Source organism: Phyllobates terribilis, unplaced genomic scaffold, assembly GCF_046119375.1.
Source record: "Phyllobates terribilis strain yellow unplaced genomic scaffold, ASM4611937v1 Scaffold_8__6_contigs__length_399053987, whole genome shotgun sequence".
Taxonomy (NCBI): Eukaryota; Metazoa; Chordata; class Amphibia; order Anura; family Dendrobatidae; genus Phyllobates; species Phyllobates terribilis.
This window is the reverse complement of record NW_027362768.1, coordinates 230,490,297-230,562,385: the sequence shown is the minus strand read 5'-3', so window position 1 is coordinate 230,562,385 and position 72,089 is coordinate 230,490,297.

The window sequence follows — 72,089 nt, the reverse complement described above, 5'->3', positions numbered from 1 at the left end:
CAATGAGTCCTTGATATTTAGTCGTTTTCAGCCAATTTTCTGGATTTTTGAAAATTTCACTTTTTTGTGAAAATATCCACTAAATGAGGGAATATTATTTGTGAAGGTACCCCAGGAGAGTTCCAAATGTGTGTGGGTAGAATATATATCCCACGGGGGTAAAATTAAAAAAAGTTTAAAAAATTTTTTTTTTGGACTTAGTCATTTTTCCGGCGTTTATCAGACTTTCAGATAGGAGAAATATCAGTGAGCGTTCCGATTTCAGTTCCAGAGCGATTTGCCCAATGAGTCCTTGATATTTAGTCGTTTTCAGCCAATTTTCTGGATTTTTGAAAATTTCACTTTTTTGTGAAAATATCCACTAAATGAGGGAATAATATGTGTGAGGGTTCCCCAGGAGAGTTCCAAATGTGTGTGGGTAGAATATATATCCCACGGGGGTAAATTTGAAAAACGTTGAAAAACTTTTTTTCTTGGACTTAGTCATTTTTCCGGCGTTTATCATACTTTCAGATAGGGGAAGTGTCAGTGTGCATTCCCATTTCAGTTCCAGAGCGATTCGACCAATGAGTCCTTGATATTTAGTCGTTTTCAGCCAATTTTCTGGATTTTTGAAAATTTCACTTTTTTGTGAAAATATCCACTAAATGAGGGAATAATATGAGTGAGGGTTCCCCAGGAGAGTTCCAAATGTGTGTGGGTAGAATATATATCCCACGGGGGTAAATTTGAAAAAAGTTGAAAAACTTTTTTTCTTGGACTTAGTCATTTTTCCGGCGTTTATCATACTTTCAGATAGGGGAAGTGTCAGTGTGCATTCCCATTTCAGTTCCAGAGCGATTCGACCAATGAGTCCTTGATATTTAGTCGTTTTCAGCCAATTTTCTGGATTTTTGAAAATTTCACTTTTTTGTGAAAATATCCACTAAATGAGGGAATAATATGAGTGAGGGTACCCCAGGAGAGTTCCAAATGTGTGTGGGTAGAATATATATCCCACGGGGGTAAAATTAAAAAAAGTTTAAAAAATTTTTTTTTTGGACTTAGTCATTTTTCCGGCGTTTATCAGACTTTCAGATAGGAGAAATGTCAGTGAGCGTTCCGATTTCAGTTCCAGAGCGATTCGCCCAATGAGTCCTTGATATTTAGTCGTTTTCAGCCAATTTTCTGGATTTTTGAAAATTTCACTTTTTTGTGAAAATATCCACTAAATGAGGGAATAATATGTGTGAGGGTACCCCAGGAGAGTTCCAAATGTGTGTGGGTAGAATATATATCCCACGGGGGTAAAATTGAAAAAAGTTTAAAAAAATTATTTTTTGGACTTAGCCATTTTTCTGCCGTTTATCAGACTTTCAGATAGGGCAAATGTCAGTGAGCGTTCCGATTTCAGTTCCAGAGCGATTTGCCAATGAGTCCTTGATATTTAGTCGTTTTCAGCCAATTTTCTGGATTTTTGAAAATTTCACTTTTTTGTGAAAATATCCACTAAATGAGGGAATATTATTTGTGAAGGTACCCCAGGAGAGTTCCAAATGTGTGTGGGTAGAATATATATCCCACGGGGGTAAAATTAAAAAAAGTTTAAAAAATTTTTTTTTTGGACTTAGTCATTTTTCCGGCGTTTATCAGACTTTCAGATAGGAGAAATATCAGTGAGCGTTCCGATTTCAGTTCCAGAGCGATTTGCCCAATGAGTCCTTGATATTTAGTCGTTTTCAGCCAATTTTCTGGATTTTTGAAAATTTCACTTTTTTGTGAAAATATCCACTAAATGAGGGAATAATATGTGTGAGGGTTCCCCAGGAGAGTTCCAAATGTGTGTGGGTAGAATATATATCCCACGGGGGTAAATTTGAAAAAAGTTGAAAAACTTTTTTTCTTGGACTTAGTCATTTTTCCGGCGTTTATCATACTTTCAGATAGGGGGAGTGTCAGTGAGCATTCTGATTTCAGTTCCAGAGCGATTCGCCCAATGAGTCATTGATATTTAGTCGTTTTCAGCCAATTTTCTGGATTTTTGAAAATTTCGCTTTTTTGTGAAAATATCCACTAAATGAAGGAATAATATGTGTGAGTGTACCCCAGGAGAGTTCCAAATGTGTGTGGGTAGAATATATATCCCACGGGGGTAAAATTGAAAAAAGTTTAAAAAAATTATTTTTTGGACTTAGCCATTTTTCTGCCGTTTATCAGACTTTCAGATAGGGCAAATGTCAGTGAGCGTTCCGATTTCAGTTCCAGAGCGATTTGCCAATGAGTCCTTGATATTTAGTCGTTTTCAGCCAATTTTCTGGATTTTTGAAAATTTCACTTTTTTGTGAAAATATCCACTAAATGAGGGAATATTATTTGTGAAGGTACCCCAGGAGAGTTCCAAATGTGTGTGGGTAGAATATATATCCCACGGGGGTAAAATTAAAAAAAGTTTAAAAAATTTTTTTTTTGGACTTAGTCATTTTTCCGGCGTTTATCAGACTTTCAGATAGGAGAAATATCAGTGAGCGTTCCGATTTCAGTTCCAGAGCGATTTGCCCAATGAGTCCTTGATATTTAGTCGTTTTCAGCCAATTTTCTGGATTTTTGAAAATTTCACTTTTTTGTGAAAATATCCACTAAATGAGGGAATAATATGTGTGAGGGTTCCCCAGGAGAGTTCCAAATGTGTGTGGGTAGAATATATATCCCACGGGGGTAAATTTGAAAAAAGTTGAAAAACTTTTTTTCTTGGACTTAGTCATTTTTCCGGCGTTTATCATACTTTCAGATAGGGGGAGTGTCAGTGAGCATTCTGATTTCAGTTCCAGAGCGATTCGCCCAATGAGTCATTGATATTTAGTCGTTTTCAGCCAATTTTCTGGATTTTTGAAAATTTCGCTTTTTTGTGAAAATATCCACTAAATGAAGGAATAATATGTGTGAGTGTACCCCAGGAGAGTTCCAAATGTGTGTGGGTAGAATATATATCCCACGGTGGTAAAATTAAAAAAAGTTGAAAAAAATTTTTTTTTGGACTTAGTCATTTTTCCGGCGTTTATCAGACTTTCAGATAGGAGAAATGTCAGTGAGCGTTCCGATTTCAGTTCCAGAGCGATTCGCCCAATGAGTCCTTGATATTTAGTCGTTTTCAGCCAATTTTCTGGATTTTTGAAAATTTCACTTTTTTGTGAAAATATCCACTAAATGAGGGAATAATATGTGTGAGGGTACACCAGGAGAGTTCCAAATGTGTGTGGGTAGAATATATATCCCACGGGGGTAAATTTGAAAAAAGTTGAAAAATTTTTTTTCTTGGACTCAGTCATTTTTTTGCCGTTTATCAGACTTTCAGATAGGGCAAATGTCAGTGAGCGTTCCGATTTCAGTTCCAGAGCGATTCGCCCAATGAGTCCTTGATATTTAGTCGTTTACAGCCAATTTTCTGTATTTTTGAAAATTTTACTTTTTTGTGAAAATATCCACTAAATGAGGGAATAATATGTGTGAGGGTACCCCAGGAGAGTTCCAAATGTGTGTGGGTAGAATATATCTCCCACGGGGGTAAAATTAAAAATAGTTTTAAAAAATTTTTTTTGGACTTAGTCATTTTTCCATCATTTATCAAACTTTCAGATAGGGCAAATGTCAGTGAGCGTTCCGATTTCAGTTCCAGAGCGATTCGCCCAATGAGACCTTGATATTTAGTCGTTTTCAGCCAATTTTCTGGATTTTTGAAAATGTCACTTTTTTGTGAAAACATCCACTAAATGAGGGAATAATATGTGTGAGGGTACCCCAGGAGAGTTCCAAATGTGTGTGGGTAGAATATATATCCCACGGGGGTAAATTTGAAAAAAGTTGAAAAATTTTTTTTCTTGGACTGTCATTTTTTCGCCGTTTATCAAACTTTCAGATAGGGCAAATGTCAGTGAGCGTTCCGATTTCAGTTCCAGAGCGATTCGCTCAATGAGTCCTTGATATTTAGTCGTTTTCAGCCAATTTTCTGGATTTTTGAAAATTTCACTTTTTTGTGAAAATATCCACTAAATGAGGGAAAAATATGTGTGAGGGTACCCCAGGAGAGTTCCAAATGTGTGTGGGTAGAATATATATCCCACGGGGGTAAATTTGAAAAAAGTTGAAAAATTTTTTTTCTTGGACTCAGTCATTTTTTTGCCGTTTATCAGACTTTCAGATAGGGCAAATGTCAGTGAGCGTTCCGATTTCAGTTCCAGAGCGATTCGCCCAATGAGTCCTTGATATTTAGGCGTTTTCAGCCAATTTTCTGGATTTTTGAAAATTTCACTTTTTTGTGAAAATATCCACTAAATGAGGGAATAATATGTGTGAGGGTACCCCAGGAGAGTTCCAAATGTGTGTGGGTAGAATATATATCCCACGGGGGTAAAATTAAAAAAAGTTTAAAAAATTTTTTTTTTGGACTTAGTCATTTTTCCGGCGTTTATCAGACTTTCAGATAGGGCAAATGTCAGTGAGCGTTCCGATTTCAGTTCCAGAGCGATTTGCCCAATGAGTCCTTGATATTTAGTCGTTTTCAGCCAATTTTCTGGATTTTTGAAAATTTCACTTTTTTGTGAAAATATCCACTAAATGAGGGAATAATATGTGTGAGGGTACCCCAGGAGATTTCCAAATGTGTGTGGGTAGAATATATATCCCACGGGGGTAAATTTGAAAAAAGTTGAAAAATTTTTTTTCTTGGACTGTCATTTTTTCGCCGTTTATCAAACTTTCAGATAGGGCAAATGTCAGTGAGCGTTCCGATTTCAGTTCCAGAGCGATTCGCCCAATGAGTCCTTGATATTTAGTCGTTTTCAGCCAATTTTCTGGATTTTTGAAAATTTCACTTTTTTGTGAAAATATCCACTAAATGAGGGAATAATATGTGTGAGGGTTCCCCAGGAGAGTTCCAAATGTGTGTGGGTAGAATATATATCCCACGGGGGTAAATTTGAAAAAAGTTGAAAAACTTTTTTTCTTGGACTTAGTCATTTTTCCGGCGTTTATCATACTTTCAGATAGGGGAAGTGTCAGTGTGCATTCCCATTTCAATTCCAGAGCGATTCGCCCAATGAGTCCTTGATATTTAGTCGTTTTCAGCCAATTTTCTGGATTTTTGAAAATTTCACTTTTTTGTGAAAATATCCACTAAATGAGGGAATAATATGTGTGAGGGTACCCCAGGAGAGTTCCAAATGTGTGTGGGTAGAATATATATCCCACGGGGGTAAAATTAAAAAAAGTTTTAAAAAAATTTTTTTGGGACTTAGCCATTTTTCCGGCGTTTATCAGACTTTCAGATAGGGCAAATGTCAGTGAGCGTTCCGATTTCAGTTCCAGAGCGATTTGCCCAATTAGTCCTTGATATTTAGTCGTTTTCAGCCAATTTTCTGGATTTTTGAAAATTTCACTTTTTTGTGAAAATATCCACTAAATGAGGGAATAATATGTGTGAGGGTACCCCAGGAGAGTTCCAAATGTGTGTGGGTAGAATATATATCCCACGGGGGTAAAATTGAAAAAAGTTTAAAAAAATTATTTTTTGGACTTAGCCATTTTTCTGCCGTTTATCAGACTTTCAGATAGGGCAAATGTCAGTGAGCGTTCCGATTTCAGTTCCAGAGCGATTTGCCAATGAGTCCTTGATATTTAGTCGTTTTCAGCCAATTTTCTGGATTTTTGAAAATTTCACTTTTTTGTGAAAATATCCACTAAATGAGGGAATATTATTTGTGAAGGTACCCCAGGAGAGTTCCAAATGTGTGTGGGTAGAATATATATCCCACGGGGGTAAAATTAAAAAAAGTTTAAAAAATTTTTTTTTTGGACTTAGTCATTTTTCCGGCGTTTATCAGACTTTCAGATAGGAGAAATATCAGTGAGCGTTCCGATTTCAGTTCCAGAGCGATTTGCCCAATGAGTCCTTGATATTTAGTCGTTTTCAGCCAATTTTCTGGATTTTTGAAAATTTCACTTTTTTGTGAAAATATCCACTAAATGAGGGAATAATATGTGTGAGGGTTCCCCAGGAGAGTTCCAAATGTGTGTGGGTAGAATATATATCCCACGGGGGTAAATTTGAAAAACGTTGAAAAACTTTTTTTCTTGGACTTAGTCATTTTTCCGGCGTTTATCATACTTTCAGATAGGGGAAGTGTCAGTGTGCATTCCCATTTCAGTTCCAGAGCGATTCGACCAATGAGTCCTTGATATTTAGTCGTTTTCAGCCAATTTTCTGGATTTTTGAAAATTTCACTTTTTTGTGAAAATATCCACTAAATGAGGGAATAATATGAGTGAGGGTTCCCCAGGAGAGTTCCAAATGTGTGTGGGTAGAATATATATCCCACGGGGGTAAATTTGAAAAAAGTTGAAAAACTTTTTTTCTTGGACTTAGTCATTTTTCCGGCGTTTATCATACTTTCAGATAGGGGAAGTGTCAGTGTGCATTCCCATTTCAGTTCCAGAGCGATTCGACCAATGAGTCCTTGATATTTAGTCGTTTTCAGCCAATTTTCTGGATTTTTGAAAATTTCACTTTTTTGTGAAAATATCCACTAAATGAGGGAATAATATGAGTGAGGGTACCCCAGGAGAGTTCCAAATGTGTGTGGGTAGAATATATATCCCACGGGGGTAAAATTAAAAAAAGTTTAAAAAATTTTTTTTTTGGACTTAGTCATTTTTCCGGCGTTTATCAGACTTTCAGATAGGAGAAATGTCAGTGAGCGTTCCGATTTCAGTTCCAGAGCGATTCGCCCAATGAGTCCTTGATATTTAGTCGTTTTCAGCCAATTTTCTGGATTTTTGAAAATTTCACTTTTTTGTGAAAATATCCACTAAATGAGGGAATAATATGTGTGAGGGTACCCCAGGAGAGTTCCAAATGTGTGTGGGTAGAATATATATCCCACGGGGGTAAATTTGAAAAAAGTTGAAAAATTTTTTTTCTTGGACTCAGTCATTTTTTTGCCGTTTATCAGACTTTCAGATAGGGCAAATGTCAGTGAGCGTTCCGATTTCAGTTCCAGAGCGATTCGCCCAATGAGTCCTTGATATTTAGTCGTTTACAGCCAATTTTCTGTATTTTTGAAAATTTTACTTTTTTGTGAAAATATCCACTAAATGAGAGAATAATATGTGTGAGGGTACCCCAGGAGAGTTCCAAATGTGTGTGGGTAGAATATATCTCCCACGGGGGTAAAATTAAAAATAGTTTTAAAAAATTTTTTTTGGACTTAGTCATTTTTCCATCATTTATCAGACTTTCAGATAGGGAAAATGTCAGTGAGCGTTCCGATTTCAGTTCCAGAGCGATTCGCCCAATGAGACCTTGATATTTAGTCGTTTTCAGCCAATTTTCTGGATTTTTGAAAATTTCACTTTTTTGTGAAAACATCCACTAAATGAGGGAATAATATGTGTGAGGGTACCCCAGGAGAGTTCCAAATGTGTGTGGGTAGAATATATATCCCACGGGGGTAAATTAGAAAAAAGTTGAAAAATTTTTTTTCTTGGACTGTCATTTTTTCGCCGTTTATCAAACTTTCAGATAGGGCAAATGTCAGTGAGCGTTCCGATTTCAGTTCCAGAGCGATTCGCTCAATGAGTCCTTGATATTTAGTCGTTTTCAGCCAATTTTCTGGATTTTTGAAAATTTCACTTTTTTGTGAAAATATCCACTAAATGAGGGAATAATATGTGTGAGGGTTCCCCAGGAGAGTTCCAAATGTGTGTGGGTAGAATATATATCCCACGGGGGTAAATTTGAAAAAAGTTGAAAAACTTTTTTTCTTGGACTTAGTCATTTTTCCGGCCTTTGTCATACTTTCAGATAGGGGAAGTGTCAGTGTGCATTCCCATTTCAGTTCCAGAGCGATTCGCCCAATGAGTCCTTGATATTTAGTCGTTTTCAGCCAATTTTCTGGATTTTTGAAAATTTCACTTTTTTGTGAAAATATCCACTAAATGAGGGAATAATATGTGTGAGGGTACCCCAGGAGAGTTCCAAATGTGTGTGGGTAGAATATATATCCCACGGGGGTAAAATTAAAAAAAGTTTAAAAAATTTTTTTTTTGGACTTAGTCATTTTTCCGGCGTTTATCAGACTTTCAGATAGGAGAAATGTCAGTGAGCGTTCCGATTTCAGTTCCAGAGCGATTCGCCCAATGAGTCCTTGATATTTAGTCGTTTTCAGCCAATTTTCTGGATTTTTGAAAATTTCACTTTTTTGTGAAAATATCCACTAAATGAGGGAATAATATGTGTGAGGGTACACCAGGAGAGTTCCAAATGTGTGTGGGTAGAATATATATCCCACGGGGGTAAATTTGAATAAAGTTGAAAAATTTTTTTTCTTGGACTCAGTCATTTTTTTGCCGTTTATCAGACTTTCAGATAGGGCAAATGTCAGTGAGCGTTCCGATTTCAGTTCCAGAGCGATTCGCCCAATGAGTCCTTGATATTTAGTCGTTTACAGCCAATTTTCTGTATTTTTGAAAATTTTACTTTTTTGTGAAAATATCCACTAAATGAGGGAATAATATGTGTGAGGGTACCCCAGGAGAGTTCCAAATGTGTGTGGGTAGAATATATCTCCCACGGGGGTAAAATTAAAAATAGTTTTAAAAAATTTTTTTTGGACTTAGTCATTTTTCCATCATTTATCAAACTTTCAGATAGGGCAAATGTCAGTGAGCGTTCCGATTTCAGTTCCAGAGCGATTCGCCCAATGAGACCTTGATATTTAGTCGTTTTCAGCCAATTTTCTGGATTTTTGAAAATTTCACTTTTTTGTGAAAACATCCACTAAATGAGGGAATAATATGTGTGAGGGTACCCCAGGAGAGTTCCAAATGTGTGTGGGTAGAATATATATCCCACGGGGGTAAATTTGAAAAAAGTTGAAAAATTTTTTTTCTTGGACTGTCATTTTTTCGCCGTTTATCAAACTTTCAGATAGGGCAAATGTCAGTGAGCGTTCCGATTTCAGTTCCAGAGCGATTCGCTCAATGAGTCCTTGATATTTAGTCGTTTTCAGCCAATTTTCTGGATTTTTGAAAATTTCACTTTTTTGTGAAAATATCCACTAAATGAGGGAAAAATATGTGTGAGGGTACCCCAGGAGAGTTCCAAATGTGTGTGGGTAGAATATATATCCCACGGGGGTAAAATTAAAAAAAGTTTAAAAAATTTTTTTTTTGGACTTAGTCATTTTTCCGGCGTTTATCAGACTTTCAGATAGGGCAAATGTCAGTGAGCGATCCGATTTCAGTTCCAGAGCGATTCATCCAATGAGTCCTTGATATTTAGTCGTTTTCAGCCAATTTTCTGGATTTTTGAAAATTTCACTTTTTTGTGAAAATATCCACTAAATGAGGGAATATTATTTGTGAAGGTACCCCAGGAGAGTTCCAAATGTGTGTGGGTAGAATATATATCCCACGGGGGTAAAATTAAAAAAAGTTGAAAAAATTTTTTTTTTGGACTTAGTCATTTTTCCGGCGTTTATCAGACTTTCAGATAGGAGAAATGTCAGTGAGCGTTCAGATTTCAGTTCCAGAGCGATTCGCCCAATGAGTCCTTGATATTTAGTCGTTTTCAGCCAATTTTCTGGATTTTTGAAAATTTCACTTTTTTGTGAAAATATCCACTAAATGAGGGAATAATATGTGTGAGGGTACACCAGGAGAGTTCCAAATGTGTGTGGGTAGAATATATATCCCACGGGGGTAAATTTGAAAAAAGTTGAAAAATTTTTTTTCTTGGACTCAGTCATTTTTTTGCCGTTTATCAGACTTTCAGATAGGGCAAATGTCAGTGAGCGTTCCGATTTCAGTTCCAGAGCGATTCGCCCAATGAGTCCTTGATATTTAGGCGTTTTCAGCCAATTTTCTGGATTTTTGAAAATTTCACTTTTTTGTGAAAATATCCACTAAATGAGGGAATAATATGTGTGAGGGTACCCCAGGAGAGTTCCAAATGTGTGTGGGTAGAATATATATCCCACGGGGGTAAAATTAAAAAAAGTTTAAAAAATTTTTTTTTTGGACTTAGTCATTTTTCCGGCGTTTATCAGACTTTCAGATAGGGCAAATGTCAGTGAGCGATCCGATTTCAGTTCCAGAGCGATTCATCCAATGAGTCCTTGATATTTAGTCGTTTTCAGCCAATTTTCTGGATTTTTGAAAATTTCACTTTTTTGTGAAAATATCCACTAAATGAGGGAATATTATTTGTGAAGGTACCCCAGGAGAGTTCCAAATGTGTGTGGGTAGAATATATATCCCACGGGGGTAAAATTAAAAAAAGTTGAAAAAAATTTTTTTTTGGACTTAGTCATTTTTCCGGCGTTTATCAGACTTTCAGATAGGAGAAATGTCAGTGAGCGTTCAGATTTCAGTTCCAGAGCGATTCGCCCAATGAGTCCTTGATATTTAGTCGTTTTCAGCCAATTTTCTGGATTTTTGAAAATTTCACTTTTTTGTGAAAATATCCACTAAATGAGGGAATAATATGTGTGAGGGTACACCAGGAGAGTTCCAAATGTGTGTGGGTAGAATATATATCCCACGGGGGTAAATTTGAAAAAAGTTGAAAAATTTTTTTTCTTGGACTCAGTCATTTTTTTGCCGTTTATCAGACTTTCAGATAGGGCAAATGTCAGTGAGCGTTCCGATTTCAGTTCCAGAGCGATTCGCCCAATGAGTCCTTGATATTTAGGCGTTTTCAGCCAATTTTCTGGATTTTTGAAAATTTCACTTTTTTGTGAAAATATCCACTAAATGAGGGAATAATATGTGTGAGGGTACCCCAGGAGAGTTCCAAATGTGTGTGGGTAGAATATATATCCCACGGGGGTAAAATTAAAAAAAGTTTAAAAAATTTTTTTTTTGGACTTAGTCATTTTTCCGGCGTTTATCAGACTTTCAGATAGGGCAAATGTCAGTGAGCGTTCCGATTTCAGTTCCAGAGCGATTTGCCCAATGAGTCCTTGATATTTAGTCGTTTTCAGCCAATTTTCTGGATTTTTGAAAATTTCACTTTTTTGTGAAAATATCCACTAAATGAGGGAATAATATGTGTGAGGGTACCCCAGGAGATTTCCAAATGTGTGTGGGTAGAATATATATCCCACGGGGGTAAATTTGAAAAAAGTTGAAAAATTTTTTTTCTTGGACTGTCATTTTTTCGCCGTTTATCAAACTTTCAGATAGGGCAAATGTCAGTGAGCGTTCCGATTTCAGTTCCAGAGCGATTCGCCCAATGAGTCCTTGATATTTAGTCGTTTTCAGCCAATTTTCTGGATTTTTGAAAATTTCACTTTTTTGTGAAAATATCCACTAAATGAGGGAATAATATGTGTGAGGGTTCCCCAGGAGAGTTCCAAATGTGTGTGGGTAGAATATATATCCCACGGGGGTAAATTTGAAAAAAGTTGAAAAACTTTTTTTCTTGGACTTAGTCATTTTTCCGGCGTTTATCATACTTTCAGATAGGGGAAGTGTCAGTGTGCATTCCCATTTCAGTTCCAGAGCGATTCGCCCAATGAGTCCTTGATATTTAGTCGTTTTCAGCCAATTTTCTGGATTTTTGAAAATTTCACTTTTTTGTGAAAATATCCACTAAATGAGGGAATAATATGTGTGAGGGTACCCGAGGAGAGTTCCAAATGTGTTATGGTAGAATATATATCCCACGGGGGTAAAATTAAAAAAAGTTTAAAAAATTTTTTTTTTGGACTTAGTCATTTTTCCGGCGTTTATCAGACTTTCAGATAGGGCAAATGTCAGTGAGCGATCCGATTTCAGTTCCAGAGCGATTCACCCAATGAGTCCTTGATATTTAGTCGTTTTCAGCCAATTTTCTGGAATTTTGAAAATTTCGCTTTTTTGTGAAAATATCCACTAAATGAAGGAATAATATGTGTGAGGGTACCCCAGGAGAGTTCCAAATGTGTGTGGGTAGAATATATATCCCACGGTGGTAAAATTAAAAAAAGTTGAAAAAAATTTTTTTTTGGACTTAGTCATTTTTCCGGCGTTTATCAGACTTTCAGATAGGGCAAATGTCAGTGAGCGTTACGATTTCAGTTCCAGAGCGATTCGCCCAATGAGTCCTTGATATTTAGTCGTTTTCAGCCAATTTTCTGGATTTTTGAAAATTTCACTTTTTTGTGAAAATATCCACTAAATGAGGGAATAATATGTGTGAGGGTACCCCAGGAGAGTTCCAAATGTGTGTGGGTAGAATATATATCCCACGGGGGTAAAATTAAAAAAAGTTTAAAAAATTTTTTTTTTGGACTTAGTCATTTTTCCGGCGTTTATCAGACTTTCAGATAGGAGAAATGTCAGTGAGCGTTCCGATTTCAGTTCCAGAGCGATTCGCCCAATGAGTCCTTGATATTTAGTCGTTTTCAGCCAATTTTCTGGATTTTTGAAAATTTCACTTTTTTGTGAAAATATCCACTAAATGAGGGAATAATATGTGTGAGGGTACCCCAGGAGAGTTCCAAATGTGTGTGGGTAGCATATATATCCCACGGGGGTAAAATGAAAAAAAGTTTAAAAAAATTTTTTTTTGGACTTAGTCATTTTTCCGGCGTTTATCAGACTTTCAGATAGGAGAAATGTCAGTGAGCGTTCCGATTTCAGTTCCAGAGCGATTTGCCCAATGAGTCCTTGATATTTAGTCGTTTTCAGCCAATTTTCTGGATTTTTGAAAATTTCACTTTTTTGTGAAAATATCCACTAAATGAGGGAATAATATGTGTGAGGGTACCCCAGGAGATTTCCAAATGTGTGTGGGTAGAATATATATCCCACGGGGGTAAATTTGAAAAAAGTTGAAAAATTTTTTTTCTTGGACTGTCATTTTTTCGCCGTTTATCAAACTTTCAGATAGGGCAAATGTCAGTGAGCGTTCCGATTTCAGTTCCAGAGCGATTCGCCCAATGAGTCCTTGATATTTAGTCGTTTTCAGCCAATTTTCTGGATTTTTGAAAATTTCACTTTTTTGTGAAAATATCCACTAAATGAGGGAATAATATGTGTGAGGGTACCCCAGGAGAGTTCCAAATGTGTGTGGGTAGAATATATATCCCACGGGGGTAAAATTAAAAAAAGTTTAAAAAATTTTTTTTTTGGACTTAGTCATTTTTCCGGCGTTTATCAGACTTTCAGATAGGGCAAATGTCAGTGAGCGATCCGATTTCAGTTCCAGAGCGATTCACCCAATGAGTCCTTGATATTTAGTCGTTTTCAGCCAATTTTCTGGAATTTTGAAAATTTCACTTTTTTGTGAAAACATCCACTAAATGAGGGAATAATATGTGTGAGGGTACCCAAGGAGAGTTCCAAATGTGTGTGGGTAGAATATATATCCCACGGGGGTAAATTTGAAAAAAGTTGAAAAAAAATTTTTTGGGACTTAGTCATTTTTCCATCGTTTATCAGACTTTCAGATAGGGCAAATGTCAGTGAGCATTCCGATTTCAGTTCCAGAGCGATTTGCCCAATGAGTCCTTGATATTTAGTCGTTTTCAGCCAATTTTCTGGATTTTTGAAAATTTCACTTTTTTGTGAAAATATCCACTAAATGAGGGAATAATATGTGTGAGGGTTCGCCAGGAGAGTTCCAAATGTGTGTGGGTAGAATATATATCCCACGGGGGTAAATTTGAAAAAAGTTGAAAAACTTTTTTTCTTGGACTTAGTCATTTTTTCGGCGTTTATCATACTTTCAGATAGGGGAAGTGTCAGTGTGCATTCCCATTTCAGTTCCAGAGCGATTCGCCCAATGAGTCCTTGATATTTAGTCGTTTTCAGCCAATTTTCTGGATTTTTGAAAATTTCGCTTTTTTGTGAAAATATCCACTAAATGAAGGAATAATATGTGTGAGGGTACCCCAGGAGAGTTCCAAATGTGTGTGGGTAGAATATATATCCCACGGTGGTAAAATTAAAAAAAGTTGAAAAAAATTTTTTTTTGGACTTAGTCATTTTTCCGCCGTTTATCAGACTTTCAGATAGGGCAAATGTCAGTGAGCGTTCCGATTTCAGTTCCAGAGCGATTCGCCCAATGAGTCCTTGATATTTAGTCGTTTTCAGCCAATTTTCTGGATTTTTGAAAATTTCACTTTTTTGTGAAAATATCCACTAAATGAGGGAATAATATGTGTGAGGGTACCCAAGGAGAGTTCCAAATGTGTGTGGGTAGAATATATATCCCACGGGGGTAAATTTGAAAAAAGTTGAAAAAAAATTTTTTGGGACTTAGTCATTTTTCCATCGTTTATCAGACTTTCAGATAGGGCAAATGTCAGTGAGCATTCCGATTTCAGTTCCAGAGCGATTTGCCCAATGAGTCCTTGATATTTAGTCGTTTTCAGCCAATTTTCTGGATTTTTGAAAATTTCACTTTTTTGTGAAAATATCCACTAAATGAGGGAATAATATGTGTGAGGGTTCGCCAGGAGAGTTCCAAATGTGTGTGGGTAGAATATATATCCCACGGGGGTAAATTTGAAAAAAGTTGAAAAACTTTTTTTCTTGGACTTAGTCATTTTTTCGGCGTTTATCATACTTTCAGATAGGGGAAGTGTCAGTGTGCATTCCCATTTCAGTTCCAGAGCGATTCGCCCAATGAGTCCTTGATATTTAGTCGTTTTCAGCCAATTTTCTGGATTTTTGAAAATTTCGCTTTTTTGTGAAAATATCCACTAAATGAAGGAATAATATGTGTGAGGGTACCCCAGGAGAGTTCCAAATGTGTGTGGGTAGAATATATATCCCACGGTGGTAAAATTAAAAAAAGTTGAAAAAAATTTTTTTTTGGACTTAGTCATTTTTCCGCCGTTTATCAGACTTTCAGATAGGGCAAATGTCAGTGAGCGTTCCGATTTCAGTTCCAGAGCGATTCGCCCAATGAGTCCTTGATATTTAGTCGTTTTCAGCCAATTTTCTGGATTTTTGAAAATTTCACTTTTTTGTGAAAATATCCACTAAATGAGGGAATAATATGTGTGAGGGTACCCAAGGAGAGTTCCAAATGTGTGTGGGTAGAATATATATCCCACGGGGGTAAATTTGAAAAAAGTTGAAAAAAAATTTTTTGGGACTTAGTCATTTTTCCATCGTTTATCAGACTTTCAGATAGGGCAAATGTCAGTGAGCATTCCGATTTCAGTTCCAGAGCGATTTGCCCAATGAGTCCTTGATATTTAGTCGTTTTCAGCCAATTTTCTGGATTTTTGAAAATTTCACTTTTTTGTGAAAATATCCACTAAATGAGGGAATAATATGTGTGAGGGTTCGCCAGGAGAGTTCCAAATGTGTGTGGGTAGAATATATATCCCACGGGGGTAAATTTGAAAAAAGTTGAAAAACTTTTTTTCTTGGACTTAGTCATTTTTTCGGCGTTTATCATACTTTCAGATAGGGGAAGTGTCAGTGTGCATTCCCATTTCAGTTCCAGAGCGATTCGCCCAATGAGTCCTTGATATTTAGTCGTTTTCAGCCAATTTTCTGGATTTTTGAAAATTTCGCTTTTTTGTGAAAATATCCACTAAATGAAGGAATAATATGTGTGAGGGTACCCCAGGAGAGTTCCAAATGTGTGTGGGTAGAATATATATCCCACGGTGGTAAAATTAAAAAAAGTTGAAAAAAATTTTTTTTTGGACTTAGTCATTTTTCCGCCGTTTATCAGACTTTCAGATAGGGCAAATGTCAGTGAGCGTTCCGATTTCAGTTCCAGAGCGATTCGCCCAATGAGTCCTTGATATTTAGTCGTTTTCAGCCAATTTTCTGGATTTTTGAAAATTTCACTTTTTTGTGAAAATATCCACTAAATGAGGGAATAATATGTGTGAGGGTACCCAAGGAGAGTTCCAAATGTGTGTGGGTAGAATATATATCCCACGGGGGTAAATTTGAAAAAAGTTGAAAAAAAATTTTTTGGGACTTAGTCATTTTTCCATCGTTTATCAGACTTTCAGATAGGGCAAATGTCAGTGAGCATTCCGATTTCAGTTCCAGAGCGATTTGCCCAATGAGTCCTTGATATTTAGTCGTTTTCAGCCAATTTTCTGGATTTTTGAAAATTTCACTTTTTTGTGAAAATATCCACTAAATGAGGGAATAATATGTGTGAGGGTTCGCCAGGAGAGTTCCAAATGTGTGTGGGTAGAATATATATCCCACGGGGGTAAATTTGAAAAAAGTTGAAAAACTTTTTTTCTTGGACTTAGTCATTTTTTCGGCGTTTATCATACTTTCAGATAGGGGAAGTGTCAGTGTGCATTCCCATTTCAGTTCCAGAGCGATTCGCCCAATGAGTCCTTGATATTTAGTCGTTTTCAGCCAATTTTCTGGATTTTTGAAAATTTCACTTTTTTGTGAAAATATCCACTAAATGAGGGAATAATATGTGTGAGGGTACCCCAGGAGAGTTCCAAATGTGTGTGGGTAGCATATATATCCCACGGGGGTAAAATGAAAAAAAGTTTAAAAAAATTTTTTTTTGGACTTAGTCATTTTTCCGGCGTTTATCAGACTTTCAGATAGGAGAAATGTCAGTGAGCGTTCCGATTTCAGTTCCAGAGCGATTTGCCCAATGAGTCCTTGATATTTAGTCGTTTTCAGCCAATTTTCTGGATTTTTGAAAATTTCACTTTTTTGTGAAAATATCCACTAAATGAGGGAATAATATGTGTGAGGGTACCCCAGGAGATTTCCAAATGTGTGTGGGTAGAATATATATCCCACGGGGGTAAATTTGAAAAAAGTTGAAAAATTTTTTTTCTTGGACTGTCATTTTTTCGCCGTTTATCAAACTTTCAGATAGGGCAAATGTCAGTGAGCGTTCCGATTTCAGTTCCAGAGCGATTCGCCCAATGAGTCCTTGATATTTAGTCGTTTTCAGCCAATTTTCTGGATTTTTGAAAATTTCACTTTTTTGTGAAAATATCCACTAAATGAGGGAATAATATGTGTGAGGGTACCCCAGGAGAGTTCCAAATGTGTGTGGGTAGAATATATATCCCACGGGGGTAAAATTAAAAAAAGTTTAAAAAATTTTTTTTTTGGACTTAGTCATTTTTCCGGCGTTTATCAGACTTTCAGATAGGGCAAATGTCAGTGAGCGATCCGATTTCAGTTCCAGAGCGATTCACCCAATGAGTCCTTGATATTTAGTCGTTTTCAGCCAATTTTCTGGAATTTTGAAAATTTCACTTTTTTGTGAAAACATCCACTAAATGAGGGAATAATATGTGTGAGGGTACCCAAGGAGAGTTCCAAATGTGTGTGGGTAGAATATATATCCCACGGGGGTAAATTTGAAAAAAGTTGAAAAAAAATTTTTTGGGACTTAGTCATTTTTCCATCGTTTATCAGACTTTCAGATAGGGCAAATGTCAGTGAGCATTCCGATTTCAGTTCCAGAGCGATTTGCCCAATGAGTCCTTGATATTTAGTCGTTTTCAGCCAATTTTCTGGATTTTTGAAAATTTCACTTTTTTGTGAAAATATCCACTAAATGAGGGAATAATATGTGTGAGGGTTCGCCAGGAGAGTTCCAAATGTGTGTGGGTAGAATATATATCCCACGGGGGTAAATTTGAAAAAAGTTGAAAAACTTTTTTTCTTGGACTTAGTCATTTTTTCGGCGTTTATCATACTTTCAGATAGGGGAAGTGTCAGTGTGCATTCCCATTTCAGTTCCAGAGCGATTCGCCCAATGAGTCCTTGATATTTAGTCGTTTTCAGCCAATTTTCTGGATTTTTGAAAATTTCGCTTTTTTGTGAAAATATCCACTAAATGAAGGAATAATATGTGTGAGGGTACCCCAGGAGAGTTCCAAATGTGTGTGGGTAGAATATATATCCCACGGTGGTAAAATTAAAAAAAGTTGAAAAAAATTTTTTTTTGGACTTAGTCATTTTTCCGCCGTTTATCAGACTTTCAGATAGGGCAAATGTCAGTGAGCGTTCCGATTTCAGTTCCAGAGCGATTCGCCCAATGAGTCCTTGATATTTAGTCGTTTTCAGCCAATTTTCTGGATTTTTGAAAATTTCACTTTTTTGTGAAAATATCCACTAAATGAGGGAATAATATGTGTGAGGGTACCCAAGGAGAGTTCCAAATGTGTGTGGGTAGAATATATATCCCACGGGGGTAAATTTGAAAAAAGTTGAAAAAAAATTTTTTGGGACTTAGTCATTTTTCCATCGTTTATCAGACTTTCAGATAGGGCAAATGTCAGTGAGCATTCCGATTTCAGTTCCAGAGCGATTTGCCCAATGAGTCCTTGATATTTAGTCGTTTTCAGCCAATTTTCTGGATTTTTGAAAATTTCACTTTTTTGTGAAAATATCCACTAAATGAGGGAATAATATGTGTGAGGGTTCGCCAGGAGAGTTCCAAATGTGTGTGGGTAGAATATATATCCCACGGGGGTAAATTTGAAAAAAGTTGAAAAACTTTTTTTCTTGGACTTAGTCATTTTTTCGGCGTTTATCATACTTTCAGATAGGGGAAGTGTCAGTGTGCATTCCCATTTCAGTTCCAGAGCGATTCGCCCAATGAGTCCTTGATATTTAGTCGTTTTCAGCCAATTTTCTGGATTTTTGAAAATTTCGCTTTTTTGTGAAAATATCCACTAAATGAAGGAATAATATGTGTGAGGGTACCCCAGGAGAGTTCCAAATGTGTGTGGGTAGAATATATATCCCACGGTGGTAAAATTAAAAAAAGTTGAAAAAAATTTTTTTTTGGACTTAGTCATTTTTCCGCCGTTTATCAGACTTTCAGATAGGGCAAATGTCAGTGAGCGTTCCGATTTCAGTTCCAGAGCGATTCGCCCAATGAGTCCTTGATATTTAGTCGTTTTCAGCCAATTTTCTGGATTTTTGAAAATTTCACTTTTTTGTGAAAATATCCACTAAATGAGGGAATAATATGTGTGAGGGTACCCAAGGAGAGTTCCAAATGTGTGTGGGTAGAATATATATCCCACGGGGGTAAATTTGAAAAAAGTTGAAAAAAAATTTTTTGGGACTTAGTCATTTTTCCATCGTTTATCAGACTTTCAGATAGGGCAAATGTCAGTGAGCATTCCGATTTCAGTTCCAGAGCGATTTGCCCAATGAGTCCTTGATATTTAGTCGTTTTCAGCCAATTTTCTGGATTTTTGAAAATTTCACTTTTTTGTGAAAATATCCACTAAATGAGGGAATAATATGTGTGAGGGTTCGCCAGGAGAGTTCCAAATGTGTGTGGGTAGAATATATATCCCACGGGGGTAAATTTGAAAAAAGTTGAAAAACTTTTTTTCTTGGACTTAGTCATTTTTTCGGCGTTTATCATACTTTCAGATAGGGGAAGTGTCAGTGTGCATTCCCATTTCAGTTCCAGAGCGATTCGCCCAATGAGTCCTTGATATTTAGTCGTTTTCAGCCAATTTTCTGGATTTTTGAAAATTTCGCTTTTTTGTGAAAATATCCACTAAATGAAGGAATAATATGTGTGAGGGTACCCCAGGAGAGTTCCAAATGTGTGTGGGTAGAATATATATCCCACGGTGGTAAAATTAAAAAAAGTTGAAAAAAATTTTTTTTTGGACTTAGTCATTTTTCCGCCGTTTATCAGACTTTCAGATAGGGCAAATGTCAGTGAGCGTTCCGATTTCAGTTCCAGAGCGATTCGCCCAATGAGTCCTTGATATTTAGTCGTTTTCAGCCAATTTTCTGGATTTTTGAAAATTTCACTTTTTTGTGAAAATATCCACTAAATGAGGGAATAATATGTGTGAGGGTACCCAAGGAGAGTTCCAAATGTGTGTGGGTAGAATATATATCCCACGGGGGTAAATTTGAAAAAAGTTGAAAAAAAATTTTTTGGGACTTAGTCATTTTTCCATCGTTTATCAGACTTTCAGATAGGGCAAATGTCAGTGAGCATTCCGATTTCAGTTCCAGAGCGATTTGCCCAATGAGTCCTTGATATTTAGTCGTTTTCAGCCAATTTTCTGGATTTTTGAAAATTTCACTTTTTTGTGAAAATATCCACTAAATGAGGGAATAATATGTGTGAGGGTTCGCCAGGAGAGTTCCAAATGTGTGTGGGTAGAATATATATCCCACGGGGGTAAATTTGAAAAAAGTTGAAAAACTTTTTTTCTTGGACTTAGTCATTTTTTCGGCGTTTATCATACTTTCAGATAGGGGAAGTGTCAGTGTGCATTCCCATTTCAGTTCCAGAGCGATTCGCCCAATGAGTCCTTGATATTTAGTCGTTTTCAGCCAATTTTCTGGATTTTTGAAAATTTCGCTTTTTTGTGAAAATATCCACTAAATGAAGGAATAATATGTGTGAGGGTACCCCAGGAGAGTTCCAAATGTGTGTGGGTAGAATATATATCCCACGGTGGTAAAATTAAAAAAAGTTGAAAAAAATTTTTTTTTGGACTTAGTCATTTTTCCGGCGTTTATCAGACTTTCAGATAGGGCAAATGTCAGTGAGCGTTACGATTTCAGTTCCAGAGCGATTCGCCCAATGAGTCCTTGATATTTAGTCGTTTTCAGCCAATTTTCTGGATTTTTGAAAATTTCACTTTTTTGTGAAAATATCCACTAAATGAGGGAATAATATGTGTGAGGGTACCCCAGGAGAGTTCCAAATGTGTGTGGGTAGAATATATATCCCACGGGGGTAAAATTAAAAAAAGTTTAAAAAATTTTTTTTTTGGACTTAGTCATTTTTCCAGCGTTTATCAGACTTTCAGATAGGAGAAATGTCAGTGAGCGTTCCGATTTCAGTTCCAGAGCGATTCGCCCAATGAGTCCTTGATATTTAGTCGTTTTCAGCCAATTTTCTGGATTTTTGAAAATTTCACTTTTTTGTGAAAATATCCACTAAATGAGGGAATAATATGTGTGAGGGTACCCCAGGAGAGTTCCAAATGTGTGTGGGTAGCATATATATCCCACGGGGGTAAAATGAAAAAAAGTTTAAAAAAATTTTTTTTTGGACTTAGTCATTTTTCCGGCGTTTATCAGACTTTCAGATAGGAGAAATGTCAGTGAGCGTTCCGATTTCAGTTCCAGAGCGATTTGCCCAATGAGTCCTTGATATTTAGTCGTTTTCAGCCAATTTTCTGGATTTTTGAAAATTTCACTTTTTTGTGAAAATATCCACTAAATGAGGGAATAATATGTGTGAGGGTACCCCAGGAGATTTCCAAATGTGTGTGGGTAGAATATATATCCCACGGGGGTAAATTTGAAAAAAGTTGAAAAATTTTTTTTCTTGGACTGTCATTTTTTCGCCGTTTATCAAACTTTCAGATAGGGCAAATGTCAGTGAGCGTTCCGATTTCAGTTCCAGAGCGATTCGCCCAATGAGTCCTTGATATTTAGTCGTTTTCAGCCAATTTTCTGGATTTTTGAAAATTTCACTTTTTTGTGAAAATATCCACTAAATGAGGGAATAATATGTGTGAGGGTACCCCAGGAGAGTTCCAAATGTGTGTGGGTAGAATATATATCCCACGGGGGTAAAATTAAAAAAAGTTTAAAAAATTTTTTTTTTGGACTTAGTCATTTTTCCGGCGTTTATCAGACTTTCAGATAGGGCAAATGTCAGTGAGCGATCCGATTTCAGTTCCAGAGCGATTCACCCAATGAGTCCTTGATATTTAGTCGTTTTCAGCCAATTTTCTGGAATTTTGAAAATTTCACTTTTTTGTGAAAACATCCACTAAATGAGGGAATAATATGTGTGAGGGTACCCAAGGAGAGTTCCAAATGTGTGTGGGTAGAATATATATCCCACGGGGGTAAATTTGAAAAAAGTTGAAAAAAAATTTTTTGGGACTTAGTCATTTTTCCATCGTTTATCAGACTTTCAGATAGGGCAAATGTCAGTGAGCATTCCGATTTCAGTTCCAGAGCGATTTGCCCAATGAGTCCTTGATATTTAGTCGTTTTCAGCCAATTTTCTGGATTTTTGAAAATTTCACTTTTTTGTGAAAATATCCACTAAATGAGGGAATAATATGTGTGAGGGTTCGCCAGGAGAGTTCCAAATGTGTGTGGGTAGAATATATATCCCACGGGGGTAAATTTGAAAAAAGTTGAAAAACTTTTTTTCTTGGACTTAGTCATTTTTTCGGCGTTTATCATACTTTCAGATAGGGGAAGTGTCAGTGTGCATTCCCATTTCAGTTCCAGAGCGATTCGCCCAATGAGTCCTTGATATTTAGTCGTTTTCAGCCAATTTTCTGGATTTTTGAAAATTTCGCTTTTTTGTGAAAATATCCACTAAATGAAGGAATAATATGTGTGAGGGTACCCCAGGAGAGTTCCAAATGTGTGTGGGTAGAATATATATCCCACGGTGGTAAAATTAAAAAAAGTTGAAAAAAATTTTTTTTTGGACTTAGTCATTTTTCCGCCGTTTATCAGACTTTCAGATAGGGCAAATGTCAGTGAGCGTTCCGATTTCAGTTCCAGAGCGATTCGCCCAATGAGTCCTTGATATTTAGTCGTTTTCAGCCAATTTTCTGGATTTTTGAAAATTTCACTTTTTTGTGAAAATATCCACTAAATGAGGGAATAATATGTGTGAGGGTACCCAAGGAGAGTTCCAAATGTGTGTGGGTAGAATATATATCCCACGGGGGTAAATTTGAAAAAAGTTGAAAAAAAATTTTTTGGGACTTAGTCATTTTTCCATCGTTTATCAGACTTTCAGATAGGGCAAATGTCAGTGAGCATTCCGATTTCAGTTCCAGAGCGATTTGCCCAATGAGTCCTTGATATTTAGTCGTTTTCAGCCAATTTTCTGGATTTTTGAAAATTTCACTTTTTTGTGAAAATATCCACTAAATGAGGGAATAATATGTGTGAGGGTTCGCCAGGAGAGTTCCAAATGTGTGTGGGTAGAATATATATCCCACGGGGGTAAATTTGAAAAAAGTTGAAAAACTTTTTTTCTTGGACTTAGTCATTTTTTCGGCGTTTATCATACTTTCAGATAGGGGAAGTGTCAGTGTGCATTCCCATTTCAGTTCCAGAGCGATTCGCCCAATGAGTCCTTGATATTTAGTCGTTTTCAGCCAATTTTCTGGATTTTTGAAAATTTCGCTTTTTTGTGAAAATATCCACTAAATGAAGGAATAATATGTGTGAGGGTACCCCAGGAGAGTTCCAAATGTGTGTGGGTAGAATATATATCCCACGGTGGTAAAATTAAAAAAAGTTGAAAAAAATTTTTTTTTGGACTTAGTCATTTTTCCGCCGTTTATCAGACTTTCAGATAGGGCAAATGTCAGTGAGCGTTCCGATTTCAGTTCCAGAGCGATTCGCCCAATGAGTCCTTGATATTTAGTCGTTTTCAGCCAATTTTCTGGATTTTTGAAAATTTCACTTTTTTGTGAAAATATCCACTAAATGAGGGAATAATATGTGTGAGGGTACCCAAGGAGAGTTCCAAATGTGTGTGGGTAGAATATATATCCCACGGGGGTAAATTTGAAAAAAGTTGAAAAAAAATTTTTTGGGACTTAGTCATTTTTCCATCGTTTATCAGACTTTCAGATAGGGCAAATGTCAGTGAGCATTCCGATTTCAGTTCCAGAGCGATTTGCCCAATGAGTCCTTGATATTTAGTCGTTTTCAGCCAATTTTCTGGATTTTTGAAAATTTCACTTTTTTGTGAAAATATCCACTAAATGAGGGAATAATATGTGTGAGGGTTCGCCAGGAGAGTTCCAAATGTGTGTGGGTAGAATATATATCCCACGGGGGTAAATTTGAAAAAAGTTGAAAAACTTTTTTTCTTGGACTTAGTCATTTTTTCGGCGTTTATCATACTTTCAGATAGGGGAAGTGTCAGTGTGCATTCCCATTTCAGTTCCAGAGCGATTCGCCCAATGAGTCCTTGATATTTAGTCGTTTTCAGCCAATTTTCTGGATTTTTGAAAATTTCGCTTTTTTGTGAAAATATCCACTAAATGAAGGAATAATATGTGTGAGGGTACCCCAGGAGAGTTCCAAATGTGTGTGGGTAGAATATATATCCCACGGTGGTAAAATTAAAAAAAGTTGAAAAAAATTTTTTTTTGGACTTAGTCATTTTTCCGCCGTTTATCAGACTTTCAGATAGGGCAAATGTCAGTGAGCGTTCCGATTTCAGTTCCAGAGCGATTCGCCCAATGAGTCCTTGATATTTAGTCGTTTTCAGCCAATTTTCTGGATTTTTGAAAATTTCACTTTTTTGTGAAAATATCCACTAAATGAGGGAATAATATGTGTGAGGGTACCCAAGGAGAGTTCCAAATGTGTGTGGGTAGAATATATATCCCACGGGGGTAAATTTGAAAAAAGTTGAAAAAAAATTTTTTGGGACTTAGTCATTTTTCCATCGTTTATCAGACTTTCAGATAGGGCAAATGTCAGTGAGCATTCCGATTTCAGTTCCAGAGCGATTTGCCCAATGAGTCCTTGATATTTAGTCGTTTTCAGCCAATTTTCTGGATTTTTGAAAATTTCACTTTTTTGTGAAAATATCCACTAAATGAGGGAATAATATGTGTGAGGGTTCGCCAGGAGAGTTCCAAATGTGTGTGGGTAGAATATATATCCCACGGGGGTAAATTTGAAAAAAGTTGAAAAACTTTTTTTCTTGGACTTAGTCATTTTTTCGGCGTTTATCATACTTTCAGATAGGGGAAGTGTCAGTGTGCATTCCCATTTCAGTTCCAGAGCGATTCGCCCAATGAGTCCTTGATATTTAGTCGTTTTCAGCCAATTTTCTGGATTTTTGAAAATTTCGCTTTTTTGTGAAAATATCCACTAAATGAAGGAATAATATGTGTGAGGGTACCCCAGGAGAGTTCCAAATGTGTGTGGGTAGAATATATATCCCACGGTGGTAAAATTAAAAAAAGTTGAAAAAAATTTTTTTTTGGACTTAGTCATTTTTCCGGCGTTTATCAGACTTTCAGATAGGGCAAATGTCAGTGAGCGTTACGATTTCAGTTCCAGAGCGATTCGCCCAATGAGTCCTTGATATTTAGTCGTTTTCAGCCAATTTTCTGGATTTTTGAAAATTTCACTTTTTTGTGAAAATATCCACTAAATGAGGGAATAATATGTGTGAGGGTACCCCAGGAGAGTTCCAAATGTGTGTGGGTAGAATATATATCCCACGGGGGTAAAATTAAAAAAAGTTTAAAAAATTTTTTTTTTGGACTTAGTCATTTTTCCAGCGTTTATCAGACTTTCAGATAGGAGAAATGTCAGTGAGCGTTCCGATTTCAGTTCCAGAGCGATTCGCCCAATGAGTCCTTGATATTTAGTCGTTTTCAGCCAATTTTCTGGATTTTTGAAAATTTCACTTTTTTGTGAAAATATCCACTAAATGAGGGAATAATATGTGTGAGGGTACCCCAGGAGAGTTCCAAATGTGTGTGGGTAGCATATATATCCCACGGGGGTAAAATGAAAAAAAGTTTAAAAAAATTTTTTTTTGGACTTAGTCATTTTTCCGGCGTTTATCAGACTTTCAGATAGGAGAAATGTCAGTGAGCGTTCCGATTTCAGTTCCAGAGCGATTTGCCCAATGAGTCCTTGATATTTAGTCGTTTTCAGCCAATTTTCTGGATTTTTGAAAATTTCACTTTTTTGTGAAAATATCCACTAAATGAGGGAATAATATGTGTGAGGGTACCCCAGGAGATTTCCAAATGTGTGTGGGTAGAATATATATCCCACGGGGGTAAATTTGAAAAAAGTTGAAAAATTTTTTTTCTTGGACTGTCATTTTTTCGCCGTTTATCAAACTTTCAGATAGGGCAAATGTCAGTGAGCGTTCCGATTTCAGTTCCAGAGCGATTCGCCCAATGAGTCCTTGATATTTAGTCGTTTTCAGCCAATTTTCTGGATTTTTGAAAATTTCACTTTTTTGTGAAAATATCCACTAAATGAGGGAATAATATGTGTGAGGGTACCCCAGGAGAGTTCCAAATGTGTGTGGGTAGAATATATATCCCACGGGGGTAAAATTAAAAAAAGTTTAAAAAATTTTTTTTTTGGACTTAGTCATTTTTCCGGCGTTTATCAGACTTTCAGATAGGGCAAATGTCAGTGAGCGATCCGATTTCAGTTCCAGAGCGATTCACCCAATGAGTCCTTGATATTTAGTCGTTTTCAGCCAATTTTCTGGAATTTTGAAAATTTCACTTTTTTGTGAAAACATCCACTAAATGAGGGAATAATATGTGTGAGGGTACCCAAGGAGAGTTCCAAATGTGTGTGGGTAGAATATATATCCCACGGGGGTAAATTTGAAAAAAGTTGAAAAAAAATTTTTTGGGACTTAGTCATTTTTCCATCGTTTATCAGACTTTCAGATAGGGCAAATGTCAGTGAGCATTCCGATTTCAGTTCCAGAGCGATTTGCCCAATGAGTCCTTGATATTTAGTCGTTTTCAGCCAATTTTCTGGATTTTTGAAAATTTCACTTTTTTGTGAAAATATCCACTAAATGAGGGAATAATATGTGTGAGGGTTCGCCAGGAGAGTTCCAAATGTGTGTGGGTAGAATATATATCCCACGGGGGTAAATTTGAAAAAAGTTGAAAAACTTTTTTTCTTGGACTTAGTCATTTTTTCGGCGTTTATCATACTTTCAGATAGGGGAAGTGTCAGTGTGCATTCCCATTTCAGTTCCAGAGCGATTCGCCCAATGAGTCCTTGATATTTAGTCGTTTTCAGCCAATTTTCTGGATTTTTGAAAATTTCGCTTTTTTGTGAAAATATCCACTAAATGAAGGAATAATATGTGTGAGGGTACCCCAGGAGAGTTCCAAATGTGTGTGGGTAGAATATATATCCCACGGTGGTAAAATTAAAAAAAGTTGAAAAAAATTTTTTTTTGGACTTAGTCATTTTTCCGCCGTTTATCAGACTTTCAGATAGGGCAAATGTCAGTGAGCGTTCCGATTTCAGTTCCAGAGCGATTCGCCCAATGAGTCCTTGATATTTAGTCGTTTTCAGCCAATTTTCTGGATTTTTGAAAATTTCACTTTTTTGTGAAAATATCCACTAAATGAGGGAATAATATGTGTGAGGGTACCCCAGGAGAGTTCCAAATGTGTGTGGGTAGAATATATATCCCACGGGGGTAAAATTAAAAAAAGTTTAAAAAATTTTTTTTTTGGACTTAGTCATTTTTCCGGCGTTTATCAGACTTTCAGATAGGAGAAATGTCAGTGAGCGTTCCGATTTCAGTTCCAGAGCGATTTGCCCAATGAGTCCTTGATATTTAGTCGTTTTCAGCCAATTTTCTGGATTTTTGAAAATTTCACTTTTTTGTGAAAATATCCACTAAATGAGGGAATAATATGTGTGAGGGTACCCCAGGAGAATTCCAAATGTGTGTGGGTAGAATATATATCCCACGGGGGTAAATTTGAAAAAAGTTGAAAAATTTTTTTTCTTAGACTGTCATTTTTTCGCCGTTTATCAAACTTTCAGATAGGGCAAATGTCAGTGAGCGTTCCGATTTCAGTTCCAGAGCGATTCGCCCAATGAGCCCTTGATATTTAGGCGTTTTCAGCCAATTTTCTGGATTTTTGAAAATTTCACTTTTTTGTGAAAATATCCACTAAATGAGGGAATAATATGTGTGAGGGTACCCCAGGAGAGTTCCAAATGTGTGTGGGTAGAATATATATCCCACGGGGGTAAAATTAAAAAAAGTTTAAAAAATTTTTTTTTTGGACTTAGTCATTTTTCCGGCGTTTATCAGACTTTCAGATAGGGCAAATGTCAGTGAGCGTTCCGATTTCAGTTCCAGAGCGATTTGCCCAATGAGTCCTTGATATTTAGTCGTTTTCAGCCAATTTTCTGGATTTTTGAAAATTTCACTTTTTTGTGAAAATATCCACTAAATGAGGGAATAATATGTGTGAGGGTACCCCAGGAGATTTCCAAATGTGTGTGGGTAGAATCTATATCCCACGGGGGTAAATTTGAAAAAAGTTGAAAATTTTTTTTTCTTGGACTGTCATTTTTTCGCCGTTTATCAAACTTTCAGATAGGGCAAATGTCAGTGAGCGTTCCGATTTCAGTTCCAGAGCGATTCGCCCAATGAGTCCTTGATATTTAGTCGTTTTCAGCCAATTTTCTGGATTTTTGAAAATTTCACTTTTTTGTGAAAATATCCACTAAATGAGGGAATAATATGTGTGAGGGTTCCCCAGGAGAGTTCCAAATGTGTGTGGGTAGAATATATATCCCACGGGGGTAAATTTGAAAAAAGTTGAAAAACTTTTTTTCTTGGACTTAGTCATTTTTCCGGCGTTTATCATACTTTCAGATAGGGGAAGTGTCAGTGTGCATTCCCATTTCAGTTCCAGAGCGATTCGCCCAATGAGTCCTTGATATTTAGTCGTTTTCAGCCAATTTTCTGGATTTTTGAAAATTTCACTTTTTTGTGAAAATATCCACTAAATGAGGGAATAATATGTGTGAGGGTACCCCAGGAGAGTTCCAAATGTGTGTGGGTAGAATATATATCCCACGGGGGTAAAATTAAAAAAAGTTTAAAAAATTTTTTTTTTGGACTTAGTCATTTTTCCGGCGTTTATCAGACTTTCAGATAGGAGAAATGTCAGTGAGCGTTCCGATTTCAGTTCCAGAGCGATTCGCCCAATGAGTCCTTGATATTTAGTCGTTTTCAGCCAATTTTCTGGATTTTTGAAAATTTCACTTTTTTGTGAAAATATCCACTAAATGAGGGAATAATATGTGTGAGGGTACCCCAGGAGAGTTCCAAATGTGTGTGGGTAGAATATATATCCCACGGGGGTAAAATGAAAAAAAGTTTAAAAAAATTTTTTTTTGGACTTAGTCATTTTTCCGGCGTTTATCAGACTTTCAGATAGGAGAAATGTCAGTGAGCGTTCCGATTTCAGTTCCAGAGCGATTTGCCCAATGAGTCCTTGATATTTAGTCGTTTTCAGCCAATTTTCTGGATTTTTGAAAATTTCACTTTTTTGTGAAAATATCCACTAAATGAGGGAATAATATGTGTGAGGGTACCCCAGGAGATTTCCAAATGTGTGTGGGTAGAATATATATCCCACGGGGGTAAATTTGAAAAAAGTTGAAAAATTTTTTTTCTTGGACTGTCATTTTTTCGCCGTTTATCAAACTTTCAGATAGGGCAAATGTCAGTGAGCGTTCCGATTTCAGTTCCAGAGCGATTCGCCCAATGAGTCCTTGATATTTAGTCGTTTTCAGCCAATTTTCTGGATTTTTGAAAATTTCACTTTTTTGTGAAAATATCCACTAAATGAGGGAATAATATGTGTGAGGGTTCGCCAGGAGAGTTCCAAATGTGTGTGGGTAGAATATATATCCCACGGGGGTAAATTTGAAAAAAGTTGAAAAACTTTTTTTCTTGGACTTAGTCATTTTTTCGGCGTTTATCATACTTTCAGATAGGGGAAGTGTCAGTGTGCATTCCCATTTCAGTTCCAGAGCGATTCGCCCAATGAGTCCTTGATATTTAGTCGTTTTCAGCCAATTTTCTGGATTTTTGAAAATTTCGCTTTTTTGTGAAAATATCCACTAAATGAAGGAATAATATGTGTGAGGGTACCCCAGGAGAGTTCCAAATGTGTGTGGGTAGAATATATATCCCACGGTGGTAAAATTAAAAAAAGTTGAAAAAAATTTTTTTTTGGACTTAGTCATTTTTCCGCCGTTTATCAGACTTTCAGATAGGGCAAATGTCAGTGAGCGTTCCGATTTCAGTTCCAGAGCGATTCGCCCAATGAGTCCTTGATATTTAGTCGTTTTCAGCCAATTTTCTGGATTTTTGAAAATTTCACTTTTTTGTGAAAATATCCACTAAATGAGGGAATAATATGTGTGAGGGTACCCCAGGAGAGTTCCAAATGTGTGTGGGTAGAATATATATCCCACGGGGGTAAAATTAAAAAAAGTTTAAAAAATTTTTTTTTTGGACTTAGTCATTTTTCCGGCGTTTATCAGACTTTCAGATAGGAGAAATGTCAGTGAGCGTTCCGATTTCAGTTCCAGAGCGATTTGCCCAATGAGTCCTTGATATTTAGTCGTTTTCAGCCAATTTTCTGGATTTTTGAAAATTTCACTTTTTTGTGAAAATATCCACTAAATGAGGGAATAATATGTGTGAGGGTACCCCAGGAGAATTCCAAATGTGTGTGGGTAGAATATATATCCCACGGGGGTAAATTTGAAAAAAGTTGAAAAATTTTTTTTCTTAGACTGTCATTTTTTCGCCGTTTATCAAACTTTCAGATAGGGCAAATGTCAGTGAGCGTTCCGATTTCAGTTCCAGAGCGATTCGCCCAATGAGCCCTTGATATTTAGGCGTTTTCAGCCAATTTTCTGGATTTTTGAAAATTTCACTTTTTTGTGAAAATATCCACTAAATGAGGGAATAATATGTGTGAGGGTACCCCAGGAGAGTTCCAAATGTGTGTGGGTAGAATATATATCCCACGGGGGTAAAATTAAAAAAAGTTTAAAAAATTTTTTTTTTGGACTTAGTCATTTTTCCGGCGTTTATCAGACTTTCAGATAGGGCAAATGTCAGTGAGCGTTCCGATTTCAGTTCCAGAGCGATTTGCCCAATGAGTCCTTGATATTTAGTCGTTTTCAGCCAATTTTCTGGATTTTTGAAAATTTCACTTTTTTGTGAAAATATCCACTAAATGAGGGAATAATATGTGTGAGGGTACCCCAGGAGATTTCCAAATGTGTGTGGGTAGAATCTATATCCCACGGGGGTAAATTTGAAAAAAGTTGAAAAATTTTTTTTCTTGGACTGTCATTTTTTCGCCGTTTATCAAACTTTCAGATAGGGCAAATGTCAGTGAGCGTTCCGATTTCAGTTCCAGAGCGATTCGCCCAATGAGTCCTTGATATTTAGTCGTTTTCAGCCAATTTTCTGGATTTTTGAAAATTTCACTTTTTTGTGAAAATATCCACTAAATGAGGGAATAATATGTGTGAGGGTTCCCCAGGAGAGTTCCAAATGTGTGTGGGTAGAATATATATCCCACGGGGGTAAATTTGAAAAAAGTTGAAAAACTTTTTTTCTTGGACTTAGTCATTTTTCCGGCGTTTATCATACTTTCAGATAGGGGAAGTGTCAGTGTGCATTCCCATTTCAGTTCCAGAGCGATTCGCCCAATGAGTCCTTGATATTTAGTCGTTTTCAGCCAATTTTCTGGATTTTTGAAAATTTCACTTTTTTGTGAAAATATCCACTAAATGAGGGAATAATATGTGTGAGGGTACCCCAGGAGAGTTCCAAATGTGTGTGGGTAGAATATATATCCCACGGGGGTAAAATTAAAAAAAGTTTAAAAAATTTTTTTTTTGGACTTAGTCATTTTTCCGGCGTTTATCAGACTTTCAGATAGGGCAAATGTCAGTGAGCGTTCCGATTTCAGTTCCAGAGCGATTTGCCCAATGAGTCCTTGATATTTAGTCGTTTTCAGCCAATTTTCTGGATTTTTGAAAATTTCACTTTTTTGTGAAAATATCCACTAAATGAGGGAATAATATGTGTGAGGGTTCCCCAGGAGAGTTCCAAATGTGTGTGGGTAGAATATATATCCCACGGGGGTAAATTTGAAAAAAGTTGAAAAACTTTTTTTCTTGGACTTAGTCATTTTTCCGGCGTTTATCATACTTTCAGATAGGGGAAGTGTCAGTGTGCATTCCCATTTCAGTTCCAGAGCGATTCGCCCAATGAGTCCTTGATATTTAGTCGTTTTCAGCCAATTTTCTGGATTTTTGAAAATTTCACTTTTTTGTGAAAATATCCACTAAATGAGGGAATAATATGTGTGAGGGTACCCCAGGAGAGTTCCAAATGTGTGTGGGTAGAATATATATCCCACGGGGGTAAAATTAAAAAAAGTTTGAAAAATTTTTTTTTGGACTTAGTCATTTTTCCGGCGTTTATCAGACTTTCAGATAGGAGAAATGTCAGTGAGCATTCCAATTTCAGTTCCAGAGCGATTCGCCCAATGAGTCCTTGATATTTAGTCGTTTTCAGCCAATTTTCTGGATTTTTGAAAATTTCGCTTTTTTGTGAAAATATCCACTAAATGAGGGAATAATATGTGTGAGGGTTCCCCAGGAGAGTTCCAAATGTGTGTGGGTAGAATATATATCCCACGGGGGTAAATTTGAAAAAAGTTGAAAAACTTTTTTTCTTGGACTTAGTCATTTTTCCGGCGTTTATCATACTTTCAGATAGGGGAAGTGTCAGTGTGCATTCCCATTTCAGTTCCAGAGCGATTCGCCCAATGAGTCCTTGATATTTAGTCGTTTTCAGCCAATTTTCTGGATTTTTGAAAATTTCGCTTTTTTGTGAAAATATCCACTAAATGAAGGAATAATATGTGTGAGGGTACCCCAGGAGAGTTCCAAATGTGTGTGGGTAGAATATATATCCCACGGGGGTAAAATTAAAAAAAGTTTAAAAAATTTTTTTTTTGGACTTAGTCATTTTTCCGGCATTTATCAGACTTTCAGATAGGAGAAATGTCAGTGAGCATTCCGATTTCAGTTCCAGAGCGATTTGCCCAATGAGCCCTTGATATTTAGTCGTTTTCAGCCAATTTTCTGGATTTTTGAAAATTTCACTTTTTTGTGAAAATATCCACTAAATGAGGGAATAATATGTGTGAGGGTACCCCAGGAGAGTTCCAAATGTGTGTGGGTAGAATATATATCCCACGGGGGTAAATTTGATAAAAGTTGAAAAAATTTTTTTCTTGGACTGTCATTTTTTCGCCGTTTATCAAACTTTCAGATAGGGCAAATGTCAGTGAGCGTTCCGATTTCAGTTCCAGAGCGATTCGCCCAATGTGTCCTTGATATTTAGTCGTTTTCAGCCAATTTTCTGGATTTTTGAAAATTTCACTTTTTTGTGAAAATATCCACTAAATGAGGGAATAATATGTGTGAGGGTACCCCAGGAGAGTTCCAAATGTGTGTGGGTAGAATATATATCCCACGGGGGTAAAATGAAAAAAAGTTTAAAAAAATTTTTTTTTGGACTTAGTCATTTTTCCGGCGTTTATCAGACTTTCAGATAGGAGAAATGTCAGTGAGCGTTCCGATTTCAGTTCCAGAGCGATTTGCCCAATGAGTCCTTGATATTTAGTCGTTTTCAGCCAATTTTCTGGATTTTTGAAAATTTCACTTTTTTGTGAAAATATCCACTAAATGAGGGAATAATATGTGTGAGGGTACCCCAGGAGATTTCCAAATGTGTGTGGGTAGAATATATATCCCACGGGGGTAAATTTGAAAAAAGTTGAAAAATTTTTTTTCTTGGACTGTCATTTTTTCGCCGTTTATCAAACTTTCAGATAGGGCAAATGTCAGTGAGCATTCCGATTTCAGTTCCAGAGCGATTCGCCCAATGAGTCCTTGATATTTAGTCGTTTTCAGCCAATTTTCTGGATTTTTGAAAATTTCACTTTTTTGTGAAAATATCCACTAAATGAGGGAATAATATGTGTGAGGGTACCCCAGGAGAGTTCCAAATGTGTGTGGGTAGAATATATATCCCACGGGGGTAAAATTAAAAAAAGTTTAAAAAATTTTTTTTTTGGACTTAGTCATTTTTCCGGCGTTTATCAGACTTTCAGATAGGGCAAATGTCAGTGAGCGTTCCGATTTCAGTTCCAGAGCGATTTGCCCAATGAGTCCTTGATATTTAGTCGTTTTCAGCCAATTTTCTGGATTTTTGAAAATTTCACTTTTTTGTGAAAATATCCACTAAATGAGGGAATAATATGTGTGAGGGTTCCCCAGGAGAGTTCCAAATGTGTGTGGGTAGAATATATATCCCACGGGGGTAAAATTAAAAAAAGTTTAAAAAATTTTTTTTTTGGACTTAGTCATTTTTCCGGCGTTTATCAGACTTTCAGATAGGAGAAATGTCAGTGAGCGTTCCGATTTCAGTTCCAGAGCGATTTGCCCAATGAGTCCTTGATATTTAGTCGTTTTCAGCCAATTTTCTGGATTTTTGAAAATTTCACTTTTTTGTGAAAATATCCACTAAATGAGGGAATAATATGTGTGAGGGTACCCCAGGAGAATTCCAAATGTGTGTGGGTAGAATATATATCCCACGGGGGTAAATTTGAAAAAAGTTGAAAAATTTTTTTTCTTAGACTGTCATTTTTTCGCCGTTTATCAAACTTTCAGATAGGGCAAATGTCAGTGAGCGTTCCGATTTCAGTTCCAGAGCGATTCGCCCAATGAGCCCTTGATATTTAGGCGTTTTCAGCCAATTTTCTGGATTTTTGAAAATTTCACTTTTTTGTGAAAATATCCACTAAATGAGGGAATAATATGTGTGAGGGTACCCCAGGAGAGTTCCAAATGTGTGTGGGTAGAATATATATCCCACGGGGGTAAAATTAAAAAAAGTTTAAAAAATTTTTTTTTTGGACTTAGTCATTTTTCCGGCGTTTATCAGACTTTCAGATAGGGCAAATGTCAGTGAGCGTTCCGATTTCAGTTCCAGAGCGATTTGCCCAATGAGTCCTTGATATTTAGTCGTTTTCAGCCAATTTTCTGGATTTTTGAAAATTTCACTTTTTTGTGAAAATATCCACTAAATGAGGGAATAATATGTGTGAGGGTACCCCAGGAGATTTCCAAATGTGTGTGGGTAGAATCTATATCCCACGGGGGTAAATTTGAAAAAAGTTGAAAAATTTTTTTTCTTGGACTGTCATTTTTTCGCCGTTTATCAAACTTTCAGATAGGGCAAATGTCAGTGAGCGTTCCGATTTCAGTTCCAGAGCGATTCGCCCAATGAGTCCTTGATATTTAGTCGTTTTCAGCCAATTTTCTGGATTTTTGAAAATTTCACTTTTTTGTGAAAATATCCACTAAATGAGGGAATAATATGTGTGAGGGTTCCCCAGGAGAGTTCCAAATGTGTGTGGGTAGAATATATATCCCACGGGGGTAAATTTGAAAAAAGTTGAAAAACTTTTTTTCTTGGACTTAGTCATTTTTCCGGCGTTTATCATACTTTCAGATAGGGGAAGTGTCAGTGTGCATTCCCATTTCAGTTCCAGAGCGATTCGCCCAATGAGTCCTTGATATTTAGTCGTTTTCAGCCAATTTTCTGGATTTTTGAAAATTTCACTTTTTTGTGAAAATATCCACTAAATGAGGGAATAATATGTGTGAGGGTACCCCAGGAGAGTTCCAAATGTGTGTGGGTAGAATATATATCCCACGGGGGTAAAATTAAAAAAAGTTTAAAAAATTTTTTTTTTGGACTTAGTCATTTTTCCGGCGTTTATCAGACTTTCAGATAGGAGAAATGTCAGTGAGCGTTCCGATTTCAGTTCCAGAGCGATTCGCCCAATGAGTCCTTGATATTTAGTCGTTTTCAGCCAATTTTCTGGATTTTTGAAAATTTCACTTTTTTGTGAAAATATCCACTAAATGAGGGAATAATATGTGTGAGGGTACCCCAGGAGAGTTCCAAATGTGTGTGGGTAGAATATATATCCCACGGGGGTAAAATGAAAAAAAGTTTAAAAAAATTTTTTTTTGGACTTAGTCATTTTTCCGGCGTTTATCAGACTTTCAGATAGGAGAAATGTCAGTGAGCGTTCCGATTTCAGTTCCAGAGCGATTTGCCCAATGAGTCCTTGATATTTAGTCGTTTTCAGCCAATTTTCTGGATTTTTGAAAATTTCACTTTTTTGTGAAAATATCCACTAAATGAGGGAATAATATGTGTGAGGGTACCCCAGGAGATTTCCAAATGTGTGTGGGTAGAATATATATCCCACGGGGGTAAATTTGAAAAAAGTTGAAAAATTTTTTTTCTTGGACTGTCATTTTTTCACCGTTTATCAAACTTTCAGATAGGGCAAATGTCAGTGAGCATTCCGATTTCAGTTCCAGAGCGATTCGCCCAATGAGTCCTTGATATTTAGTCGTTTTCAGCCAATTTTCTGGATTTTTGAAAATTTCACTTTTTTGTGAAAATATCCACTAAATGAGGGAATAATATGTGTGAGGGTACCCCAGGAGAGTTCCAAATGTGTGTGGGTAGAATATATATCCCACGGGGGTAAAATTAAAAAAAGTTTAAAAAATTTTTTTTTTGGACTTAGTCATTTTTCCGGCGTTTATCAGACTTTCAGATAGGGCAAATGTCAGTGAGCGTTCCGATTTCAGTTCCAGAGCGATTTGCCCAATGAGTCCTTGATATTTAGTCGTTTTCAGCCAATTTTCTGGATTTTTGAAAATTTCACTTTTTTGTGAAAATATCCACTAAATGAGGGAATAATATGTGTGAGGGTTCCCCAGGAGAGTTCCAAATGTGTGTGGGTAGAATATATATCCCACGGGGGTAAATTTGAAAAAAGTTGAAAAACTTTTTTTCTTGGACTTAGTCATTTTTCCGGCGTTTATCATACTTTCAGATAGGGGAAGTGTCAGTGTGCATTCCCATTTCAGTTCCAGAGCGATTCGCCCAATGAGTCCTTGATATTTAGTCGTTTTCAGCCAATTTTCTGGATTTTTGAAAATTTCACTTTTTTGTGAAAATATCCACTAAATGAGGGAATAATATGTGTGAGGGTACCCCAGGAGAGTTCCAAATGTGTGTGGGTAGAATATATATCCCACGGGGGTAAAATTAAAAAAAGTTTGAAAAATTTTTTTTTGGACTTAGTCATTTTTCCGGCGTTTATCAGACTTTCAGATAGGAGAAATGTCAGTGAGCATTCCAATTTCAGTTCCAGAGCGATTCGCCCAATGAGTCCTTGATATTTAGTCGTTTTCAGCCAATTTTCTGGATTTTTGAAAATTTCGCTTTTTTGTGAAAATATCCACTAAATGAGGGAATAATATGTGTGAGGGTTCCCCAGGAGAGTTCCAAATGTGTGTGGGTAGAATATATATCCCACGGGGGTAAATTTGAAAAAAGTTGAAAAACTTTTTTTCTTGGACTTAGTCATTTTTCCGGCGTTTATCATACTTTCAGATAGGGGAAGTGTCAGTGTGCATTCCCATTTCAGTTCCAGAGCGATTCGCCCAATGAGTCCTTGATATTTAGTCGTTTTCAGCCAATTTTCTGGATTTTTGAAAATTTCGCTTTTTTGTGAAAATATCCACTAAATGAAGGAATAATATGTGTGAGGGTACCCCAGGAGAGTTCCAAATGTGTGTGGGTAGAATATATATCCCACGGGGGTAAAATTAAAAAAAGTTTAAAAAATTTTTTTTTTGGACTTAGTCATTTTTCCGGCATTTATCAGACTTTCAGATAGGAGAAATGTCAGTGAGCATTCCGATTTCAGTTCCAGAGCGATTTGCCCAATGAGCCCTTGATATTTAGTCGTTTTCAGCCAATTTTCTGGATTTTTGAAAATTTCACTTTTTTGTGAAAATATCCACTAAATGAGGGAATAATATGTGTGAGGGTACCCCAGGAGAGTTCCAAATGTGTGTGGGTAGAATATATATCCCACGGGGGTAAATTTGATAAAAGTTGAAAAAATTTTTTTCTTGGACTGTCATTTTTTCGCCGTTTATCAAACTTTCAGATAGGGCAAATGTCAGTGAGCGTTCCGATTTCAGTTCCAGAGCGATTCGCCCAATGTGTCCTTGATATTTAGTCGTTTTCAGCCAATTTTCTGGATTTTTGAAAATTTCACTTTTTTGTGAAAATATCCACTAAATGAGGGAATAATATTTGTGAAGGTACCCCAGGACAGTTCCAAATGTGTGTGGGTAGAATATATCTCCCACGGGGGTAAAATTAAAAAAAGTTTCAAAAATTTTTTTTGGGGACTTAGCAATTTTTCCGGCGTTCATCAGACTTTCAGATAAGGCAAATGTCAGTGAGCGTTCCGATTTCAGTTCCAGAGCGATTTGCCCAATGAGTCCTTGATATTTAGTCGTTTTCAGCCAATTTTCTGGATTTTTGAAAATTTCACTTTTTTGTGAAAATATCCACTAAATGAGGGAATAATATGTGTGAGGGTTCCCCAGGAGAGTTCCAAATGTGTGTGGGTAGAATATATATCCCACGGGGGTAAATTTGAAAAAAGTTGAAAAACTTTTTTTCTTGGACTTAGTCATTTTTCCGGCGTTTATCATACTTTCAGATAGGGGAAGTGTCAGTGTGCATTCCCATTTCAGTTCCAGAGCGATTCGCCCAATGAGTCCTTGATATTTAGTCGTTTTCAGCCAATTTTCTGCATTTTTGAAAATTTCACTTTTTTGTGAAAATATCCACTAAATGAGGGAATAATATGTGTGAGGGTACCCCAGGAGAGTTCCAAATGTGTGTGGGTAGAATATATATCCCACGGGGGTAAAATTAAAAAAAGTTTAAAAAATTTTTTTTTTGGACTTAGTCATTTTTCCGGCATTTATCAGACTTTCAGATAGGAGAAATGTCAGTGAGCGTTCCGATTTCAGTTCCAGAGCGATTTGCCCAATGAGTCCTTGATATTTAGTCGTTTTCAGCCAATTTTCTGGATTTTTGATAATTTCACTTTTTTGTGAAAATATCCACTAAATGAGGGAATAATATGTGTGAGGGTACCCCAGGAGAGTTCCAAATGTGTGTGGGTAGAATATATATCCCACGGGGGTAAATTTGTTAAAAGTTGAAAAAATTTTTTTCTTGTACTGTCATTTTTTCGCCGTTTATCAAACTTTCAGATAGGGTAAATGTCAGTGAGCGTTCCGATTTCAGTTCCAGAGCGATTCGCCCAATGAGTCCTTGATATTTAGTCGTTTTCAGCCAATTTTCTGGATTTTTGAAAATTTCACTTTTTTGTGAAAATATCCACTAAATGAGGGAATAATATGTGTGAGGGTTCCCCAGGAGAGTTCCAAATGTGTGTGGGTAGAATATATATCCCACGGGGGTAAATTTGAAAAAAGTTGAAAAACTTTTTTTCTTGGACTTAGGTCATTTTTCCGGCGTTTATCAGACTTTCAGATAGGGGAAGTGTCAGTGAGCATTCCGATTTCAGTTCCAGAGCGATTTGCCCAATGAGTCCGTGATATTTAGTCGTTTTCAGCCAATTTTCTGGATTTTTGAAAATTTCACTTTTTTGTGAAAATATCCACTAAATGAGGGAATAATATGTGTGAGGGTACCCCAGGAGAGTTCCAAATGTGTGTGGGTAGAATATATATCCCACGGGGGTAAAATTAAAAAAAGTTTAAAAAATTTTTTTTTTGGACTTAGTCATTTTTCCGGCGTTTATCAGACTTTCAGATAGGGCAAATGTCAGTGAGCGATCCGTTTTCAGTTCCAGAGCGATTCACCCAATGAGTCCTTGATATTTAGTCGTTTTCAGCCAATTTTCTGGATTTTTGAAAATTTCACTTTTTTTGTGAAAATATCCACTAAATGAGGGAATAATATGTGTGAGGGTACCCCAGGAGAGTTCCAAATGTGTGTGGGTAGAATATATATCCCACAGGGGTAAAATTAAAAAAAGTTTTAAAAATTTTTTTTTTGGACTTAGTCATTTTTCCGGCGTTTATCAGACTTTCAGATAGGAGAAATGTCAGTGAGCATTCCGATTTCAGTTCCAGAGCGATTCGCCCAATGAGTCCTTGATATTTAGTCGTTTTCAGCCAATTTTCTGGATTTTTGAAAATTTCACTTTTTTGTGAAAATATCCACTAAATGAAGGAATAATATGTGTGAGGGTACCCCAGTAGAGTTCCAAATGTGTGTGGGTAGAATATATATCCCACGGGGGTAATTTTGAAAAAAGTTGAAAAACTTTTTTTCTTGGACTTAGGTCATTTTTCCGGCGTTTATCAGACTTTCAGATAGGGGAAGTGTCAGTGAGCATTCCGATTTCAGTTCCAGAGCGATTTGCCCAATGAGTCCGTGATATTTAGTCGTTTTCAGCCAATTTTCTGGATTTTTGAAAATTTCACTTTTTTGTGAAAATATCCACTAAATGAGGGAATAATATGTGTGAGGGTACCCCAGGAGAGTTCCAAATGTGTGTGGGTAGAATATATATCCCACGGGGGTAAAATTAAAAAAAAGTTTAAAAAATTTTTTTTTTGGACTTAGTCATTTTTCCGGCGTTTATCAGACTTTCAGATAGGGGAAGTGTCAGTGAGCATTCCGATTTCAGTTCCAGAGCGATTTGCCCAATGAGTCCGTGATATTTAGTCGTTTTCAGCCAATTTTCTGGATTTTTGAAAATGTCACTTTTTTTGTGAAAATATCCACTAAATGAGGGAATAATATGTGTGAGGGTACCCCAGGAGAGTTCCAAATGTGTGTGGGTAGAATATATATCCCACGGGGGTAAAATTTAAAAAAGTTGAAAAAAATTTTTTTTTAGACTTAGTCATTTTTCCGGCGTTTATCAGACTTTCAGATAGGGCAAATGTCAGTGTGCGTTCCGATTTCAGTTCCAGAGCGATTCGCCCAATGAGTCCTTGATATTTAGTCGTTTTCAGCCAATTTTCTTGATTTTTGAAAATTTCACTTTTTTGTGAAAATATCCACTAAATGAGGGAATAATATGTGAGAGGGTACCCCAGGAGAGTTCCAAATGTGTGTGGGTAGAATATATATCCCACGGGGGTAAATTTGAAAAAAGTTGAAAACATTTTTTTCTTGGACTTAGGTCATTTTTCCGGCGTTTATCAGACTTTCAGATAGGGGAAGTGTCAGTGAGCATTCCGATTTCAGTTCCAGAGCGATTTGCCCAATGAGTCCGTGATATTTAGTCGTTTTCAGCCAATTTTCTGGATTTTTGAAAATTTCACTTTTTTGTGAAAATATCCACTAAATGAGGGAATAATATGTGTGAGGGTACCCCAGGAGAGTTCCAAATGTGTGTGGGTAGAATATATATCCCACGGGGGTAAAATTAAAAAAAAGTTTAAAAAATTTTTTTTTTGGACTTAGTCATTTTTCCGGCGTTTATCAGACTTTCAGATAGGGGAAGTGTCAGTGAGCATTCCGATTTCAGTTCCAGAGCGATTTGCCCAATGAGTCCGTGATATTTAGTCGTTTTCAGCCAATTTTCTGGATTTTTGAAAATGTCACTTTTTTTGTGAAAATATCCACTAAATGAGGGAATAATATGTGTGAGGGTACCCCAGGAGAGTTCCAAATGTGTGTGGGTAGAATATATATCCCACGGGGGTAAAATTTAAAAAAGTTGAAAAAAATTTTTTTTTAGACTTAGTCATTTTTCCGGCGTTTATCAGACTTTCAGATAGGGCAAATGTCAGTGTGCGTTCCGATTTCAGTTCCAGAGCGATTCGCCCAATGAGTCCTTGATATTTAGTCGTTTTCAGCCAATTTTCTTGATTTTTGAAAATTTCACTTTTTTGTGAAAATATCCACTAAATGAGGGAATAATATGTGAGAGGGTACCCCAGGAGAGTTCCAAATGTGTGTGGGTAGAATATATATCCCACGGGGGTAAATTTGAAAAAAGTTGAAAACATTTTTTTCTTGGACTTAGTCATTTTTCCGGCGTTTATCAGACTTTCAGATAGGGGAAATGTCAGTGAGCATTCCGATTTCAGTTCCAGAGCGATTCGCCCAATGAGTCCTTGATATTTAGTCGTTTTCAGCCAATTTTCTGGATTTTTGAAAATTTCGCTTTTTTGTGAAAATATCCACTAAATGAAGGAATAATATGTGTGAGGGTACCCCAGTAGAGTTCCAAATGTGTGTGGGTAGAATATATATCCCACGGGGGTAAATTTGAAAAAAGTTGAAAAACTTTTTTTCTTGGACTTAGGTCATTTTTCCGGCGTTTATCAGACTTTCAGATAGGGGAAGTGTCAGTGAGCATTCCGATTTCAGTTCCAGAGCGATTTGCCCAATGAGTCCGTGATATTTAGTCGTTTTCAGCCAATTTTCTGGATTTTTGAAAATTTCACTTTTTTGTGAAAATATCCACTAAATGAGGGAATAATATGTGTGAGGGTACCCCAGGAGAGTTCCAAATGTGTGTGGGTAGAATATATATCCCACGGGGGTAAAATTAAAAAAAAGTTTAAAAATTTTTTTTTTTGGACTTAGTCATTTTTCCGGCGTTTATCAGACTTTCAGATAGGGCAAATGTCAGTGAGCGATCCGTTTTCAGTTCCAGAGCGATTCACCCAATGAGTCCTTGATATTTAGTCGTTTTCAGCCAATTTTCTGGATTTCTGAAAATTTCACTTTTTTGTGAAAATATCCACTAAATGAAGGAATAATATGTGTGAGGGTACCCCAGGAGAGTTCCAAATGTGTGTGGGTAGAATATATATCCCACGGGGGTAAACTTGAAAAAAGTTGAAAAACTTTTTTTCTTGGACTTAGGTCATTTTTCCGGCGTTTATCAGACTTTCAGATAGGGGAAGTGTCAGTGAGCATTCCGATTTCAGTTCCAGAGCGATTTGCCCAATGAGTCCGTGATATTTAGTCATTTTCAGCCAATTTTCTGGATTTTTGAAAATGTCACTTTTTTTGTGAAAATATCCACTAAATGAGGGAATAATATGTGTGAGGGTACCCCAGGAGAGTTCCAAATGTGTGTGGGTAGAATATATATCCCACGGGGGTAAAATTTAAAAAAGTTGAAAAAAATTTTTTTTTAGACTTAGTCATTTTTCCGGCGTTTATCAGACTTTCAGATAGGGCAAATGTCAGTGTGCGTTCCGATTTCAGTTCCAGAGCGATTCGCCCAATGAGTCCTTGATATTTAGTCGTTTTCAGCCAATTTTCTTGATTTTTGAAAATTTCACTTTTTTGTGAAAATATCCACTAAATGAGGGAATAATATGTGAGAGGGTACCCCAGGAGAGTTCCAAATGTGTGTGGGTAGAATATATATCCCACGGGGGTAAATTTGAAAAAAGTTGAAAACATTTTTTTCTTGGACTTAGTCATTTTTCCGGCGTTTATCAGACTTTCAGATAGGGGAAATGTCAGTGAGCATTCCGATTTCAGTTCCAGAGCGATTCGCCCAATGAGTCCTTGATATTTAGTGGTTTTCAGCCAATTTTCTTGATTTTTGAAAATTTCACTTTTTTGTGAATATATCCAGTAAATGAGGGAATAATATGTGTGAGGGTACCCCAGGAGAGTTCCAAATGTGTGTGGGTAGAATATATATCCCACGGGGGTAAAATTAAAAAAAGTTTAAAAAATTTTTTTTTTGGCCTTAGTTATTTTTCCGGCGTTTATCAGACTTTCAGATAGGGCAAATGTCAGTGAGCGATCCGATTTCAGTTCCAGAGCGATTCACCCAATGAGTCCTTGATATTTAGTCGTTTTCAGCCAATTTTCTGGATTTTTGAAAATTTCACTTTTTTGTGAAAATATCCACTAAATGAGGGAATAATATGTGTGAGGGTACCCCAGGAGAGTTCCAAATGTGTGTGGGTAGAATATATATCCCACGGGGGTAAAATTGAATAAAGTTGAAAAACTTTTTTTCTTGGACTTAGGTCATTTTTCCGGCGTTTATCAGACTTTCAGATAGGGCAAGTGTCAGTGAGCATTCCGATTTCAGTTCCAGAGCGATTTGCCCAATGAGTCCGTGATATTTAGTCGTTTTCAGCCAATTTTCTGGATTTTTGAAAATTTCACTTTTTTGTGAAAATATCCACTAAATGAGGGAATAATATGTGTGAGGGTACCCCAGGAGAGTTCCAAATGTGTGTGGGTAGAATATATATCCCACGGGGGTAAAATTAAAAAAAGTTTAAAAAATTTTTTTTTTGGACTTAGTCATTTTTCCGGCGTTTATCAGACTTTCAGATAGGGCAAATGTCAGTGAGCGATCCGTTTTCAGTTCCAGAGCGATTCACCCAATGAGTCCTTGATATGTAGTCGTTTTCAGCCAATTTTCTGGATTTTTGAAAATTTCACTTTTTTTGTGAAAATATCCACTAAATGAGGGAATAATATGTGTGAGGGTACCCCAGGAGAGTTCCAAATGTGTGTGGGTAGAATATATATCCCACAGGGGTAAAATTAAAAAAAGGTTTAAAAATTTTTTTTTTGGACTTAGTCATTTTTCCGGCGTTTATCAGACTTTCAGATAGGAGAAATGTCAGTGAGCATTCCGATTTCAGTTCCAGAGCGTTTCGCCCAATGAGTCCTTGATATTTAGTCGTTTTCAGCCAATTTTCTGGATTTTTGAAAATTTCGCTTTTTTGTGAAAATATCCACTAAATGAAGGAATAATATGTGTGAGGGTACCCCAGTAGAGTTCCAAATGTGTGTGGGTAGAATATATATCCCACGGGGGTAAATTTGAAAAAAGTTGAAAAACTTTTTTTCTTGGACTTAGGTCATTTTTCCGGCGTTTATCAGACTTTCAGATAGGGGAAGTGTCAGTGAGCATTCCGATTTCAGTTCCAGAGCGATTTGCCCAATGAGTCCATGATATTTAGTCGTTTTCAGCCAATTTTCTGGATTTTTGAAAATTTCACTTTTTTGTGAAAATATCCACTAAATGAGGGAATAATATGTGTGAGGGTACCCCAGGAGAGTTCCAAATGTGTGTGGGTAGAATATATATCCCACGGGGGTAAAATTAAAAAAAAGTTTAAAAAATTTTTTTTTTGGACTTAGTCATTTTTCCGGCGTTTATCAGACTTTCAGATAGGGCAAATGTCAGTGAGCGATCCGTTTTCAGTTCCAGAGCGATTCACCCAATGAGTCCTTGATATTTAGTCGTTTTCAGCCAATTTTCTGGATTTTTGAAAATTTCACTTTTTTGTGAAAATATCCACTAAATGAAGGAATAATATGTGTGAGGGTACCCCAGGAGAGTTCCAAATGTGTGTGGGTAGAATATATATCCCACGGGGGTAAACTTGAAAAAAGTTGAAAAACTTTTTTTCTTGGACTTAGGTCATTTTTCCGGCGTTTATCAGACTTTCAGATAGGGGAAGTGTCAGTGAGCATTCCGATTTCAGTTCCAGAGCGATTTGCCCAATGAGTCCGTGATATTTAGTCGTTTTCAGCCAATTTTCTGGATTTTTGAAAATGTCACTTTTTTTGTGAAAATATCCACTAAATGAGGGAATAATATGTGTGAGGGTACCCCAGGAGAGTTCCAAATGTGTGTGGGTAGAATATATATCCCACGGGGGTAAAATTTAAAAAAGTTGAAAAAAATTTTTTTTTAGACTTAGTCATTTTTCCGGCGTTTATCAGACTTTCAGATAGGGCAAATGTCAGTGTGCGTTCCGATTTCAGTTCCAGAGCGATTCGCCCAATGAGTCCTTGATATTTAGTCGTTTTCAGCCAATTTTCTTGATTTTTGAAAATTTCACTTTTTTGTGAAAATATCCACTAAATGAGGGAATAATATGTGAGAGGGTACCCCAGGAGAGTTCCAAATGTGTGTGGGTAGAATATATATCCCACGGGGGTAAATTTGAAAAAAGTTGAAAACATTTTTTTCTTGGACTTAGTCATTTTTCCGGCGTTTATCAGACTTTCAGATAGGGCAAATGTCAGTGAGCGATCCGATTTCAGTTCCAGAGCGATTCACCCAATGAGTCCTTGATATTTAGTCGTTTTCAGCCAATTTTCTTGATTTTTGAAAATTTCACTTTTTTGTGAATATATCCACTAAATGAGGGAATAATATGTGTGAGGGTACCCCAGGAGAGTTCCAAATGTGTGTGGGTAGAATATATATCCCACGGGGGTAAAATTAAAAATAGTTTAAAAAATTTTTTTTTTGGCCTTAGTCATTTTTCCGGCGTTTATCAGACTTTCAGATAGGGCAAATGTCAGTGAGCGATCCGATTTCAGTTCCAGAGCGATTCACCCAATGAGTCCTTGATATTTAGTCGTTTTCAGCCAATTTTCTGGATTTTTGAAAATTTCACTTTTTTGTGAAAATATCCACTAAATGAGGGAATAATATGTGTGAGGGTACCCCAGGAGAGTTCCAAATGTGTGTGGGTAGAATATATATCCCACGGGGGTAAAATTGAATAAAGTTGAAAAACTTTTTTTCTTGGACTTAGTCATTTTTCCGGCGTTTATCATACTTTCAGATAGGGGAAGTGTCAGTGAGCATTCCGATTTCAGTTCCAGAGCGATTCGCCCAATGAGTCCTTGATATTTAGTCGTTTTCAGCCAATTTTCTGGATTTTTGAAAATTTCACTTTTTTGTGAAAATATCCACTAAATGAGGGAATAATATGTGTGAGGGTACCCCAGGAGAGTTCCAAATGTGTGTGGGTAGAATATATATCCCACGGGGGTAAAATTGAAAAAAGTTTAAAAAAATATTTTTTTTGACTTAGCCATTTTTTTGGCATTTATCAGACTTTCAGATAGGGCAAATGTCAGTGAGCGTTCCGATTTCAGTTCCAGAGCGATTTGCCCAATGAGTCCTTGATATTTAGTCGTTTTCAGCCAATTTTCTGGATTTTTGAAAATTTCACTTTTTTGTGAAAATATCCACTAAATGAGGGAATAATATGTGTGAGGGTACCCCAGGAGAGTTCCAAATGTGTGTGGGTAGAATATATATCCCACGGGGGTAAATTTGAAAAAAGTTTAAAAAAATTTTTTTTTGGACTTAGTCATTTTTCCGGCGTTTATCAGACTTTCAGATAGGAGAAATGTCAGTGAGCATTCCGATTTCAGTTCCAGAGCGATTTGCCCAATGAGTCCTTGATATTTAGTCGTTTTCAGCCAATTTTCTGGATTTTTGAAAATTTCGCTTTTTTGTGAAAATATCCACTAAATGAAGGAATAATATGTGTGAGGGTACCCCAGGAGAGTTCCAAATGTGTGTGGGTAGAATATATATCCCACGGGGGTAAACTTGAAAAAAGTTGAAAAACTTTTTTTCTTGGACTTAGGTCATTTTTCCGGCGTTTATCAGACTTTCAGATAGGGCAAATGTCAGTGAGCGATCCGTTTTCAGTTCCAGAGCGATTCACCCAATGAGTCCTTGATATTTAGTCGTTTTCAGCCAATTTTCTGGATTTTTGAAAATTTCACTTTTTTTGTGAAAATATCCACTAAATGAGGGAATAATATGTGTGAGGGTACCCCAGGAGAGTTCCAAATGTGTGTGGGTAGAATATATATCCCACAGGGGTAAAATTAAAAAAAGTTTTAAAAATTTTTTTTTTGGACTTAGTCATTTTTCCGGCGTTTATCAGACTTTCAGATAGGAGAAATGTCAGTGAGCATTCCGATTTCAGTTCCAGAGCGATTCGCCCAATGAGTCCTTGATATTTAGTCGTTTTCAGCCAATTTTCTGGATTTTTGAAAATTTCGCTTTTTTGTGAAAATATCCACTAAATGAAGGAATAATATGTGTGAGGGTACCCCAGTAGAGTTCCAAATGTGTGTGGGTAGAATATATATCCCACGGGGGTAAATTTGAAAAAAGTTGAAAAACTTTTTTTCTTGGACTTAGGTCATTTTTCCGGCGTTTATCAGACTTTCAGATAGGGGAAGTGTCAGTGAGCATTCCGATTTCAATTCCAGAGCGATTTGCCCAATGATTCCGTGATATTTAGTCGTTTTCAGCCAATTTTCTGGATTTTTGAAAATTTCACTTTTTTGTGAAAATATCCACTAAATGAGGGAATAATATGTGTGAGGTTACCCCAGGAGAGTTCCAAATGTGTGTGGGTAGAATATATATCCCACGGGGGTAAAATTAAAAAAAAGTTTAAAAAATTTTTTTTTTGGACTTAGTCATTTTTCCGGCGTTTATCAGACTTTCAGATAGGGCAAATGTCAGTGAGCGATCCGTTTTCAGTTCCAGAGCGATTCACCCAATGAGTCCTTGATATTTAGTCGTTTTCAGCCAATTTTCTGGATTTTTGAAAATTTCACTTTTTTGTGAAAATATCCACTAAATGAAGGAATAATATGTGTGAGGATACCCCAGGAGAGTTCCAAATGTGTGTGGGTAGAATATATATCCCACGGGGGTAAACTTGAAAAAAGTTGAAAAACTTTTTTTCTTGGACTTAGGTCATTTTTCCGGCGTTTATCAGACTTTCAGATAGGGGAAGTGTCAGTGAGCATTCCGATTTCAGTTCCAGAGCGATTTGCCCAATGAGTCCGTGATATTTAGTCGTTTTCAGCCAATTTTCTGGATTTTTGAAAATGTCACTTTTTTTGTGAAAATATCCACTAAATGAGGGAATAATATGTGTGAGGGTACCCCAGGAGAGTTCCAAATGTGTGTGGGTAGAATATATATCCCACGGGGGTAAATTTGAAAAAAGTTGAAAACATTTTTTTCTTGGACTTAGTCATTTTTCCGGCGTTTATCAGACTTTCAGATAGGGGAAATGTCAGTGAGCATTCCGATTTCAGTTCCAGAGCGATTCGCCCAATGAGTCCTTGATATTTAGTGGTTTTCAGCCAATTTTCTTGATTTTTGAAAATTTCACTTTTTTGTGAATATATCCACTAAATGAGGGAATAATATGTGTGAGGGTACCCCAGGAGAGTTCCAAATGTGTGTGGGTAGAATATATATCCCACGGGGGTAAAATTAAAAATAGTTTAAAAAATTTTTTTTTTGGCCTTAGTCATTTTTCCGGCGTTTATCAGACTTTCAGATAGGGCAAATGTCAGTGAGCGATCCGATTTCAGTTCCAGAGCGATTCACCCAATGAGTCCTTGATATTTAGTCGTTTTCAGCCAATTTTCTGGATTTTTGAAAATTTCACTTTTTTGTGAAAATATCCACTAAATGAGGGAATAATATGTGTGAGGGTACCCCAGGAGAGTTCCAAATGTGTGTGGGTAGAATATATATCCCACGGGGGTAAAATTGAATAAAGTTGAAAAACTTTTTTTCTTGGACTTAGTCATTTTTCCGGCGTTTATCATACTTTCAGATAGGGGAAGTGTCAGTGAGCATTCCGATTTCGGTTCCAGAGCGATTTGCCCAATGAGTCCGTGATTTTTAGTCGTTTTCAGCCAATTTTCTGGATTTTTGAAAATTTCACTTTTTTCGTGAAAATATCCACTAAATGAGGGAATAATATGTGTGAGGGTACCCCAGGAGAGTTCCAAATGTGTGTGGGTAGAATATATATCCCACGGGGGTAAAATTTAAAAAAGTTGAAAAAAATTTTTTTTTAGACTTAGTCATTTTTCCGGCGTTTATCAGACTTTCAGATAGGGCAAATGTCAGTGTGCGTTCCGATTTCAGTTCCAGAGCGATTCGCCCAATGAGTCCTTGATATTTAGTCGTTTTCAGCCAATTTTCTTGATTTTTGAAAATTTCACTTTTTTGTGAATATATCCACTAAATGAGGGAATAATATGTGTGAGGGTACCCCAGGAGAGTTCCAAATGTGTGTGGGTAGAATATATATCCCACGGGGGTAAAATTAAAAAAAGTTTAAAAAATTTTTTTTGTGGCCTTAGTCATTTTTCCGGCGTTTATCAGACTTTCAGATAGGGCAAATGTCAGTGTGCGTTCCGATTTCAGTTCCAGAGCGATTCGCCCAATGAGTCCTTGATATTTAGTCGTTTTCAGCCAATTTTCTGGATTTTTGAAAATTTCACTTTTTTGTGAAAATATCCACTAAATGAGGGAATAATATGTGTGAGGGTACCCCAGGAGAGTTCCAAATGTGTGTGGGTAGAATATATATCCCACGGGGGTAAAATTGAAAAAAGTTTAAAAAAATATTTTTTTTGACTTAGCCATTTTTTTGGCATTTATCAGACTTTCAGATAGGGCAAATGTCAGTGAGCGTTCCGATTTCAGTTCCAGAGCGATTTGCCCAATGAGTCCTTGATATTTAGTCGTTTTCAGCCAATTTTCTGGATTTTTGAAAATTTCACTTTTTTGTGAAAATATCCACTAAATGAGGGAATAATATGTGTGAGGGTACCCCAGGAGAGTTCCAAATGTGTGTGGGTAGAATATATATCCCACGGGGGTAAATTTGAAAAAAGTTTAAAAAAATTTTTTTTTGGACTTAGTCATTTTTCCGGCGTTTATCAGACTTTCAGATAGGAGAAATGTCAGTGAGCATTCCGATTTCAGTTCCAGAGCGATTTGCCCAATGAGTCCTTGATATTTAGTCGTTTTCAGCCAATTTTCTGGATTTTTGAAAATTTCGCTTTTTTGTGAAAATATCCACTAAATGAAGGAATAATATGTGTGAGGGTACCCCAGGAGAGTTCCAAATGTGTGTGGGTAGAATATATATCCCACGGGGGTAAACTTGAAAAAAGTTGAAAAACTTTTTTTCTTGGACTTAGGTCATTTTTCCGGCGTTTATCAGACTTTCAGATAGGGGAAGTGTCAGTGAGCATTCCGATTTCAGTTCCATAGCGATTTGCCCAATGAGTCCGTGATATTTAGTCGTTTTCAGCCAATTTTCTGGATTTTTGAAAATTTCACTTTTTTCGTGAAAATATCCACTAAATGAGGGAATAATATGTGTGAGGGTACCCCAGGAGAGTTCCAAATGTGTGTGGGTAGAATATATATCCCACGGTGGTAAAATTTAAAAAAGTTGAAAAAAATTTTTTTTTAGACTTAGTCATTTTTCCGGCGTTTATCAGACTTTCAGATAGGGCAAATGTCAGTGTGCGTTCCGATTTCAGTTCCAGAGCGACTCGCCCAATGAGTCCTTGATATTTAGTCGTTTTCAGCCAATTTTCTTGATTTTTGAAAATTTCGCTTTTTTGTGAAAATATCCACTAAATGAGGGAATAATATGTGAGAGGGTACCCCAGGAGAGTTCCAAATGTGTGTGGGTAGAATATATATCCCACGGGGGTAAATTTGAAAAAAGTTGAAAACATTTTTTTCTTGGACTTAGTCATTTTTCCGGCGTTTATCAGACTTTCAGATAGGGGAAATGTCAGTGAGCATTCCGATTTCAGTTCCAGAGCGATTCGCCCAATGAGTCCTTGATATTTAGTGGTTTTCAGCCAATTTTCTTGATTTTTGAAAATTTCACTTTTTTGTGAATATAGCCACTAAATGAGGGAATAATATGTGTGAGGGTACCCCAGGAGAGTTCCAAATGTGTGTGGGTAGAATATATATCCCACGGGGGTAAAATTAAAAAAAGTTTAAAAAATTTTTTTTTTGGACTTAGTCATTTTTCCGGCGTTTATCAGACTTTCAGATAGGGCAAATGTCAGTGAGCGATCCGATTTCAGTTCCAGAGCGATTCACCCAATGAGTCCTTGATATTTAGTCGTTTTCAGCCAATTTTCTGGATTTTTGAAAATTTCACTTTTTTGTGAAAATATCCACTAAATGAGGGAATAATATGTGTGAGGGTACCCCAGGAGAGTTCCAAATGTGTGTGGGTAGAATATATATCCCACGGGGGTAAAATTGAATAAAGTTGAAAAAATTTTTTTTTTGGACTTAGTCATTTTTCCGGCGTTTATCAGACTTTCAGATAGGGCAAATGTCAGTGAGCGTTCAGATTTCAGTTCCAGAGCGATTCGCCCAATGAGACCTTGATATTTAGTCGTTTTCAGCCAATTTTCTGGATTTTTGAAAAATTTCACTTTTTTGTGAAAATATCCACTAAATGAGGGAATAATATGTGTGAGGGTACCCGAGGAGAGTTCCAAATGTGTGTGGGTAGAATATATATCCCACGGGGGTATTTTTGAAAAAAGATGAAAACATTTTTTTTTTGGACTTAGTCATTTTTCCGGCGTTTATCAGACTTTCAGATAGGGCAAATGTCAGTGAGCGATCCGATTTCAGTTCCAGAGCGATTCACCCAATGAGTCCTTGATATTTAGTCGTTTTCAGCCAATTTTCTGGATTTTTGAAAATTTCACTTTTTTGTGAAAATATCCACTAAATGAGGGAATAATATGTGTGAGGGTACCCCAGGAGAGTTCCAAATGTGTGTGGGTAGAATATATATCCCACGGGGGTAAAATTAAAAAAAGTTTAAAAAAAATTTTTCTTGTACTTAGTCATTTTTCCGGCGTTTATCAGACTTTCAGATAGGGCAAATGTCAGTGAGCTTTCCGATTTCAGTTCCAGAGCGATTCGCCCAATGAGTCCTTCATATTTAGTCGTTTTCAGCCAATTTTCTGGATTTTTGAAAATTTCACTTTTTTGTGAAAATATCCACTAAATGAGGGAATAATATGTGTGAGGGTACCCCAGGAGAGTTTCAAATGTGTGTGAGTAGAATATATATCCCACGGGGGTAAATTTGAAAAAAGTTGAAAACCTTTTTTTCTTGTACTTAGTCATTTTTCCGGCGTTTATCAGACTTTCAGATAGGGGAAGTGTCAGTGAGCATTCCGATTTCAGTTCCAGAGCGTTTCGACCAATGAGTCCTTGATATTTAGTCGTTTTCAGCCAATTTTCAGGATTTTTGAAAATTTCACTTTTTTGTGAAAATATCCACTAACTGAGGGAATAATATGTGTGAGGGTACCCCAGGAGAGTTCCAAATGTGTGTGGGTAGAATATGTATTCCACGGGGATAAAATTGAAAAAAGTTTAAAAAAATTTTTTTTTGGATTTAGCCATTTTCCAGCGTTTATCAGACTTTCAGATGGGGCAAATGTCAGTGAGCATTCCGATTTCAGTTCCAGAGCGATTCGCCCAATGAGTCCTTGATATTTAGTCATTTTCAGCCAATTTTCTGGATTTTTGAAAATTTCGCTTTTTTTGTGAAAATATCCACTAAATGAGGGCATAATATGTGTGAGGGTACCCCAGGAGAGATCCAAATGTGTGTGGGTAGAATATATATCCCACGGGGGTAAATTTGAAAAAAGTTGAAAACATTTTTTTCTTGGACTTAGTCATTTTTCCGGCGTTTATCAGACTTTCAGATAGGGCAAATGTCAGTGAGCGTTCCGATTTCAGTTCCAGAGCGATTCGCCCAATGAGTCCTTGATATTTAGTCGTTTTCAGCCAATTTTCTGGATTTTTGAAAATTTCACTTTTTTGTGAAAATATCCACTAAATGAGGGAATAATATGTGTGAGGGTACCCAAGGAGAGTTTCAAATGTGTGTGAGTAGAATATATATCCCACGGGGGTAAATTTGAAAAAAGTTGAAAACCTTTTTTCTTGTACTTAGTCATTTTTCCAGCGTTTATCAGACTTTCAGATGGGGCAAATGTCAGTGAGCATTCCGATTTCAGTTCCAGAGCGATTCGCCCAATGAGTCCTTGATATTTTGTCGTTTTCAGCCAATTTTCTGGATTTTTGAAAATTTCACTTTTTTGTGAAAATATCCACTAAATGAGGGAATAATATGTGTGAGGGTTCCCCAGGAGAGTTCCAAATGTGTGTGGGTAGAATATATATCCCACGGGGGTAAAATTTAAAAAAGTTGAAAAAAAAATTTTTTTAGACTTAGTCATTTTTCCGGCGTTTATCAGACTTTCAGATAGGGCAAATGTCAGTGAGTGTTCCGATTTCAGTTCCAGAGCGATTTGCCCAATGAGTCCTTGATATTTAGTCATTTTCAGCCAATTTTCTTGATTTTTGAAAATTTCACTTTTTTAGGAAAATATCCACTAAATGAGGGAATAATATGTGTGAGGGTACCCCAGGAGAGTACCAAATGTGTGTGAGTGGAATATATATCCCACGGGGGTAATTTTGAAAAAAGTTGAAAACATTTTTTTCTTGGACTTAGTCATTTTTCCGGCGTTTATCAGACTTTCAGATAGGGGAAATGTGAGTGAGCATTCCGATTTCAGTTCCAGAGCGATTCGCCCAATGAGTCCTTGATATTTAGTCGTTTTCAGCCAATTTTCAGGATTTTTGAAAATTTCACTTTTTTGTGAAAATATCCACTAAATGAGGGAATAATATGTGTGAGGGTACCCCAGGAGAGTTCCAAATGTGTGTGGGTAGAATATATATCCCACGGGGGTAAATTTGAAAAAAGTTGAAAAAAAATTTTTCTTGGACTTAGTCATTTTTCCGGCGTTTATCAGACTTTCAGATAGGGGAAATGTCAGTGAGCATTCCGATTTCAGTTCCAGAGCGATTTGCCCACTGAGTCCTTGATATTTAGTCGTTTTCAGCCAATTTTCTGGATATTTGAAAATTTCACTTTTTTGTGAAAATATCCACTAAATGAGGGAATAATATGTGTGAGGGTACCCCAGGAGAGTTCCAAATGTGTGTGGGTAGAATGTATATCCCACGGGGGTAAATTTGAAAAAAGTTAAAAAAAATTTTTTTTTGGACTTAGTCATTTTTCCGGCGTTTATCAGACTTTCAGATAGGAGAAATGTCAGTGAGCATTCCGATTTCAGTTCCAGAGTGGTTCGCGCAATGAGTCCTTGATATTTAGTCGTTTTTAGCCAATTTTCTGGATTTTTGAAAATTTTGCTTTATTGTGAAAATATCCATTAAATGAAGGAATAATATGTGTGAGGGTACCCCAGGAGAGTTCCAAATGTGTGTGGGTAGAATATATATCCCACGGGGGTAAAATTGAAAAAAGTTTAAAATTTTTTTTTTGGGACTTAGCCATTTTTCCGGCGTTTATCAGACTTTCAGATAGGGCAAATGTCAGTGAGCGTTCCAATTTCAGTTCCAGAGCAATTCACCCAATGAGTCCTTGATATTTAGTCGTTTTCAGCCAATTTTCTGGATTTTTGAAAATTTCACTTTTTTGTGAAAATATCCACTAAATGAGGGAATAATATGTGTGAAGGTACCCCAGGAGAGTTTCAAATGTGTGTGGGTAGAATATATATCCCACGGGGGTAAATTTGAAAAAAGTTGAAAAACTTTTTTTCTTGGACTTAAGTCATTTTTCCGGCGTTTATCAGACTTTCAGATAGGGGAAGTGTCAGTGAGCATTCCGATTTCAGTTCCAGAGCGATTTGCCCAATGAGTCCGTGATATTTAGTCGTTTTCAGCCAATTTTCTGGATTTTTGAAAATTTCACTTTTTTTTGAAAATATCCACTAAATGAGGGAATAATATGTGTGAGGGTACCCCAGGAGAGTTCCAAATGTGTGTGGGTAGAATATATATCCCACGGGGGTAAATTTGAAAAAAGTTGAAAACATTTTTTTCTTGGACTTAGTCATTTTTCCGGCGTTTATCAGACTTTCAGATAGGGGAAATGTGAGTGAGCATTCCGATTTCAGTTCCAGAGCGATTCGCCCAATGAGTCCTTGATATTTAGTCGTTTTCAGCCAATTTTCAGGATTTTTGAAAATTTCACTTTTTTGTGAAAATATCCACTAAATGAGGGAATAATATGTGTGAGGGTACCCCAGGAGAGTTCCAAATGTGTGTGGGTAGAATATATATCCCACGGGTGTAAAATTAAAAAAAGTTGAAAAAAAAAATTTTTTTTAACTTAGTCATTTTTCCGGCGTTTATCAGACTTTCAGATAGTGCAAATGTCAGTGAGCGTTCCGATTTCAGTTCCAGAGCGATTCGCCCAATGAGTCCTTGATATTTAGTCGTTTTCAGCCAATTTTCTGGATTTTTGAAAATTTCACTTTTTTGTGAAAATATCAACTAAATGAAGGAATAATATTTGTGAAGGTACCCCAGGACAGTTCCAAATGTGTGTGGGTAGAATATATATCCCACGGGGGTAAATTTGTAAAAAGTTGAAAAACTTTTTTTCTTGGACTTAGGTCATTTTTCCGGCGTTTATCAGACTTTCAGATAGGGGAAGTGTCAGTGAGCATTCCGATTTCAGTTCCAGAGCGATTTGCCCAATGAGTCCGTGATATTTAGTCGTTTTCAGCCAATTTTCTGGATTTTTGAAAATTTCACTTTTTTGTGAAAATATCCACTAAATGAAGGAATAATATGTGTGAGGGTACCCCAGGAGAGTTCCAAATGTGTGTGGGTAGAATATATATCCCACGGGGGTAAATTTGAAAAAAGTTGAAAAACTTTTTTTCTTGGACTTAGGTCATTTTTCCGGCGTTTTTCAGACTTTCAGATAGGGGAAGTGTCAGTGAGCATTCCGATTTCAGTTCCAGAGCGATTTGCCCAATGAGTCCGTGATATTTAGTCGTTTTCAGCCAATTTTCTGGATTTTTGAAAATTTCACTTTTTTGTGAAAATATCCACTAAATGAGGGAATAATATGTGTGAGGGTACCCCAGGAGAGTTCCAAATGTGTGTGGGTAGAATATATATCCCACGGGGGTAAAATTTAAAAAAGTTGAAAAAAATTTTTTTTTAGACTTAGTCATTTTTCCAGCGTTTATCAGACTTTCAGATAGGGCAAATGTCAGTGAGCGTTCCAATTTCAGTTCCAGAGCGATTCGCCCAATGAGACCTTGATATTTAGTCGTTTTCAGCCAATTTTCTGGATTTTTGAAAATTTCACTTTTTTGTGAAAATATCCACTAAATGAGGGAATAATATGTGTGAAGGTACCCCAGGAGAGTTTCAAATGTGTGTGGGTAGAATATATATCCCACGGGGGTAAATTTGTAAATAGTTGAAAAACTTTTTTTCTTGGACTTAGGTCATTTTTCCGGCGTTTATCAGACTTTCAGATAGGGGAAGTGTCAGTGAGCATTCCGATTTCAGTTCCAGAGCGATTTGCCCAATGAGTCCGTGATATTTAGTCGTTTTCAGCCAATTTTCTGGATTTTTGAAAATTTCACTTTTTTGTGAAAATATCCACTAAATGAGGGAATAATATGTGTGAGGGTACCCCAGGAGAGTTCCAAATGTGTGTGGGTAGAATATATATCCCACGGGGGTAAATTTGAAAAAAGTTGAAAAATTTTTTTTCTTGGACTTAGGTCATTTATCCGGCGTTTTTCAGACTTTCAGATAGGGGAAGTGTCAGTGAGCATTCCGATTTCAGTTCCAGAGCGATTTGCCCAATGAGTCCGTGATATTTAGTCGTTTTCAGCCAATTTTCTGGATTTTTGAAAATTTCACTTTTTTGTGAAAATATCCACTAAATGAGGGAATAATATGTGTGAGGGTACCCCAGGAGAGTTCCAAATGTGTGTGGGTAGAATATATATCCCACGGGGGTAAAATTTAAAAAAGTTGAAAAAAAATTTTTTTTAGACTTAGTCATTTTTCCGGCGTTTATCAGACTTTCAGATAGGGCAAATGTCAGTGAGCATTCCGATTTCAGTTCCAGAGCGATTCGCCCAATGAGTCCTTGATATTTAGTCATTTTCAGCCAATTTTCTTGATTTTTGAAAATTTCACTTTTTTAGGAAAATATCCACTAAATGAGGGAATAATATGTGTGAGGGTACCCCAGGAGAGTTCCAAATGTGTGTGGGTAGAATATATATCCCACGGGGGTAATTTTGAAAAAAGTTGAAAACATTTTTTTCTTGGACTTAGTCATTTTTCCGGCGTTTATCAGACTTTCAGATAGGGGAAATGTGAGTGAGCATTCCGATTTCAGTTCCAGAGCGATTCACCCAATGAGTCCTTGATATTTAGTCGTTTTCAGCCAATTTTCTGGATTTTTGAAAATTTCACTTTTTTGTGAAAATATCCACTAAATGAGGGAATAATATGTGTGAGGGTACCCCAGGAGAGTTCCAAATGTGTGTGGGTAGAATATATATCCCACGGGGGTAAATTTGAAAAAAGTTTAAAAAAATTTTTTTTTGAACTTAGTCATTTTTCCGGCGTTTATCAGACTTTCAGATAGGAGAAATGTCAGTGAGCATTCCGATTTCAGTTCCAGAGTGGTTCGCCCAATGAGTCCTTGATATTTAGTCGTTTTCAGCCAATTTTCTGGATTTTTGAAAATTTCGCTTTATTGAGAAAATATCCATTAAATGAAGGAATAATATGTGTGAGGGTACCCCAGGAGAGTTCCAAATGTGTGTGGGTAGAATATATATCCCACGGGGGTAAATTTGAAAAAAGTTGAAAAACTTTTTTTCTTGGACTTAGGTCATTTTTCCGGCGTTTTTCAGACTTTCAGATAGGGGAAGTGTCAGTGAGCATTCCGATTTCAGTTCCAGAGCGATTTGCCCAATGAGTCCGTGATATTTAGTCGTTTTCAGCCAATTTTCTGGATTTTTGAAAATTTCACTTTTTTGTGAAAATATCCACTAAATGAGGGAATAAAATGTGTGAGGGTACCCCAGGAGAGTTCCAAATGTGTGTGGGTAGAATATATATCCCACGGGGGTAAAATTTAAAAAAGTTGAAAAAAATTTTTTTTTAGACTTAGTCATTTTTCCGGCGTTTATCAGACTTTCAGATAGGGCAAATGTGAGTGAGCATTCCGATTTCAGTTCCAGAGCGATTCGCCCAATGAGTCCTTGATATTTAGTCGTTTTCAGCCAATTTTCTGGATTTTTGAAAATTTCACTTTTTTGTGAAAATATCCACTAAATGAGGGAATAATATGTGTGAGGGTACCCCAGGAGAGTTCCAAATGTGTGTGGGTAGAATATATATCCCACGGGGGTAAAATTGAAAAAAGTTGAAAACATTTTTTTTTTTGGGACTTAGCCATTTTTCCGGCGTTTATCAGACTTTCAGATAGGGCAAATGTCAGTGAGCGTTCCGATTTCAGTTCCAGAGCAATTCACCCAATGAGTCCTTGATATTTAGTCGTTTTCAGCCAATTTTCTGGATTTTTGAAAATTTCACTTTTTTGTGAAAATATCCACTAAATGAGGGAATAATATGTGTGAGGGTACCCCAGGAGAGATCCAAATGTGTGTGGGTAGAATATATATCCCACGGGGGTAAATTTGAAAAAAGTTGAAAACATTTTTTTCTTGGACTTAGTCATTTTTCCGGCGTTTATCAGACTTTCAGATAGGGCAAATGTCAGTGAGCGTTCCGATTTCAGTTCCAGAGCGATTCGCCCAATGAGTCCTTGATATTTTGTTGTTTTCAGCCAATTTTCTGGATTTTTGAAAATTTCACTTTTTTGTGAAAATATCCACTAAATGAGGGAATAATATGTGTGAGGGTTCCCCAGGAGAGTTCCAAATGTGTGTGGGTAGAATATATATCCCACGGGGGTAAAATTTAAAAAATTTGAAAAAAAATTTTTTTAGACTTAGTCATTTTTCCGGCGTTTATCAGACTTTCAGATAGGGCAAATGTCAGTGAGCATTCCGATTTCAGTTCCAGAGCGATTCGCCCAATGAGTCCTTGATATTTAGTCATTTTCAGCCAATTTTCTTGATTTTTGAAAATTTCACTTTTTTAGGAAAATATCCACTAAATGAGGGAATAATATGTGTGAGGGTACCCCAGGAGAGTTCCAAATGTGTGTGGGTAGAATATATATCCCACGGGGGTAATTTTGAAAAAAGTTGAAAACATTTTTTTCTTGGACTTAGTCATTTTTCCGGCGTTTATCAGACTTTCAGATAGGGGAAATGTGAGTGAGCATTCCGATTTCAGTTCCAGAGCGATTCACCCAATGAGTCCTTGATATTTAGTCGTTTTCAGCCAATTTTCTGGATTTTTGAAAATTTCACTTTTTTGTGAAAATATCCACTAAATGAGGGAATAATATGTGTGAGGGTACCCCAGGAGAGTTCCAAATGTGTGTGGGTAGAATATATATCCCACGGGGGTAAATTTGAAAAAAGTTTAAAAAAATTTTTTTTTGGACTTAGTCATTTTTCCGGCGTTTATCAGACTTTCAGATAGGAGAAATGTCAGTGAGCATTCCGATTTCAGTTCCAGAGTGATTCGCCCAATGAGTCCTTGATATTTAGTCGTTTTCAGCCAATTTTCTGGATTTTTGAAAATTTCGCTTTATTGTGAAAATATCCACTAAATGAAGGAATAATATGTGTGAGGGTACCCCAGGAGAGTTCCAAATGTGTGTGGGTAGAATATATATCCCACGGGGGTAAATTTGAAAAAAGTTCAAAAACTTTTTTTCTTGGACTTAGGTCATTTTTCCGGCGTTTATCAGACTTTCAGATAGGAGAAATGTCAGTGAGCATTCCGATTTCAGTTCCAGAGTGATTCGCCCAATGAGTCCTTGATATTTAGTCGTTTTCAGCCAATTTTCTGGATTTTTGAAAATTTCGCTTTATTGTGAAAATATCCACTAAATGAAGGAATAATATGTGTGAGGGTACCCCAGGAGAGTTCCAAATGTGTGTGGGTAGAATATATATCCCACGGGGGTAAAATTAAAAAAAGTTTAAAAAATTTTTTTTTGGACTTAGTCATTTTTCCGGCGTTTATCAGACTTTCAGATAGGGCAAATGTCAGTGCGCGTTCCGATTTCAGTTCCAGAGCGATTCGCCCAATGAGACCTTGATATTTAGTCGTTTTCAGCCAATTTTCTGGATTTTTGAAAATTTCACTTTTTTGTGAAAATATCCACTAAATGAGGGAATAATATGTGTGAGGGTACCCGAGGAGAGTTCCAAATGTGTGTGGGTAGAATATATATCCCACAGGGGTAAATTTGAAAAAAGTTGAAAACATTTTTTTTTTGGACTTAGTCATTTTTCTGGCGTTTATCAGACTTTCAGATAGGGCAAATGTCAGTGAGCGTTCCGATTTCAGTTCCAGAGCGATTCGCCCAATGAGTCCTTGATATTTAGTCGTTTTCAGCCAATTTTCTGGATTTTTGAAAATTTCACTTTTTTGTGAAAATATCCACTAAATGAGGGAATAATATGTGTGAGGGTTCCCCAGGAGAGTTCCAAATGTGTGTGGGTAGAATATATATCCCACGGGGGTAATTTTGAAAAAAGTTGAAAACATTTTTTTCTTGGACTTAGTCATTTTTCCGGCGTTTATCAGACTTTCAGATAGGGGAAATGTGAGTGAGCATTCCGATTTCAGTTCCAGAGCGATTCGCCCAATGAGTCCTTGATATTTAGTCGTTTTCAGCCAATTTTCTGGATTTTTGAAAATTTCACTTTTTTGTGAAAATATCCACTAACTGAGGGAATAATATGTGTGAGGGTACCCCAGGAGAGTTCCAAATGTGTGTGGGTAGAATATATATCCCACGGGGATAAAATTGAAAAAAGTTTAAAAAAATTTTTTTTTGGATTTAGCCATTTTTCCAGCGTTTATCAGACTTTCAGATGGGGCAAATGTCAGTGAGCGTTCCGATTTCAGTTCCAGAGCGATTCGCCCAATGAGTCCTTGATATTTAGTCATTTTCAGCCAATTTTCTGGATTTTTGAAAATTTCACTTTTTTGTGAAAATATCCACTAAATGAGGGAATAATATGTGTGAGGGTACCCCAGGAGAGATCCAAATGTGTGTGGGTAGAATATATATCCCACGGGGGTAAATTTGAAAAAAGTTGAAAACATTTTTTTCTTGGACTTAGTCATTTTTCCGGCGTTTCTCAGACTTTCAGATAGGGCAAATGTCAGTGAGCGTTCCGATTTCAGTTCCAGAGCGATTCGCCCAATGAGTCCTTGATATTTAGTCGTTTTCAGCCAATTTTCTGGATTTTTGAAAATTTCACTTTTTTGTGAAAATATCCAGTAAATGAGGGAATAATATGTGTGAGGGTTCCCCAGGAGAGTTCCAAATGTGTGTGGGTAGAATATATATCCCACGGGGGTAATTTTGAAAAAAGTTGAAAACATTTTTTTCTTGGACTTAGTCATTTTTCCGGCGTTTATCAGACTTTCAGATAGGGGAAATGTGAGTGAGCATTCCGATTTCAGTTCCAGAGCGATTCGCCCAATGAGTCCTTGATATTTAGTCGTTTTCAGCCAATTTTCTTGATTTTTGAAAATTTCACTTTTTTAGGAAAATATCTACTAAATGAGGGTGTGTGAGGGTACCCCAGGAGAGTTCCAAATGTGTGTGGGTAGAATATATATCCCACGGGGGTAATTTTGAAAAAAGTTGAAAACATTTTTTTCTTGGACTTAGTCATTTTTCCGGCGTTTATCAGACTTTCAGATAGGGGAAATGTGAGTGAGCATTCCGATTTCAGTTCCAGAGCGATTCGCCCAATGAGTCCTTGATATTTAGTCGTTTTCAGCCAATTTTCTGGATTTTTGAAAATTTCACTTTTTTGTGAAAATATCCACTAAATGAGGGAATAATATGTGTGAGGGTACCCCAGGAGAGTTCCAAATGTGTGTGGGTAGAATATATATCCCACGGGTGTAAAATTAAAAAAAGTTGAAAAAAAATTTTTTTTTTAACTTAGTCATTTTTCCGGCATTTATCAGACTTTCAGATAGGGCAAATGTCAGTGAGCATTCCAATTTCAGTTCCAGAGCGATTCGCCCAATGAGTCCTTGATATTTAGTCATTTTCAGCCAATTTTCTTGATTTTTGAAAATTTCACTTTTTTAGGAAAATATCCACTAAATGAGGGAATAATATGTGTGAGGGTACCCCAGGAGAGTTCCAAATGTGTGTGGGTAGAATATATATCCCACGGGGGTAATTTTGAAAAAAGTTGAAAACATTTTTTTCTTGGACTTAGTCATTTTTCCGGCGTTTATCAGACTTTCAGATAGGGGAAATGTGAGTGAGCATTCCGATTTCAGTTCCAGAGCGATTCACCCAATGAGTCCTTGATATTTAGTCGTTTTCAGCCAATTTTCTGGATTTTTGAAAATTTCACTTTTTTGTGAAAATATCCACTAAATGAGGGAATAATATGTGTGAGGGTACCCCAGGAGAGTTCCAAATGTGTGTGGGTAGAATATATATCCCACGGGGGTAAATTTGAAAAAAGTTTAAAAAAATTTTTTTTTGGACTTAGTCATTTTTCCGGCGTTTATCAGACTTTCAGATAGGAGAAATGTCAGTGAGCATTCCGATTTCAGTTCCAGAGTGATTCGCCCAATGAGTCCTTGATATTTAGTCGTTTTCAGCCAATTTTCTGGATTTTTGAAAATTTCGCTTTATTTTGAAAATATCCACTAAATGAAGGAATAATATGTGTGAGGGTACCCCAGGAGAGTTCCAAATGTGTGTGGGTAGAATATATATCCCACGGGGGTAAATTTGAAAAAAGTTCAAAAACTTTTTTTCTTGGACTTAGGTCATTTTTCCGGCGTTTATCAGACTTTCAGATAGGAGAAATGTCAGTGAGCATTCCGATTTCAGTTCCAGAGTGATTCGCCCAATGAGTCCTTGATATTTAGTCGTTTTCAGCCAATTTTCTGGATTTTTGAAAATTTCGCTTTATTGTGAAAATATCCACTAAATGAAGGAATAATATGTGTGAGGGTACCCCAGGAGAGTTCCAAATGTGTGTGGGTAGAATATATATCCCACGGGGGTAAATTTGAAAAAAGTTCAAAAACTTTTTGTCTTGGACTTAGGTCATTTTTCCGGCGTTTTTCAGACTTTCAGATAGGGGAAGTGTCAGTGAGCATTCCGATTTCAGTTCCAGAGCGATTTGCCCAATGAGTCCGTGATATTTAGTCGTTTTCAGCCAATTTTCTGGATTTTGGAAAATTTCACTTTTTTGTGAAAATATCCACTAAATGAGGGAATAATATGTGTGAGGGTAACCCAGGAGAGTTCCAAATGTGTGTGGGTAGAATATATATCCCACGGGGGTAAAATTTAAAAAAGTTGAAAATTTTTTTTTCTTAGACTTAGTCATTTTTCCGGCGTTTATCAGACTTTCAGATAGGGCAAATGTCAGTGTGCGTTCCGATTTCAGTTCCAGAGCGATTCGCCCAATGAGTCCTTGATATTTAGTGGTTTTCAGCCAATTTTCTTGATTTTTGAAAATTTCACTTTTTTGTGAATATATCCACTAAATGAGGGAATAATATGTGTGAGGGTACCCCAGGAGAGTTCCAAATGTGTGTGGGTAGAATATATATCCCACGGGGGTAAAATTAAAAAAAGTTTAAAAAATTTTTTTTTTGGACTTAGTCATTTTTCCGGCGTTTATCAGACTTTCAGATAGGGCAAATGTCAGTGAGCGTTCCGATTTCAGTTCCAGAGCGATTCGCCCAATGAGTCCTTGATATTTAGTCGTTTTCAGCCAATTTTCTGGATTTTTGAAAATTTCACTTTTTTGTGAAAATATCCACTAAATGAGGGAATAATATGTGTGAGGGTTCCCCAGGAGAGTTCCAAATGTGTGTGGGTAGAATATGTATCCCACGGGGGTAATTTTGAAAAAAGTTGAAAACATTTTTTTCTTGGACTTAGTCATTTTTCCGGCGTTTATCAGACTTTCAGATAGGGGAAATGTGAGTGAGCATTCCGATTTCAGTTCCAGAGCGATTCGCCCAATGAGTCCTTGATATTTAGTCGTTTTCAGCCAATTTTCTGGATTTTTGAAAATTTCACTTTTTTGTAAAAATATCCACTAACTGAGGGAATAATATGTGTGAGGGTACCCCAGGAGAGTTCCAAATGTGTGTGGGTAGAATATATATCCCACGGGGATAAAATTGAAAAAAGTTTAAAAAAATTTTTTTTTGGATTTAGCCATTTTTCCAGCGTTTATCAGACTTTCAGATGGGGCAGATGTCAGTGAGCGTTCCGATTTCAGTTCCAGAGCGATTCGCCCAATGAGTCCTTGATATTTAGTCATTTTCAGCCAATTTTCTGGATTTTTGAAAATTTCACTTTTTTGTGAAAATATCCACTAAATGAGGGAATAATATGTGTGAGGGTACCCCAGGAGAGATCCAAATGTGTGTGGGTAGAATATATATCCCACGGGGGTAAATTTGAAAAAAGTTGAAAACATTTTTTTCTTGGACTTAGTCATTTTTCCGGCGTTTCTCAGACTTTCAGATAGGGCAAATGTCAGTGAGCGTTCCGATTTCAGTTCCAGAGCGATTCGCCCAATGAGTCCTTGATATTTAGTCGTTTTCAGCCAATTTTCTGGATTTTTGAAAATTTCACTTTTTTGTGAAAATATCCAGTAAATGAGGGAATAATATGTGTGAGGGTTCCCCAGGAGAGTTCCAAATGTGTGTGGGTAGAATATATATCCCACGGGGGTAAAATTTAAAAAAGTTGAAAAAAAATTTTTTTTAGACTTAGTCATTTTTCCGGCGTTTATCAGACTTTCAGATAGGGCAAATGTCAGTGAGCGTTCCGATTTCAGTTCCAGAGCGATTCGCCCAATGAGTCCTTGATATTTAGTGGTTTTCAGCCAATTTTCTTGATTTTTGAAAATTTCACTTTTTTGTGAATATATCCACTAAATGAGGGAATAATATGTGTGAGGGTACCCCAGGAGAGTTCCAAATGTGTGTGGGTAGAATATATATCCCACGGGGGTAAAATTAAAAAAAGTTTAAAAAATTTTTTTTTTGGACTTAGTCATTTTTCCGGCGTTTATCAGACTTTCAGATAGGGCAAATGTCAGTGAGCGTTCCGATTTCAGTTCCAGAGCGATTCGCCCAATGAGTCCTTGATATTTAGTCGTTTTCAGCCAATTTTCTGGATTTTTGAAAATTTCACTTTTTTGTGAAAATATCCACTAAATGAGGGAATAATATGTGTGAGGGTTCCCCAGGAGAGTTCCAAATGTGTGTGGGTAGAATATGTATCCCACGGGGGTAATTTTGAAAAAAGTTGAAAACATTTTTTTCTTGGACTTAGTCATTTTTCCGGCGTTTATCAGACTTTCAGATAGGGGAAATGTGAGTGAGCATTCCGATTTCAGTTCCAGAGCGATTCGCCCAATGAGTCCTTGATATTTAGTCGTTTTCAGCCAATTTTCTGGATTTTTGAAAATTTCACTTTTTTGTAAAAATATCCACTAACTGAGGGAATAATATGTGTGAGGGTACCCCAGGAGAGTTCCAAATGTGTGTGGGTAGAATATATATCCCACGGGGATAAAATTGAAAAAAGTTTAAAAAAATTTTTTTTTGGATTTAGCCATTTTTCCAGCGTTTATCAGACTTTCAGATGGGGCAGATGTCAGTGAGCGTTCCGATTTCAGTTCCAGAGCGATTCGCCCAATGAGTCCTTGATATTTAGTCATTTTCAGCCAATTTTCTGGATTTTTGAAAATTTCACTTTTTTGTGAAAATATCCACTAAATGAGGGAATAATATGTGTGAGGGTACCCCAGGAGAGATCCAAATGTGTGTGGGTAGAATATATATCCCACGGGGGTAAATTTGAAAAAAGTTGAAAACATTTTTTTCTTGGACTTAGTCATTTTTCCGGCGTTTCTCAGACTTTCAGATAGGGCAAATGTCAGTGAGCGTTCCGATTTCAGTTCCAGAGCGATTCGCCCAATGAGTCCTTGATATTTAGTCGTTTTCAGCCAATTTTCTGGATTTTTGAAAATTTCACTTTTTTGTGAAAATATCCAGTAAATGAGGGAATAATATGTGTGAGGGTTCCCCAGGAGAGTTCCAAATGTGTGTGGGTAGAATATATATCCGACGGGGGTAAAATTTAAAAAAGTTGAAAAAAAATTTTTTTTAGACTTAGTCATTTTTCCGGCGTTTATCAGACTTTCAGATAGGGCAAATGTCAGTGAGCGTTCCGATTTCAGTTCCAGAGCGATTCGCCCAATGAGTCCTTGATATTTAGTCATTTTCAGCCAATTTTCTTGATTTTTGAAAATTTCACTTTTTTAGGAAAATATCTACTAAATGAGGGTGTGTGAGGGTACCACAGGAGAGTTCCAAATGTGTGTGGGTAGAATATATATCCCATGGGGGTAATTTTGAAAAAAGTTGAAAACATTTTTTTCTTGGACTTAGTCATTTTTCCGGCGTTTATCAGACTTTCAGATAGGGGAAATGTGAGTGAGCATTCCGATTTCAGTTCCAGAGCGATTCGCCCAATGAGTCCTTGATATTTAGTCGTTTTCAGCCAATTTTCAGGATTTTTGAAAATTTCACTTTTTTGTGAAAATATCCACTAAATGAGGGAATAATATGTGTGAGGGTACCCCAGGAGAGTTCCAAATGTGTGTGGGTAGAATATATATCCCACGGGTGTAAAATTAAAAAAAGTTGAAAAAAATTTTTTTTTTAACTTAGTCATTTTTCCGGCATTTATCAGACTTTCAGATAGGGCAAATGTCAGTGAGCGTTCCGATTTCAGTTCCAGAGCGATTCGCCCAATGAGTCCTTGATATTTAGTCGTTTTCAGCCAATTTTCTGGATTTTTGAAAATTTCACTTTTTTGTGAAAATATCCACTAAATGAGGGAATAATATGTGTGAGGGTAGCCCAGGAGAGTTTCAAATGTGTTTGGGTAGAATATATATCCCACGGGGGTAAATTTGAAAAAAGTTGAAAAACTTTTTTTCTTGTACTTAGTCATTTTTCCGGCGTTTATCAGACTTTCAGATAGGGGAAGTGTCAGTGAGCATTCCGATTTCAGTTCCAGAGCGATTCGCCCAATGAGTCCTTGATATTTAGTCGTTTTCAGCCAATTTTCTGGATTTTTGAAAATTTCACTTTTTTGTGAAAATATCCACTAACTGAGGGAATAATATGTGTGAGGGTACCCCAGGAGAGTTCCAAATGTGTGTGGGTAGAATATGTATCCCACGGGGATAAAATTGAAAAAAGTTTAAAAAAATTTTTTTTTGGATTTAGCCATTTTTCCAGCGTTTATCAGACTTTCAGATGGGGCAAATGTCAGTGAGCGTTCCGATTTCAGTTCCAGAGCGATTCGCCCTATGAGTCTTTGATATTTAGTCATTTTCAGCCAATTTTCTGGATTTTTGAAAATTTCACTTTTTTGTGAAAATATCCACTAAATGAGGGAATAATATGTGTGAGGGTACCCCAGGAGAGTTCCAAATGTGTGTGGGTAGAATATATATCCCACGGGTGTAAAATTAAAAAAAGTTGAAAAAAATTTTTTTTTTTAACTTAGTCATTTTTCCGGCGTTTATCAGACTTTCAGATAGTGCAAATGTCAGTGAGCGTTCCGATTTCAGTTCCAGAGCGATTCGCCCAATGAGTCCTTGATATTTAGTCGTTTTCAGCCAATTTTCTGGATTTTTGAAAATTTCACTTTTTTGTGAAAATATCCACTAAATGAGGGAATAATATGTGTGAGGGTACCCCAGGAGAGATAGAAATGTGTGTGGGTAGAATATATATCCCACGGGGGTAAATTTGAAAAAAGTTGAAAACATTTTTTTCTTGGACTTAGTCATTTTTCCGGCGTTTATCAGACTTTCAGATAGGGCAAATGTCAGTGAGCGTTCCGATTTCAGTTCCAGAGCGATTCGCCCAATGAGTCCTTGATATTTAGTCGTTTTCAGCCAATTTTCTGGATTTTTGAAAATTTCACTTTTTTGTGAAAATATCCACTAAATGAGGGAATAATATGTGTGAGGGTTCCCCAGGAGAGTTCCAAATGTGTGTGGGTAGAATATATATCCCACGGGGGTAAAATTTAAAAAAGTTGAAAAAAATTTTTTTTTTGACTTAGTCATTTTTCCGGCGTTTATCAGACTTTCAGATAGGGCAAATGTCAGTGAGCGTTCCGATTTCAGTTCCAGAGCGATTCGCCCAATGAGTCCTTGATATTTAGTCATTTTCAGCCAATTTTCTTGATTTTTGAAAATTTCACTTTTTTAGGAAAATATCCACTAAATGAGGGAATAATATGTGTGAGGGTACCCCAGGAGAGTTCCAAATGTGTGTGGGTAGAATATATATCCCACGGGGGTAATTTTGAAAAAAGTTGAAAACATTTTTTTCTTGGACTTAGTCATTTTTCCGGCGTTTATTAGACTTTCAAATAGGGGAAATGTGAGTGAGCATTCCGATTTCAGTTCCAGAGCGATTCGCCCAATGAGTCCTTGATATTTAGTCGTTTTCAGCCAATTTTCTGGATTTTTGAAAATTTCACTTTTTTGTGAAAATATCCACTAAATGAGGGAATAATATGTGTGAGGGTACCCCAGGAGAGTTCCAAATGTGTGTGGGTAGAATATATATCCCACGGGTGTAAAATTAAAAAAAGTTGAAAAAAAATTTTTTTTTTAACTTAGTCATTTTTCCGGCGTTTATCAGACTTTCAGATAGTGCAAATGTCAGTGAGCGTTCCGATTTCAGTTCCAGAGCGATTCGCCCAATGAGTCCTTGATATTTAGTCGTTTTCAGCCAATTTTCTGGATTTTTGAAAATTTCACTTTTTTGTGAAAATATCCACTAACTGAGGGAATAATATGTGTGAGGGTACCCCAGGAGAGTTCCAAATGTGTGTGGGTAGAATATGTATCCCACGGGGATAAAATTGAAAAAAGTTAAAAAAAATTTTTTTTTGGATTTAGCCATTTTTCCAGCGTTTATCAGACTTTCAGATGGGGCAAATGTCAGTGAGCGTTCCGATTTCAGTTCCAGAGCGATTCGCCCAATGAGTCCTTGATATTTAGTCATTTTCAGCCAATTTTCTGGATCTTTGAAAATTTCACTTTTTTGTGAAAATATCCACTAAATGAGGGAATAATATGTGTGAGGGTACCCCAGGAGAGTTCCAAATGTGTGTGGGTAGAATATATATCCCACGGGTGTAAAATTAAAAAAAGTTGAAAAAAAATTTTTTTTTTAACTTAGTCATTTTTCCGGCGTTTATCAGACTTTCAGATAGTGCAAATGTCAGTGAGCGTTCCGATTTCAGTTCCAGAGCGATTCACCCAATGAGTCCTTGATATTTAGTCGTTTTCAGCCAATTTTCTGGATTTTTGAAAATTTCACTTTTTTGTGAAAATATCCACTAAATGAGGGAATAATATGTGTGAGGGTACCCCAGGACAGTTCCAAATGTGTGTGGGTAGAATATATATCCCACGGGGGTAAAATTAAAAAAAGTTGAAAAAAAAATTTTTTTTGAACTTAGTCATTTTTCCGGCGTTTATCAGACTTTCAGATAGTGCAAATGTCAGTGAGCGTTCCGATTTCATTTCCAGAGCGATTCGCCCAATGAGTCCTTGATATTTAGTCGTTTTCAGCCAATTTTCTGGATTTTTGAAAATTTCACTTTTTTGTGAAAATATCCACTAAATGAAGGAATAATATTTGTGAAGGTACCCCAGGACAGTTCCAAATGTGTGTGGGTAGAATATATATCCCACGGGGGGTAAAATTAAAAACAGTTGAAAAAAAATTTTTTTTGGACTTAGTCATTTTTCCGGCGTTAATCAGACTTTCAGATAGAGCAAATGTCAGTGAGCGTTCCGATTTCAGTTCCAGAGCAATTCGCCCAATGAGACCTTGATATTTAGTCGTTTTCAGCCAATTTTCTGGATTTTTGAAAATTTCACTTTTTTGTGAAAATATCCACTAAATGAGGGAATAATATGTGTGAGGGTACCCCAGGAGAGTTCCAAATGTGTGTGGGTAGAATATATATCCCACGGGGGTAAATTTGAAAAAAGTTGAAAAAATTTTTTTCTTGGACTTAGTCATTTTTCCGGCGTTTATCAGACTTTCAGATAGGGGAAATGTCAGTGAGCATTCCGATTTCAGTTCCAGAGCGATTCGCCCAATGAGTCCTTGATATTTAGTCGTTTTCAGCCAATTTTCTGGATATTTGAAAATTTCACTTTTTTGTGAAAATATCCACTAAATGAGGGAATAATATGTGTGAGGGTACCCCAGGAGAGTTCCAAATGTGTGTGGGTAGAATATATATCCCACGGGGGTAAAATTTAAAAAAGTTTAAAAAAATTTTTTTTTTGACTTAGCCATTTTTTTGGCATTTATCAGAGTTTCAGATAGGGCAAATGTCAGTCAGCATTCCGATTTCAGTTGCAGAGCGATTTGCCCAATGAGTCCTTGATATTTAGTCGTTTTCAGCCAATTTTCTGGATTTTTGAAAATTTCACTTTTTTGTGAAAATATCCACTAAATGAGGGAATAATATGTGTGAGGGTACCCCAGGAGAGTTCCAAATGTGTGTGGGTAGAATATATATCCCACGGGGGTAAATTTGAAAAAAGTTTAAAAAACTTTTTTTTTGGACTTAGTCATTTTTCCGGCGTTTATCAGACTTTCAGATAGGAGAAATGTCAGTGAGCATTCCGATTTCAGTTCCAGAGCGATTCGCCCAATGAGTTCTTGATATCTAGTCGTTTTCAGCCAATTTTCTGGATTTTTGAAAATTTCACTTTTTTGTGAAAATATCCACTAAATGAAGGAATAATATTTGTGAAGGTACCCCAGGACAGTTCCAAATGTGTGTGGGTAGAATATATATCCCACGGGGGTAAAATTAAAAACAGTTGAAAAAAAATTTTTTTTGGACTTAGTCATCTTTCCGGCGTTTATCAAACTTTCAGATAGAGCAAATGTCAGTGAGCGTTCCGATTTCAGTTCCAGAGCAATTCGCCCAATGAGTCCTTGATATTTAGTGGTTTTCAGCCAATTTTCTTGATTTTTGAAAATTTCACTTTTTTGTGAATATATCCACTAAATGAGGGAATAATATGTGTGAGGGTACCCCAGGAGAGTTCCAAATGTGTGTGGGTAGAATATATATCCCACGGGGGTAAAATTTAAAAAAGTTGAAAAAAATTTTTTTTTTGGACTTAGTCATTTTTCCGGCGTTTATCAGACTTTCAGATAGGGCAAATGTCAGTGAACGTTCCGATTTCAGTTCCAGAGCGATTTGCCCAATGAGTCCTTGATATTTAGTCGTTTTCAGCCAATTTTCTGGATTTTTGAAAATTTCACTTTTTTGTGAAAATATCCATTAAATGAGGGAATAATATGTGTGAGGGTACCCCAGGAGAGTTCCAAATGTGTGTGGGTAGAATATATATCCCACGGGGGTAAATTTGAAAAAGTTGAAAAACTTTTTTTCTTGGACTTAGTCATTTTTCCGGCGTTTATCATACTTTCAGATAGGGGAAGTGTCAATGTGCATTCCGATTTCAGTTCCAGAGCGATTCGCCCAATGAGTCCTTGATATTTAGTCGTTTTGAGCCAATTTTATGGATTTTTGAAAATTTCACTTTTTTGTGAAAATATCCACTAAATGAGGGAATAATATGTGTGAGGGATCCCCAGGAGAGTTCCAAATGTGTGTGGGTAGAATATATATCCCACGGGGGTAAATTTGAAAAAAGTTGAAAAACTTTTTTTCTTGGACTTAGTCATTTTTCCGGC